The following is a 60,367-nucleotide window of genomic DNA, read 5'->3' as shown; positions in this document are numbered from 1 at the left end:
GAGCTGGCCTGGAAGAGGGGCAACCAGGACAGAATCCAGCGCCCCGACCAGGACTAGAACCCCGTGTACCGGCGCCGCAAGGTGGAGGATTAGCCTAGTGAGCCGCGGCGCCGGCCCATCCTGGACTCTTAAAAATGTCAGAGTCATCAAAAATAAAAAGAGGCTGGGTAGGTAACAGATTAAAGGAGCCTAAATGATCATGACAACAAAATCCAGTGCATGACCCTTGTCACATGTCTATCCATCTATGTGTCAGCCATCAATCATCAATTATCTATCATCTGCCTATCTCTGTATTATCCATCAGTCTATCTCCAATCACCTATCTATCATTTATCTATATGGCATTATTGGAACAACTAGAGAAATTGGAATATGAGATGTATATTAGATAACAAAATGATATAAATTTTACATTTCTTTTAACCTTTTTTTCACATTTATTTATTCATTTGAAAAAGTCATGGAGAGAGGGAGAGACAGAGAGAGGGAGATCTTCCACACACTGGTTTGCTCCCCAAATGGCCACAAAGGCCAAGGATGGGCCAGGCTGAATCCAGATCTGCCACGTGGGTCAAAGGGGCCCAAACACTTGAGCCATCCTCCACTGTCCTTCCCAGGCCACCAGCAAGGAGCTGGGTCAGAAGTGGAGCAACCAGAACATGAACCAGTCCCCAAGTGGGATACTGGCATGGCATGGCAGGTGGTACTTTATCCAGGATGCCACAACGCTGGCCCCTCATTGCTCTTTAGTTTTATTGTCATAATATAGGAGAATACAGGAAATGCATCAACTTGCATGCAAATGGTTCAGTGTTCCATGAGCAATAATGGTAAGTTATAGGTATGGGACTAGATGCATCCAGGTGGAAAATGTTGATGTCATTTGTGCTATTCTTACACACCCAGGCCCACACATCACAATGTCCAGAGCCCAGACACCAGCCCAAGCAGCAACTGAACATGCCCAAGTTGAGTAGCCCCCCCCGCAACCCCAGCCTCAGCTCTGGAGAGGGACCCTCCAGGCCCAGTCACGTGGAGGGCCCGGGGACAGCACCGTGGTGCACCTGGCCCTCAGGTGATGCTGGTGGGGCTCATGAATCCGTCCTCCTTCTCCCCTGGGGATAGCAGGGACGCTTTCCCTCGGGTGCCCAGACCTTGACCTTCCCACCTACAGGAATCCATCCTCCTTCTCCCCTGGGGATAGCAGGGGCGCTTTCCCTGGGATGCCCAGACCTTGACCTTCCCACCTACAGGAATCCATCCTCCTTCTCCCCTGGGGATAGCAGGGACGCTTTCCCTCGGGTGCCCAGACCTTGACCTTCCCACCCACAGGAAGGAAGCACTTTGTGCCTTCTCTGGTCTGGCACTGCTGAATGGCCAGCATCACTGGTCTTGAGTTTTGAGGCCATGATGGCCACGAGCCCTGTGCCACCATGGCAACAAGGCTGATCCTAATGGGCGGGTAGCATATACAGTGAGGACACGCTGTAGAACCGGGTGGCTCCTGTGCCAGGAGCAATGGAGCATCAGACAGCACTGCCCTGCCTGGAAACAGGTGGGCTGCTTGTTCTTGGGAGTTCGTGGATGCCCGCGTTTTGTTTTTTTTTTGTTTTGTTTTGTTTTGTTTGTTTTGTTTGTTTGTTTTTTACAGAGTGGACAGAGAGAGAGAGAGAGAGAGAGAGAGAGAAAGGTCTTCCTTTGCCGTTGGTTCACCCTCCAATGGCCGCCGCGGCCGGTGCACTGTGGCTGGCGCACCGCGCTGATCCGATGGCAGGAGCCAGGTACTTATCCTGGTCTCCCATGGGGTGCAGGGCCCAAGCACTTGGGCCATCCTCCACTGCACTCCCTGGCCGCAGCAGAGAGCTGGCCTGGAAGAGGGGCAACCAGGACAGAATCCGGTGCCCCGACCGGGACTAGAACCCGGTGTGCCGGCGCCGCAAGGCGGAGGATTAGCCTAGTGAGCCCCGGCGCCGGCTGCCCGCATTTCTTAGCCAGGACTTCCTCGGGCAGACCCTGAGCCACCTGTTGGCGGTGGCGGCGGGGTGGGAGGTGGGGGTCTCATTCTTCCTCTATGGACCAGAAGCTCAGAAGCTGAGGGTCACACCAGGTGACCAAATCCCAGGAGCTCCAGACCTCTGCATCAGCCATGTGCATCCGCTCCGGCCTCGGGAGCAGAGCCCTCTTGTCCAGGGTGATTTGGGCTTCTCTCGGTGAAACCAAACAGGGTGACCCCTAGAACAGCTGAAGGGGCCCCTGCACCCCAGGGCAGAGAGCTCTGTCCATCCTCATCACAGAGCCCACTTGCCGGCATCCAAACCGCGCAGCTGTGCCTCCCCTCCCCCACCCCCTGGGCTCCTAGAAAGGAGGTACTGTCAGCAAAGGGTCCCCGGCGCCCTCCCCCCACCTCCTGGGCCTGGCCGGGCCGCCGCGGGGGTGGGGTGGGGGGACAGCAGGTACCAAGCAAATGGAGAAAGGAGGCCCGCAGCTGCCACCCTGTTCCTCATTCTTCCTCCCCGCTAAGTGGTGATTACCGGGTCGCCTGGGGCCCGGTCTTCCCAGCCACCTGACTGCAGCCCGTGGGTGGGGGCGGGGCGGGGGGCGCCCTGCAGCCGGGAGCAGCTGGCGGCTCGCACTTGGCGGGGTGGGAGCCCCGGGCCCGGCTGGCAGATGGGACCTGAGGCGCTGATTATGTGGCCAGGGCCGAAATCTGCACTTCAAAGCGGACGCCCCCCACCCCCTGCCCCCGCCCCCGCCCCTGGGCGGTGTTCTGGGGAAAATCAAGTCGCTCCGAGTGAGTTCCCCGCCTGGCCCCGCCCCTTCCTCAGAGGAGGGCGTTTTTTACACAACCCCGAGGAGTTAACGCACACTCGCTAGACACTGGCGGGGTTGGGGGACGGGGTGGGGTGGGGTCGGAGACCCTCCTCCTCCCGTCTAGCGGCTCTCCCCATGGGACGGGGGCTGCCGCCATCTGCTGCGCCCTTGGCCTCTGCATTTACACCCCGGGTTATGGGATGGAGCTGCTGTGACACCTCCCCCTCCCCCCAGTGCGTCAGGCTGTGACAGCCACGTGGCTGCTGTCCTGGCGAGCAAAGGAGACAAACACACAAGGGAACCAAGCTGTGAGGACCCGGCAGGCAGTCTTGCTCCTGCCCCCCCTTCCCCGCCCCCCCCCCCCATCCCCTGCAGTCTCTGAGCTGTGAAACCAGAGTGGGTGGGACAGAGGCAGAGGCCCCTCCCTCCACCCAAACCCAGCTCCCTCCGCGCCGGGCTCTGTCCACTACGACAACACCCAGGTTTCTGGGGTTCTGGTGTGTGTCTTCCCCACCAGGCACAGAGAAGCCCTGAGGGCAAGGCCCAGGCTCACCCCTCTCCCTCCCACCCACCTCCTCCTGCTTGGTGAAAGCTGAATGGCAGCAGCCACAGGCCCCTGTGCAGCCTGCAGTGCAGGCTTTGGGCAGCACAGGGATGCACGTCCCCAAGGAGCTTGCTCATGTCCCCAGCCTTCCCAGGCTCCAAGGAGTCGGCGGCACCAGGGGCACCAGCACAGGCCCTGTGGTCTGGGTCTGTGTCACCTGCTGTGGGCCTCTGTGGCTCTCAGCTGGAGGGGGGGGTGGTCATTGCAGTGTGCAAATGATGTTGCAGGTGGAGCCTGGGAGGAAAGGGCAGAGCAGGTGCACCTGCCATCGCCCTCGCCCCCCTCCCCAGACCCCATGGAAGGCTGTGGAGGGGCGGGGGTCATCCAGGAACGTTGTCGAGGCTGCGAGAGGGGCTGGGCCCTTGCTCCTCAGTGAGGTGGGAAAAGAACCGGCTGCTCCAAAGTCCCCCTCCCCGGGGGAGACCCCCTACCCCCAGCCGGGCCTGCATGGTCCAGGCCGGTTGGGAGAGCTGGCAGTGGAGCTCCAAGGGGGACCCCTAGAGCCCTTCCTGCCACAGCGCCAAGCACCCCATGGCCTGGCAGGGGCTGGGCCGGCTTCGGCCACTGCCACAGAGGATAGGGTGAGCTCATTCTCAGGACATCCCCTGGGGCCTCCATGGTCCTCCACCTCCTCTTCCTCCTCCTCCCTCTCTTCCTGGCCACCCCACCCCCACACTCTGGCTGCCCACAGGCCTGTGGGAGGCTAGGATCTGCCTGGGGTCCCCGGCAGTCACTATATGCCCTTGACTTTGGGCAGGAGGAGTTGAGCTGTGGACGGGGTTCGACCTGAGCTCCAGCTCCTGCCAGGGTTCCGTCTGCGTGCAGAGTGCAGCCAGGCAGGCGGGAACAGCGGTGGAGACCCTGGGAGTGGCCTCAGCGTGGGAGGGGGGCCCTGGGGCAGCCACCTTGGCTCAGGAGGGCATCATTACCCCCTTCCCCCACCCTGTGCAGTACATGTGGGGGTAGGGGGTGGGCACGTGCAGTGGCTGGGATGTGGGAGGGGGAAGGCAGCCCCTTCCCGCATGGAGACACCCTCCAGTCCCCCTGCACACACTCACACCCCTGCATTTCTACCCACACTTTTCAATATCCACTTTCAAAGCCATCTAGACACTGGAGAACAGGGTCCATGTGCTAGGCTGCTCGAGGTGGGTGTGCAGAAAACAAACAGTAATTAGTAGGCTTTTTCCTTTCCTGATGGGCTTGTGCCCTTTGGGGAACCTACAAATAGGAAAATCCCCTCCACGACCCCACCCCCAACTAAAAGGGTCCAAACAGGGCAGGGGTAACCCGAGCCCACCTGGTTTGCTCTTTCTTGGGCTCTGGAAGCCGGAGACCCTCCCCAGAGGTGGTGGCAGATGGAGGCTGGGCGCTGGGCCGGGGAGGAGGGGCACGGGTGTGGAGGGAGCTGACTTGGGCTTCCCGTCTGTCTGTGAGGGCAGCTGGAGCCAGGAAGCCCCCAGGAGAGCCTTTGCCTTCACGGAGGAAGGGCTGCTGGGCCTGACCTGGTGGTGGGTGGGCAAGGGTGCTCAGACCACCCCTACCCAGTCCCTCCCACGCAGGATGAGGCTGGATGGCCCCTGTGGGGCGGGCGCTGCCTCCAGGATGGCTGTGTTCAGGGCTCAGCCACGCTGATGGGGAATGGGGAACATTCACGCTGCCTTTGGTGAGCCCACCAGCAGCTCCTCCCAGCCAGCTCCAGGAGCCCCCCCCCCCCACCCCGTTTGGGGAAACACTGGGCAGACCCATTCAGAGCCTCAGGGGTCGCCCCTCCCTGGAACATTCATGCCCACCCAAAGAAATGCACTTCTAACGGTGGAGTAGCGGGAGCTGGGAGCCGACCGCCACCTGCCCTGGGCAGCCAGGGAGAGTGAGCAGGTGAGTCAGGCCCAGCGCTCACGCACCAGCGCCCAACTCCCTGTGATCCGGATCTCACCTGTCTGCAGTGGCTTCTTCATATGTGAACCGCAGCGGGGCTGTGGGGCTCTGTGCAAGGGACCAGCTCCAGAAGTCACTCAGCGCAGCCCAGCAAGCACTGGGGTTCCCTTTGTCTTGGAAACAGCACCCCCACCCTTCCTCCAAAGTCCCTGTCCTTGGACAGGAATCCAGGCGGTGGGGGTGGGCGAGCAGAGGAGAGAATGCAATGCTATGCACACTTGTGTGTGGGGGGCGGGGGAGAGCCGAGAGAGGGGGGAGAGGGACTGCACTTAGCAGGGGTGAACAAACCTGTTCACGGGTCCCCTTTTCCGTGAGGGTTTGGGTCCATGACACAAGCTGAGCAGCCCAGCCCTGCTCCCAACACACCCCGGGGCAAGTTCCCGTCTTCCCACAGCTGCACCTCCTCTCACAGGGGGCTTCCACTGCCCCGCCCTGCCCAGCCAGGCTTCTGGAGTTGAGGGCGGGGGTGCTGGGGCCACAGAGCTAGAGGATAAACTCTGATGTTCCCTGCATGGGCGGAGCCTGGGTACCCCGGGCAGGTGCTGGAGGTCTGAGGCGGCTACATGGCAGAAGCAATAAGCAGCATCAATGCCTCCAGGGGTATGAGCTCATTTAATTGTGAAAACAGCCCTCGGGAGCACAGAGAAGTGGAGTAACTTATCCAGTGTCACACAGCTCAGCAGTGCGGTGAACTCAGCTCCCCTGGAGGTGCCTGCAGCCTGGTCTTCAGGTACAGTGCACGGCTGGGCAGCATGAAATTCAAACCCTAAGCCGGCTTTCAGATGGCTGCACCGCATGGCTCCAGTGCCCATGTCTGCAAAGCCGCCCCTAACCACAGGCTAGAGCTCCTCCCCTCACACATCACAGCTTCCATCCAGATCAGCTGGACAAACACTAGGGCATTCCCCTTGTCAGCTTGGACCAGGGAAACGGGCCGTGGGGGCAGGAACCAGACCACCGCGTGTCCCTGGATTTGATGGACCAGGACGGAGACAGAGAAGCCGGCTGTGAGGTGATGAGGCCCAGCCCTAACTGGACATGTGAGCTTGAGAAAGCCATCCCTCTTCTCTGGACTGGCTTTTGCACGTTTATAAAACTAAAGGGGCTGGCGCTGTGGCATAGCGGGTAAAGCCGCCGTCTGCAGCGCTGGCATCCCATATGGGCGCTGGTGGAGTCCTGGCTGCTCCACTTCCGAACCAGCTCTCTGCTGTGGCCTGGGAAAGCAGTCCCCTAGGCTGCGTTAGCTGGAAGCTGCATCAGGAACAGGGGAGCCGGGACTCAGACCCTGATACAGGCTGGAGGTGTCCCAAGCTGCGGCTTCAGCAGCCTTGGTTGTTTCGATGACCTCAGCGGGGGCCAGCAGTTGGGTGGGAGAGCTGGAGGGCGGATACATCCTGCTGGGGCTGGCGTGTGATGGGGCGAGGGAGGGCGGTGAGGAGTTAGTGGCTCCCATCCACAAGGAGAGGTTGGCAGGACGGACGCGAGCTGGGGACGTAGGCTGAACCAGGAGCCCCAGGAAAGCACAGCCCTTGGCCAAAGCAAATCACAGCAGGCAACAGGGTCCCAGCTGGGCTTGCTCTAGGCTCCTCCCTCCATGCCGGAAAGAAGTCAAGGCTGAGGTATAAAGGTGTGCAGGGAAGCAGGAGGGATTCACTGCAAAAGGAAAATGTACACTCGAGAAATCAGTCAGCCTGGGGTGGGGGGGTGGAGAGAGAGAGAGGGAGGGAGAGAGAGGGAAGGAGAGAAAGAGAGGGAGGGGGAGGGAGAGAGAGGGAGGGAGGGAGGGAGAAAGAGAGAGAGAGGGAGGGAGGGGGAGGGAGAGAGGGAGAGAGGGAGGGATTCATTGCAAAAGGAAAATGTACACTTGAGAAATAAGTCAGCCCAGTGAGAGAGAGGGAGAGAGGTAGGGAGAGAGAGAGAGGGAGGGAGAGAGAGGGAAGGAGGGAGGGAGGGGGAGGAGGCAAGGAGGGAGGGAGGGGGAGGGAGGGGGGGGAGGAGGCAAGGAGAGAGGGAGGGGGAGGGAGGGGGAGGGAGGGAGGGAGGGGGAGGAGGCAAGGAGGGAGGGAGGGGGAGGGAGAGAGAGGGAGGGAGGGAGGGAGGGGGAGGAGGCAAGGAGGGAGGGAGGGGGAGGGAGAGAGAGAGGGAGGGAGGGAGGGAGGGAGAGAGAGGGAGGGAGAGAGAGGGAAGGAGAGAAAGAGAGGGAGGGGGAGGGAGAGGGAGGGAGAAAGAGAGAGGGAGGGAGGGAGAGAGAGAGGGAGAGAGGGAGGTAGGGGGAGAGAGGGAGGGAGGGAGAGAGAGGGAAGGAGAGAAAGAGAGGGAGGGGGAGGGAGAGAGAGGGAGGGAGGGAGGGAGAAAGAGAGACAGAGGGAGGGAGGGAGAGAGAGAGAGAGGGAGGGAGGGAGAGAGAGAGAGAGGGAGGGAGGGAGAGAGAGAGGGAGGGAGGGGAGGGAGGGAGAGAGAGAGAGAGGGAGGGAGGGAGGGAGAGAGAGAGAGAGAGGGAGGGAGGGAGAGAGAGAGGGAGGGAGGGAGGGAGAGAGAGAGAGAGGGAGGGAGGCAGAGAGAGAGGGAGAGAGAGAGGGAGAGAGGGAGGGAGAGAGAGAGGGAGGGAGGGAGGGAGAGACTCAAAAGCCAAAACACAGAAAGACCCCAAAGCAGAAAAAGAAAAAACCCTTCCACAAGGTGCAGGCTTTGCTTTTATATCATCAGTAGAGGGTGGTACCTGGGTGTGGCTTAACTGAATATTCATAAGGAGGTGGGGCTTGGGGTGGGACGTGAGTGCTGTTCATTTCTATGCCCTTTTTTGAAATGTGGTTAGTGTCCTGGCGACAGATGCATGGTGGGAGTGGGAGTGCAGGCTGTGGTCATTTTACTATAACGACCTAACTGTGACCGCCGAGTCACATGTGGCAGACAGACTGGATATTTCGAGCGAGCGCTGGTTCTGCATGTCAGGACTGTGGAACAGGCAGTCTCTGCCCCACAGAAAAAGGGGGTGCTCGGTGATGCCCAGACCCAGGCTGAGCCACCCTGCGCAGGATGCCCTGGTCAGCTGGGGCAGTCACACCACAGCTCTGCCTGGCCGCAGCAAAGCCACAGCAGCTGGGGCCCATCACCGGCAGACGGACGTTTCTTCTAGAGAGAAGTCGCTTCAGCATCTGCAGGTCGCACCATTTCACCAAATTTCATCTGTGGTTTTCATGTGGGGAAGGATAGCTTCTAATGCCAAAGGCTTGGGGTTGGTGCTGTGGTGTAGCAGGTTAAGCCTCTGCCTGTGACGCCAGCAGCCCATATGGGCACTGGTTTGAGTCCCAGCTGCTCTACTTCCGATCCAGCTCCCTGCTAATGCACCTGGGAAAGCAGTGGAAGAGGACCCAAGTGCTTGGGCCTCTGCATCCTCGTGGGAGACCTGGAAGAAGCTCCTGGCTTCAGTCTGGCCGTTGTAGCCATTTGGGGGAGTGAACCAGCAGACGAAAGAACTTTCTGTCTCTCTCCTTCTCTCTGTATTTGTTTTTTTTTTTTTTTCTTTTTAAGATTTATTTATTTATTTGAAAGAGTTACACAGAGAGAGAAGGAGAGGTGGAGAGAGAGAGAGAGAGAGAGGTCCTCCATCCACTGGTTCACTCCCCAATTGGCCGCAATGGCTGGAGCTGCGCCGATCCGAAGCCAGGGGCCAGGAGCCTCTTCTAAGTCTCCCATGCAGGTGCAGGGGCCTAAGTACTTGGGCCATCTTCTACTGCCTTTCCAGGCCATAGCAGAGATAACAGAGAGCTGGATTGGAAGAGGAGCAGCCGGGACTCGAACCGGCACCCATATGGGATGCTGGCACTGCAGGTGGCAGCCTTACCCGCTACACCACAGCGCCGCCCCCCCCACCCCTGTATTTCTGACTTTCAAATAAATAAATAAAATCTCAAAAAAAAAAAAAAGTTGAAGGCTTTTTGAATGGCTCCCCTGGGTGGTATGAGAGGAGCTTGTTTTATAGATGGAGAGGAAGGGCAGGTTACTGATGGCTCAGGGAGCAATGGGAAGCTGGGCTAGAAAGGCAGGCGTGGGGGCAGTGCTGTGGCGCAGTGGGCAGAGCCGCAGTCTGTAGCGGCGGCATCCCCTATGGGTGCTGCTTTGTGTCCCAGCTGCTCCGCTTCCAATCCAGCTCCCTGTAATGCACCTGGAAAAGCAGCAGAGGATGGCCCAAGTCCTTGGGCCCCTGCCACCCTCGTGCGAGACCCGGAAGAATCAGCTCCTGGCTCCTGGCTTCAGCCTGGCCCAGAGCTGCCGTTGCAGCCATCTGGGGAGTGAACCAGTGGATGATGGAAGACATCTCCCTCTTTGCAAGAAAGGCAAGTGTGAGCTGCCTGTCAGGAAGATGGAGAAGGGAAGAGCCCAGGAGGGAGAGCCTGGGGGCATCCAGCCCAGGCAGATGTGGGCTGCTGCCTGGCTCTGTCTCTCAAAACGCTGACTTCAAGGGGCTTCTTGGTCCTCAGCTTTCTTCTCCCAGCAGTCTCTGCACAACCACCTTATCCCTGCCTACACCCTTGTACATTTACGATCACGGGAAGTTCTTGTGTTCACTTCCAGAGTGGGAACTCCTTCAGGAGAGAGCACGCGGACTGTTTGTCCACTCAACTCTGTATTTCTGGTAGCCAGGACAGGGTTTGGCTTAACCATGGAAGTTGAATACTTACTGAAGGAATGCATGGATGTATGAATGAATGAATGAATGAGTGGAATACTTCAGGCCTGATGATGCCGGGTGGGGAGAAATTAGGGAGCAGCACGCCCTTGGCCACATAGCTCAGGAAGCACCTGCTCAGGTGGTCCCTGCCTCCCTCCTCCCACACACAATTGGAGGCTGGGGACCAAGGCCCATTGGGACAGAGGAGGGAAGAGTCTCTACCTCCTCTCTCCTTTCACTTTTGTTCTATTATTTTTTTTCTAACAATAAGCAAGCTTGGGACCTTGCCTGTGTTGATTCCTGACCCTCTGGGAGGAGAGAGGCTGATGGAGGTGGCTGGTGAGGCCCCTCTGGTTGTTTCCTGGCCACGTGACAGATCAGGCTGACTCACAGGTGCTGCAGATCTGGGGGTCAGCCTTGTGGCAGGATGGGGTACCTGTGTGGGGACAGGGAGGTCACATCCCAGCACCTGCTCCCTGCCTGTCCAACCCCAGGGCTGCTCACGCACCTGCAGGCAGCCGGGGGTCCTCCACTGGTCATCTGTTTGGGCGACCTGTCTGTCTCCTCTGTGGCCCTCCTGGATGCCTCCCACCCCCCTCCCCAACACATCGGATCTTCTGCGGCCCCCTGCCCTACACTGGTCCCCCCCACTCACAGCCACTGCATGGACCCTTAGCAGCCTGGCATGTTACTTCTCAGCACGTCCTCTGTCCCCTGCCACCTGTGCCCACAAGAAGTAAGGCTGCCGCGGGAAGGGGACATCCCCCGTGTTGTCCCCAGCAGAGAAGAGCCTTGCTGGGGCCAGCGACCGGGAGGTAGCCGAAGCAGACAACACTGGCCCCGGAGGGCATGAGAAATGGCGTTCTTTATTCATAAATAAAAACATAAAGTTATCAGAAATAGTTTACATGGCCAGAAAGTGAGGTCAAAATAATAAAATCAAACAGAGCTGTCAAAGGCAAAGCAAACCCGACCCCTGAAAACAACAACAAAGGGAAAAAGAACTATGTACAAATTCTTCCAGATGTCGGCCCTGCAGCGGGTCCGGTTCTGGGAGCAGGTGCAGCACACGGAGCAGGCAGGCTGCAGGTGAGCAGAGCAGGCTTGGCTGGCCCGGACATACAATCCAGCCTGGCTTCCATGGGCCCCTCTCACAGCCAGGACACAGACAGGAGGCTTGGTGAGTACCTCTTGGGGGGCCACCGCGAGGGGACCCCTACCCTTCTCAGAGGCGTTGCTGAGTGCAGTTCTGTGTTGCAGAGAGCTGGAGGAGTTTGGGCAGCAGAGAGGGTGGAGTGATGGAGGGAGCAAGCAGAGGAAAGAGGCCCCAGCACACCCAGGCCCGAATCCCCAGCCCCTGCCCTTGGGAGCTTCCTGCCAGACACCAGGAATCATGAGGATGCTTTTGGCGAGGAAGGGGAGAAGGCCCATGGGTCATGGGTCACCGGCATCCCAGTGCCAGTGCGGTTGATGGCTGCCAGGGTGGGGAGGGAGGGGCTCCTGTCCCCCTGTGAATGCTGGGTTAGGGCGTGGGTCTGGGTGTTCAGGGGGCACGCCCGCACCACGGTGGAGTGCAGCGTTGGTACCTGCACACTCACTCCTGGGCTGCTCCTCGTTGTGTGTGGGCATGGACTGTCCCCAGCCTGGGAAAGAACAGGCCGCTCTTTGCTCCCACACAAGGCACAGAGGCCAGGGGAGTGGGGATGGGCTGTCTGTGACGACGATGTGGATATGTGCTGTGCCCAGCAGGGCAGGGAGGGGCTGCCGGCCAGTGGATCCCAGGTTCAAGTCCAGCCCATGACTAAGAAGAGTGGCTTGGGACTCTGGCTGTGAGAACACTCCTAGGGGAGTGGGAGGCAGTGCTAGCCACAGGGAAGGGCCCCTGGTTCCAGCCTACACTCATGCCCTGTGCCCCACCACCAGGGTGAGGGGGCGTGGTCCTGGGGGGCCTGCTGAGTGTCCAGGGGCATCCCCTTCCCACGCCCGAAGCCTCCCTCCAAAGAAGGCGCAGGAATGCATCCAGGCCGCCGTTGACAGCAGCTGGGGAGTCAAAAATAGAATAGCCTGGCATCCTGTTAGATCCGGCTTCTTCTGCAAAGACGGGGGTGGAGGGAAGAGAAAGAAAAGCCCCTGGACCCAGCAAGGGGAGAAAACCCCTCCTGTTCTCCCTGCCTTGCGCCCTACCCCTGTTCCAGCTCTGCAGTCTTGGGCTTCCTGCAAACAGGCACTGGCTGCACCCACACCCCGCCCCCCTGCCCCAGGAGTGCACCTGCTCTCCCCAGGAGGGCTCCCCCACCACTGAAGGCGGAGGCAGGTCTGTCTTATCTCCTAGCACGGAGATGCTAAGAGGCCCAAGCCGGGCTGCAGATGCTTGGCAAACCCAGGCGTGCTGGGATCCCAGCAGGGGCTTGCCTCTTGGGAAGGAAACACAGGCCAGGGTGGTGGCCTGCCAGCTCCGCCCCTCCCCCATGTCCCTGGCTTTCCAGTGGCCACCAGCTGTGCAGGGCTACTCAGCAGCAGCATCCTAGCAGAGGTCCTGGCTACTTAGTGTTTCCCAGAGGATGCCCCGCCTTCAAGGTGGACCCAGCTTGCTGCCCCGTGCTCGCTAGGCTGCAGGCGGGCAGTTATGGCGTGGCTAAGCCAGGCCTCCCCATGCCCAGCCTCACCTCTCCAATGGCCAGAGGGATACACAGTGCAAGGGGCTTCCTGCATGGGTCCCGGGAAGAGAAAGACAGGTTCAGCAGAGTGCAGCTTCTGTCCTTGGCCTCTGCAGCAGGGGCTACCTCCCTTTTGAACAGAGGGGTTTGGGGAGTCCTTGGGCAATGCCCAGAGATCCCTGGACCCATCTGTTGGGACAGCCAGAGGCATGAGGGCTTGCATTCCAAGGAACGCAGGACAGGAAGGTGGACAAAGGAGAGGCGGCTGCCCTGAGACCCCTGGGTCTGGTCCCCCACCCGCCGGAAGGTCCCAGCAGCCCCCTCTCAGATCTCCGTGGCTATGATGTCCTCGTAGGGGATGTCCGCGCCCTCCAGGTCAATCTGGAAGGGCTCCCCGGTGGCGTCCCCGCGGGCCAGCTGCCGCAGGGCCTTCTCCAGGCGCTGGTTGCGCTGGTACATAAGCAGGTAGCTCTGCTGCAGCTGCTTCTGGTACTGGATCACCTTCTCCTTCTCCTCCTTCCACACCAGCCGCTCGTGCTGGAAGCCGGAGGACAGCTGGTCGTGGCCCTGCCGCTCCTCCCGCAGCTCGGCCCGCAGCCGCTCCAGCTCGCGCTGCAGCGCCGGGATGTCCTCGGCCGCGGCGGGCCCCAGGCAGGCGGCGGCGCCGTCCCGCCGCAGGGCGGCCTGGGCCCGCAGCCCCAGCAGCTCCTGCTCCAGCAGGCTCACGTTCTCCCGCAGCAGCTCGGCCTCGTTCTTCTTGCGCTGCAGCTCATTCTCGCACACCTCCAGCTCCAGGCCCTTGGTGCGCAGGGCGCCCTCCAGGTCCTGCGTCTTCAGCTCTGTGCCTTCCAGCTTGCCCCGCGCCTCCTTCAGCTGCGCCTTCAGGCCCAGGATCTCGCTGGCCTTGGCGCTCACCTCCATCTGCGACTCCTTGAGCTGCTGTTTCAGGAGGGAGATCTCGCCCGACTTCTGGCACACCTGCGGGGGTGGGGGGAGGGGCCGAGAGGGGGGCAGCAGGTGAGCACCCACACCCTGGACAGCCACTGCTGCCATGGTGGTGCCCAGGCCACCGTGCCACACATGGTGGCCCCAGTCCATGCCCAAACCCCTCACCTTATAGGGGTTCTACAAAACAAGATTTACAGGAAGTGGAATTAAACGAGGGGCCGGCATCAACATCCCGTATCGGGCAGCAGTTTGAATCTAGGCTGCTCTACTTCTGATACAGCTCCCTGCTACGGCCCGGGAAAGCAGCGGAAGATGGTCCAAGTGCTTGGGCCCCTGCACCCACGTGGGAGACCCGGATGAAGTTCCTGGCTCCCGGCTTTGGCTTGGCCCAGCTCTGGCCATTGCGGCCATTTGGAGAATAAACCAGCAGATGGAAGATCTCTCTCTGCCTCTCACTGTAACTCTTTCAAATAAGTAAACAATTCTTTAAAAAAGCTAAATTTATTTCAATGCAAAACATTTTTAAATCCACGTATACTTTTTTCAGAATACACATTTTCTGGGAACTCTTGGGAGACCCGCAAATGCATGGATTCCAAAAATTTTGCACCAAAATAAACTTGTCTCCAAAAAAAAAAAAAAAATAAGTGTTTACTCATTTGTAAGGGAGACAGAGAGATTGAGAGCGCTCATCTACCAGTTCACTCCCCAAACGCCTGCAACAGTTAAGGGAAGGTAGCCTGGTGGTGGTGGGGGCGGGGGCGGAGCGCTCAATCCAGGCCTCCCACATGGGTGGCAGGACCCCCAATGACCTGAACCATCACTGCCGCCTCCTAGGCTCTGCATCAGCAGGAAGCAGGAGTCGAGAACTGGAGCTGGCACAGGCGCTCCAACACGGGATGTGTGTCTTCATCGGCTTTGCCATGGCTACGCCAGACGCCTGCCTCCTAAACTCACCTGGGAATCACACCTTTTCCAGGACCTTTGGAAGCGCCCCCGTGTGTGTGGCCATCGGTGTTTCATCTGCCACTGCCTGCAGCTCCATCTCCCACCTTTGGCTTTGCCAGCATCCAGCTATGCCTGCAGGGCCTGGCTCTCCCCACCTCACCTCTCCTCTCCACATCACGCCTTCCCAGCAGCCCCCATGACAGGTGCAGAGTTCGGCCCAGAGCCAGTGTCCTGAGTGACAAACCGCTCTCCCCTCCTCCACTACTTCTATCCTCACTCCCCGCCAACCTGCGGCCAGGGCAATGGTGAAAACTGAAGCCACTGAAGCAGATCCACGTGGCCTTTGTGGTCCTGGCCACCCGAGGGCACGGGGAAGCTCAGAACACCAAGGCCAGGAGGGAGCATGTGTTTCTCGAGGGCGTGGCTCCACCTGTATCTGAAGCTGGTGGCCCTGGGCACAGCACGGTGGCGTACGATGGACAAGTGGGCACAGAATCTTGGCTCTGATCCACCTCACATCTCAGAGACCTTGGGCAAGCCACTCAACCAGCTGTGTGCGGTCACAGCCTCTCTCTGCCTCAGTTTCCCTACACTGTGAACGGAGGATCTGTATGAGCACCCACCTCACGAGTTTGCAGGAAGGATGGAAAGAGAGAACTTGGGACCTGACACCCACCACCCCATCACTCGCAGTGACCACCACGCACACGAGGTAGCTCAAAAAGTTCATGGACAGTGATCGCTATGAAAAGCCACCCATGGACTTCAATAGTTTTCTGTGCATGCAAATCAATGCAGATGTTTTAATTCCGCTTCTCCGTGCTCTCTCGGTAGTGCTCACCTCCTATGTGTCTGACAACGCTCATGCGTTACTGCACGCGATCAATGGATTTTATTGTTTCAGGGGGAGCCTGAGTGGACCCTCCTGGGAACAGCGTCTCCGCTCCCGGCTAGACCCAGGAGTCGGTGCTGGATGCCGGCACCTGCTGCTCTCGCTAAGGTGTGTGCATCTGCATGGCAGTGTGCAGGTGCGTATTCACGTGTGTGTGCACACACAACACATGTACATGCGTGGGGGGGGGACCTTCCTCTCTTACATTTGCATCTCAGTTCCGCAAGCACAGACTCCCCTCGGCACTTCTGCCAGGTGGCACTGCCCGTCACTGACTCCTGCTGGGTGGGGTCTCTTCCCTCCTCTCTCTCTCTCAGGCCTCTGCACCTGCACAAACTCAAGCCTGCCCTCAGCTGGGTCGCGGCATCCCTGTCCCCTAACTCCGTAGATTCAGTCCTGGGAGGCCATGCAGTGGTTCCTAACTAGAAAGAGTCGTGGTTCCTAACTAGGCGCGCGCCCCACGCTAGCCAGCAGGGAGCGCCTCTCCGCGGGGGCAGGAGGAGAGGCCTGGCTCGGCTGCCTGGCGTCTCACCTCCCACTGCGTCTCCTCCAGCGCGGGGGCGAAGCTGGTCTTCTCCCTCTCGTAGGAGCGCAGCTTGGTCTCCAGCAGGTCCTGCTCCTTCATCAGGCTCTCGAGCTCCTGCCGCAGCTGCCGCTTCTCCTGCTGCAGCTGTAGCACCTGCAGTTGCAGCACCTGCTGCGCGCGCTGGCCCTTCTGCGACGCCTGCCTGAGCCTGCCGGGGCCCTCCGACTCCTCCCGCTCCCGCCGTGGCCTCTCCTCGCCCGGGGCCAGTTCCTTCTCCTCGAAGCTGCGCTGCAGCTTCTGCTCCAGTTCCTGGAGGGCGCACGCGTCCGTGGAGAGCGGGGAGCGCACACAAGACGAGCCCTTGTCCGCCTTGCCCGCGTGGCCCAGCTTGCTGCCGCCATCCGAGAAGGACAGAGCCTTCAGGCTCATCATGTTGCTGTCCTGGGGGAGGAGCCCCTGTGTGATGTTGTGGGCGGAGCCTCCGAAGCGGCTGCTGGGCCCCACGGGTGTGACCAGCGGGTCCAGCTGGTAGCTGCTGGCGGTGCTGTGGGTGGGCAGGCTGGACATGGAGTTCCGGCCCGAGTCGGACAGCGCCCCCGAGCACAAGCTGGGCTTCAGCTCCTGCTCCTTGGCCTTGTCTGCGGGGCTGGGGTGCAGCTGGCGGCCGGCGCCCTCGGGGGAAGAGTGCAGGAGGGCTCCTGCCCGCGGCAGCACGGGCTTGAAGGCGGTGGGCCTCGCCGCACCCTTCTCCGAGCCCTGGGGGAAGAAGACAACCATGCTGAGCCCCAGTGGCAACCTCACCGACGGCTCTGAAGCCGCCAAATCTGGTGAGGCTCTTTTAACGCGTGGGTGGGTGGGGAACGACCCCAGTGATGAGCTGGGCATTCACCAGTCCCAACCTCTCCCCTTGGGGTTGGGGTCCCGGTAGGAGTTGCTGTAGGATGCTCTCAGGGGACCTTGTAGGGGTTGGCTCCCCCTTTACAGGCACCGCCTCCTCCATCAGCTGGGGCAGGACCCCCTGCAGCGACAGCCCTTTCTGTGAGTGTGACAGCTCACTGCACCAACGATGGGTTGCACAAGGCGTGGGTGTGTCCCCCCTAGGGGTTCAGGTGCTGTAATTTCGTCCCCACTTTTCCAGAGGTTGGGGGAGGAGCTAGGGTTACAGAAGGTCACCAGGGGGCGCCAGGGGGCTTTGTGAGGGACGGGAGGGAGGGCAAGGGACACCTGCACACTCCCTGTTGCTCCAGAGGCTGTGGGATGCTCTGAGGACCCCAGACCTGGGCGAGCCCAGCCTGGACACCGCGCTGCTGGCAACCGGAAGCAGACAGCCCCAGCGAGCTTTCCTAGTCCAGGCTCTCAAAGCCAAGGGCGCCTCCCCTGGGAAGGGGCCACAGGACTGAACGGGGGGGGGGGGGGGACTGTCTCTAGCATGCACTGGCTTGGGAGGGCTGCAGGGACCCTCCCAGGGTTTGCAGGTCTGGTGAACCAACAGAAGATCCACTTCCGGGGATGGAGGGGCCGGCCGGGGAGGGGCCTCCCAGCGCCTTCTGCAATGTGGTTCCCGTCCAGCAGAGCTCACAATGCCCGCTCTCTGCATGGCTCCAGGGCTCAGCCGGGACTGACCAGTGCTTCCATCCCCTCATGCGACCTTTGACCTCCACTTCCACCCCTGGCCTTGCTGCCTTTCCCACCCACCCATGCACACCAGGGACCCTCCCCACCACTTACCATTTCCAGCTGGTTGGAGAAGGGCAGGTGCTTGGGCGGGGTAGACGGGTCAAAGTCCACCCCCGCCGGACCCCCCAGTTCCCCACTGGACAGGGCCGTGTAGTCGGGGCGGTGGGAGCCCCGCGCTTTCTGGCTGACCTTGATGTAGAAGAAGTCTTCGCTCTTGCCCATCTTGGAGGCCGACTTGCCCCGGCCCGCGTCCTGCGCGAAGCCGAACCTCAGCAGCCCATCCGAGTAGCGGTTCAGCTTCTTGAGGTGGGAAGACTTGCGCAGCTTGTACTGCGACGCGCGGCAGTGCCTGCTGTGGAAGCCGTGGCCCGAGATGAGGCTGCTGACGCTGCCCATGGCGACGGCGGGGCCGAGACGCGCGGGGCTGTGGCCGCAGGGCGCAGTCCTGGCTCCTGGAGGCGACGGCGGTCATAGCAGAGCCCTCGCGGGGCCTGGGGGAGCCGCAGACCTGCAAGGAGACACAGACAGACGGCCTTCAGCCTGGGCCGGGGCTGCGGGCGGTGCTTCTGTGACTCGGTGGCTGGGAGCTGCTTGTTCCTATGTCGCTGAGCGCCTCCTTGGGCAAGGCCCTCCTCCAGCCACTGTGCGGCCAGGGACCCAAACAGGTGCAGATCCCGGCACTTGGGGGACGTGGCCAGGCTACAGGCGTATGGACGCCTATCTTGTCCTGCGCTTGGGGAAATCCGAGCAGAGAGGCAGCGGGGCTGGGTTTTGAGTGTGTGTTGGAAACTGAAGCCCCTCCCCCCACTGCTTCCAGGTGGTATGCTGGTGGGGGTGGGGCACTTCAAGAGGTCACGAGGAGGATCAGGTGGGACGGACAGGGTGGGACCTCCAGGGAGGGCACCGGTGGCTCTATCGGGGCTGGGCGACATCTGGCCCTAGTGACACTGTTGGTCCGGCTCTGCTAAGGCAACCGCAGATGAGACTCGAAATTCAATCAATTGAGGGCTCCCCCACCCTTGTGAGTCTAGAAGAACGAGGAGGAGGAGAGATTGCAGCAGGTGCACCTGCTCTGCTTGCCACGTGGTGCCCTGTCCCAACTTGGGACAGCAGAGTCCCCTCGGCAGACAAGGGCATTGGACAGGCCAACCCCCAGAACCATGCACTGAATGCATCTTTATTCATTTTTTGAAAGGTTTATTTGAAAGGCAGAGTTACAGAGAGGGGGAGAGAGGGAAAGAGAGACAGAGACCTTCTGTCTACTGGCTCATTCCCCAAGTGGCTGCAACAGCCAGGGCTGGGCCAGGCCAAAGCCAGGAGCCTGGAACTCCATCCAGGCCTCCCACATGGGTGGTGGGCTTCCAGGCACTCGGGCCAGGCACGTTCTGTGTGCAAAGCTCCCACTGAACTGATGGCCTTGCACCCAGCAACACCCAGCCACGCCTGGTGCCCATGAGAACCGCACGGAACCCCACCACGAGGCTCCGGTGCATTTAGGAACGAGGAGCGGCAGCAGAGTGGAGACGCTTGGGAAGTGGGAGGGATTTTCACCGGTGTCCGTCCCTCTCATTCTGCTCACTGTCAATGCCCGCATTCACCACCCCTCACCATCTTTGGTGCCTACCCCTCACCGTCCAGAGCCAGCGGCTCCTTTCCAAGCGCAGCTTTGCTTGTGCTAGCGCCACCCACACTCCTGCACGGGCGTAGGGCACATACGACCACCTGTCTGAGTCCCAGCCACTCTGGTTCCCCTCCAGGTCCCTGCTAACATGCCCGAGAAGGCAGTGGAAGATGGCCCAAGTGCTTGGGGCCCCTGCCATCCATGTGAGAGACCCAGAAGGAGTTCCAGGCTCCTGACTTCAGACTTCAGCCTGGCCCAGCCCCCGCTGTTGAGGCCATTTGGGGAGTGAAACAGTGGATGAAAGCTCGCTCTCTCTCGCTATCTAAGTCTACCTTTCATATAAAACACGTCTTAAAGAGGCCGGCGCCGCGGCTCACTAGGCTAATCCTCCGCCTTGCGGCGCCGGCACACAGGGTTCTAGTCCTGGTCGGGGCGCCGGATTCTGTCCTGGTTGCTCCTCTTCCAGGCCAGCCCTCTGCTGTGGACAGGGAGTGCAGTGGAGGATGGCCCAAGTGCTTGGGCCCTGCACCCCATGGGAGACCAGGAGAAGCACCTGGCTCCTGCCATCGGATCAGCACAGTGCGCTGGCCACAGCGCGCCTGCCGCGGCAGCCACTGGAGGGTGAACCAACGGCAAAGGAAGACCTTTCTCTCTGTCTCTCTCTCTCTCACTGTCCACTCTGCCTGTCAAAAAAAAAAAAAAAAATTAAAAAAAGAAAAAAAAAAAAAGCTCTTCTGTAGCCCGCGTGTTGTCCCACATAGGCAAGAGTTCCTTCCTCTTGCCATGGACACACTTACAGATCCCCGGGGCCAAGCTGTCTTGCGGTGGCCACAACAAACAGCCAGCTTAATTTGGGGATCAACCCTCTGGGGTTCTCCATTTACAAAAGGAATTGGCAGGTGCTCTGCAGATGGAAGGCCAAGGCCAGCATATTGGCTTCCAGAAATCACAAACAGAGAGAGAGAGAGAGAGAGCGCTTGCATCTGCTGGTTCACCCGCAATAGCTGGGGCTGGACCAGGCTGAAGCCAGGAAAGCCACCTGGGTCTCCCAGGTGGACATAAGGGAGCCAGGCACTTGCGCCACCAGGGCTGCCTCCCAGGGTGTGCATTAGCAGGAAGTGGGCCAAAGACTTGAAGCCAGCCACTGCTACACCCAATGCCCGCCCCTCTGTCCCCAGTCCTGATGCAGAGTGGACGCTGAAGTTTGAGGTTCGCCCAGGAGCCCCCTGAAGCTGAGCTAATCCCCTCTAGGTGTCTAGACGTGTTGGCTTGTCAGCCTGGAGACAACCTGGCTATGATCCACCAGGCCCCCAGGCCCCTCACTGCCCCTCCCACGGGCTGCCTGACAGGTGGAGGGACGCGTTCTTATGTGGGGGCGACATCCCACTGGCCAGGGGGTGAGAAGGCACAACGGCACGGGCCTTGGAGCTCCGGAGAGGGGAAAGGAGAAGGAGGGGAGCTCCCGTGGGTGTGGCCTGGGCACACCTCCCGTTTCCAGCAGAATCCAGCTGGAGTGAGAGGCCAGGCCTTCAGAGAAGACAGCGAAGGCAAGCGGAGCCGGAGCAGCTGCTGGAGGAGACTTAGCGGCCCACCCTTCTCAGAGGCTGCCCCGCGCGTTCAGGGGCCCCCAAGGCCCAGGCTACCCTGCTAGGGCGGCTGCTACACCAGGACTGGGAACAGCTTGGGCGATCGCGCAAGACCCTCGTTTCTTCCCGACACGTGACAGAGATGCCTCCTCCACTGCCTGGCACCGGCCAAAGCCAAAAATCAGGGCCCCAGCCAAAGTGACACACGCCTGGGGACCGTCGCCTTCCGGACCGTGGAGTCAGAGGCACGGGCTGGGAAGGGGTCTGCATGGATACAGGGACGTGAGAAATGGCAGTGCGCGCCCCCATCCCACGCCAATGGCTGAGTCCTTGGCAACATATGGCCCGCTGGGCTGTGCCCTGGGCAAGAGACACAAGGTAGTGTGGGGTGTTGGGAAGGAGGGGAGTGGGTGATTAGAAGGGGGGGAAAAAAAGCCAGAGACCTGGGGAGGGGCGGGGCTCTCGCACTTCAGGGGGCTGCCTGCAGCCCATGGCAGGGTGCCAGGCCACCGGCCACCAGTCCCTGGCTCTGCTCCTCCTTCCTGCTCATGGCACCCTGGGAGGCAGCAGGCGATCAATTGTTCAAGGAGTTGGGTCCTTGCCTCCCACATGGGCACCCTGGATTGAGTGTCTGGCTCCTGGCTTTCGGGAGTGAACTAGCGCATGAGCGCTGTCTGTCTTTCTATGTCTCAGCTTCATCAAGGAGGGAGGTTATGTGTGGATATGTGCAGGCACCTGTCTCCATGAATGTCGGTGTGTGTCGGTGCAGGTGTGTGCACCAGCGATATACCTGGAGACAAGATATTCTGGGCTGTAATGGCTGCTGGGTGGAGGCCAGCGATGTTGGTGGACACCCTGCAGGGGCGGGCCCTGAGCCTAGTGATTAGACACAGGTTAAGGGGCCAGTGTTGAGATGTGGCAGGTTAATACTTAGTGTGTTAGCTTCTGGGCACCAGCTCAAGTCCCAGCTGCTCCCCTTCCAATCCAGGTCCCTGCTGATGCACCTGGGAAAGCAGCAGAGGATGGCCCAAGGCCTTAGGTCCCTGCTACTCACATAGAGACCTAGAGGGAGTTCCTGCCTCTTGGCTTCAGTCTAGCTCAGTTCTGGCCATTTGGGGAGTGAACCGGTGGATGGAAGATCTCTCTCCTTCTCTCTCTGTGTGTAACTCTGCCTTTCAAATAAATAAATATTAAAAAAAGATGCCAGTTATTACGCCTGCATACCACATCAGAGTGCCTGGGTTTTGACTCTGGGTCTTTATTTATTTATTTATTTTCACAGGCAGAGTTAGACAGTGAGAGAGATTCAGAGAGAAAGCTCTTCCTTCCGTTGGTTCACACCCCAAATGGCCACTACAGCCGACGCGCTGCGCCAATCTGAAGCCAGGAGCCAGGTGCTTCCTCCTGGTCTCCCATGCCGGTGCAGGGCCCAAGCACTTGGGCCATCCTCCACTGCACTCCCGGGCCACAGCAGAGAGCTGGACTGGAAGAGGAGTAACCAGGACAGAATCCGGCACCCCAACCGAGACTAGAACTCGGAGTACCGACGCCGCAGGTGGAGGATTAGCCTAGTGAGCCGCAGCGCCGGCGACTCTGGGTGTTGACTCTGGCTTCCAGCTGATGCAGACCCGAGGAGGCAGCAGTGATGGCTCAAGGAGCTGAGGTCCTGTCACCCACGCGGGAGCCTTGGATTAAGTTCCCAGCTCCAGACCCGACTCAGCCTTAGCTGTTGTGGGCATCTGGGGAGTGATCCCGTGAGTGCAAGCTCTGTGTGTCTCTGCCTCTCTAATTAATAAATTACACTGAAAACAAACAAAGGAAAACCATGGTGCAATGGACGGCATGGCGCCAGGATGACAAATCACCCGAGCTGCGCTGACTACCCATCTGTCCCTGGCTCCGTGCGACTTGAGCCAGTCACTCCGTCTCCTCTGCCCCAGGTGCCTCACTTGTGATCTGAGGGCCCCGCACCTGCCCTGCCACCAGCCTGCAGGTGTGCAGAGCACCTGAAGCCCCCCACCTGCTCTCGCCCCTGAGGGGTCAGCTCACTCAGGCACCACAGGGCTCAGTGCTGAGTCGCTCGTCCCATGATCCTCTTAGCTCAGAAGTGGCAGAGCCGCGGGTGGCGGGGCGATCTCCCCTCCACGAGTGCAGGGTCTCAAGTCTTCTCTGAGTTCCGTCTCCCATGGCAACACGAGACGCTGCATTTACTTCTGAGTTTTTTGGTGACCGCTTGAGAGTGGAGAGCGAGAGCTATAGACCCTCCTCTGAAAAACGCACCCCAATAACAGTTTGAATCTGACTTTGGAAGGTTCCCAGAGCCCCCCCAAAACACCCTGACTAACTTGGTTTGAAAATGTGACTACAGGTCCAGGGTTGTGGCTCAGTGGGTTAAACCAGCGCTGCCCATGTGGGGCGCGGGTTCTAGTCCCGGCTGCTCTACTTCCCACCCTGCTCCCTGCTGGTGCGCCTGGGAAAGCAGCAGATGGCCCAAGCTCTTGGGCCCCTGCCACCCACGTGAGGGACCTGGAAGAAGCTCCTGGTTGCTGGCTTTGATCTGGCTCAGCTCCAGCCATTTCGGCCATTTGGGGAGTGAACCAGTGGGTGGAAGACTTCTCTCTTCTCTGCAACTCTGCCATTCAAATAAAATACATAAAGTTTTAAAATAAATAAGTAAATAAACAGCTCACAGAGGGGCAGGTGTTGAGGTGTAGTGGGTTAACCTGCCCCACGTGACACTAGCATCCATATCAGAGCTCTGGATAGATTCCCGGCTGCTCCACTTCCATCCAACTCCCTCTAACAGCCTGGGAAATCAACAGAAGATGGCCCAAGTGCTTGGGGCCCTGCACCCACGTGGGAGACCCAGATGGAGATCCACGCTCCTGGCTTCAGCCTGGCCCAACTGGGGCACTGTGGTCATTTGGGCAGTGAACCAGCAGATGGAAGAGCCTCTTTCTCTCTCTCTCTCTCTCTGCCACTCTGGCTTTCAAATAAATAAATCTTACAAGAAAAAAAAAATCAGCATTGTTGATCCCTAGTCACAGAAATTGTCAGGATCAAATAAAAATCACCTAAGCTCGCCGGTCACAATAAGGAGGAGGGTGGGACACGCCCGCGTCCGCTGTTGAGAGTCTGAAGGGGGATGGAGAGGCTAGAGAGAAGCTACTTCTGGAAGGGCCTCCCCACCCCCACCCGAATTCCCCAGGGCTCCAGGAGGGCAGCTGGGGCCTGCGATCCAAAAGCATCTGCCAGCTGGGACGGGGTGGGGGTGGGCGGCCCGGGGCCAGCTCCCAGCAGAGGTCTCTGGTGGGGGACTAAGTAGGGGCACGTGCCTCCCTTTTCAAGGTGCCGCTTCCCTCCTCTCCCCTACCCTCCCCTCCCCCAGCCGGACAGGCTCCCCCCGGCGTCAGCTTTCCTTATCGGGATTCCTCCCCCAGTGTTTGCATTCCTTGTCCTTGACCCCTCCCCTCCCAGGGGTTGCTCGGGATGGGGAGGGGGTGGGCGGCCCTGGGCTGGGGCAGGGGGTGAACTTGGGGTTAGTTAATCATCTCAGCCCGGACTGCAAGGCCCGGGCAGCTGGAGAGCAGTACCTATCTGCAGGGTGAATGGATGAATGGAAGGGAGCCCGGATGAGGAGGACGAGGAGGAGGAAGAGCGTGGGGGCGGGGGAGAGGCCCAGGTTGCCGGTGGGCGGGGAGCAGGGGCCCACGCAGCTCTCAATTAAGCGCGCCTGGATGCCGCAGAAAAGTGAAAGGGAACTAGCTGGCAGGCTGAGTCATTCCACCGGGGCGAACAATCGGAAGCAATTCCGCTTCCCACTGCTCGGGGAGGAACGCAAAGGGCTCCGAGGTCCGCCCGGCAGGCTGCGTGCGCGGGTCGGCGGCTCAGCTGCTGCCGGAGCCTTCCTCCGTCCCGGTGGGCAGCTTGTGTCTCCGCGGCGCTGACTGACACTTCTCACCAGGAGGGAGATCGCCCGCCAATCACAACCTGTTCTCCGCCCCCCCACCCCTTCCAAAAATAAAAAGCCCCAGCTACTGCGCCAAGCTCATGCAAATTGAACCGAAGCTCATGCAAATTGAAGCCGGCTGCCGTTAGCTCCGGCTGCTCCCACGTGAGACAGCAGAAGGCAGGCGCGTGAACTTCCAGGAGTCGGTGCCCGTGTGCGAGCTGGGGACGGCACCAGGTGACAAGAGCTACTCCCAGAGAAGTCTGGCTCTGGTCTCAGAATGGGTAGCAGGATCGCCTTCCCTGCGCACATTTCTTTGTACTTAGAAACAGTTTATTTGAGAGAGAGACAGAGAGCGAGCTACCATCCACTGGTTCCTGCCTGCATCAGCCAAGGCTGAGACAGGCTGCAGCCAGGAGCCTGGAACTCCATATGGAGCTCCCATGTCGGGGTGGCAGGGTCCCCGCAAAGCAGGGACGGGAACCCAGGCATGCAGATTTGGGTTGAGGGTGACCCTAGCGGTGCCATATCATGTGGATATTTGAAAGGGAGACATTTAATTCAATTACTGTGGGTCTAGTGGGCGGTCCTGAGGTCGCAGTGGGGGGGGGCGTGCCTTTGGGAGGAGCTTACAAGCTCCTCCCAAAGGAGCTTGTAAGGTTGTCATACAGCCTGGTAGCGCTCTCTCTGTGTCGTCCCTAGGACATCCCTGGGACCCCAACTCTGCACGTGCGGCCACCTTCCACCCTCATCAATGCTCCCCAACGTTCAGCCGCTAGCCATCCATCACCAGCAGCTTGCCTTAGGTATTTCACTGCAGTCAGAACAAGCTGATGGGGACTGGCGTTGTGGTACAGTGGGTTAAGCCAAACGGATTAAGCGATACAGGCGGCGGTTCGAGTCCCGGCTGCTCCACTTCCCCCGCAGCTCCTTGCTAATGTGCCTGGGAAGTGCTTGGGCCCCTGCCACCTCCATGGGAGACCTGGAAGAAGCTTCTGACTCCTGGCTTTGGCTTGGCCCAGACTGGGGCATTACAGAGTGAACCAGCATATGGAAGACCTCTCTGTGGCTCTCCCTTTCTCTCTAATTCTACCTTTCACATAAAATAAACTAAAAAGCTGATGAATACGGCCTTGGAGCACCCGCTCTGCAAGATCCTGACCCCTCTTCCCTAGCCCCAGCTCTACGCCGTGACCCTCTGTGGAACAGGTTCCGTGGTTAGGGGAGAAGGCACGAGGTGAGCTCACTCACACTGGATTTCATCCCAGGGCAGATCCCTGCCTACCCCTGCACTGATGGGAACCCGCCCCGAGCAGAGAGAGGACGCCAGGGCCCCTTCTCACAAAGCCCACCGCCTGTTCCCGCACCTGTGCCGCTCACCCAGCCCAAGAGGGCAGAGCCGGGAGTCCCAGGCTGCAGACAGCATAAGAAACAAGCTGGCCGCCGGTCCCACAAAGAGGAAGAAAAGCTTTTTAGCTCACTGTTTAAGAGGCCACCAAGGTCCAGAGAGGTTGGGCGAGTTGTCCAGGGCCACACAGCAAGGCAGGAGCAGAGCTGGGCCTCCCACTCCCCTCCCCTCCCCCTCCACGGCTTCTATAACCACAGAGCAGGCAGGAGGGCGGCTGGGGTGGGATGTCACTCTGGGCTGAGAGGCCCGGCTTTAAAAGGAAACCTCGCTCCCAGCCCGCAGCCCAGCAACCAACTTCCTGTGGGCAGCAGCCAAGAAGGGGCTGAGGCCGGCGCCTGCGCCCCACACCCCCCCCCCTTCTCAGGGAATCAGTGCAAAGCTGCAGGCTGCCTGGGCCAGGGGTGACAAGGCACAGATGGGGGAGGGGCAGGCCGAGCCGACAGCCCTCCACCACCCGCCAGACCCAGCAGAGTCTGCTCCGGGACAGCCCTGGCAGGGGCACGGGGGCTGGCTCTGAAGATGCTCCATCCCCAGCCCGACTGGCTCCTGTTTTATACCATGGGGGTGTCCAGGGAGTGTGTGTGTGTGACACGTATGATGTGTGGTTTGTGTATCATGTGTTATGTGGCGGCACGTATGTGTATGTACAGTGGTGCATCACGTGTGTATAACTGTGTGGTATGTGGTGTCTGTGGGTGTATGAGGGATGTGGTATGATCTAGCGTGTGTGGGGTATGGTTGTATGTCCAGGATGTATGTGTATGCCCTGTGTGTGTGTGTGTGTGTGTGGTGCAGCAGGGGACAAGAGGGGACACTGGGAGGTTCCAGAACTCAGGAAGGGACTGGAATGGGTGCAGCCCTGACAGGGGGCTCGGCTCAGGCTCCTGGTTCTGGGCGCTGCAAAAGAGCTGGCGAGGCTGGAAGAGTTGACTGGTCCCTTCAAGGGAGCAGCTCCGGGAGCCGGGGGTGTTTTGTGGTCTGCAGTGGAGGGTCCGTGCACAGCCCAGGAAGCCCGCGCTGGCTCCAGGCAGGCGAGTCTCCACCCGCCTCGGCTCCGCCTCCCCCTCGGGGCCATTTGATGTGTCTGGCTGGGGAATTTGACTTCTGTGCAACCTCCGAGTTGATTTCCCAACTTCCCGCCAACTTCCCGCCGCCGCCTCCTCCTGCAGGCTCACTCCCGTTCCCGGGTGAGCCAGAGCCTCGAAACTTGGCAGAGGTGCCTGGGAGTGTCGGGGGAGCTCCTGGCCACCCGTCCCCCCCCACCCCTGCAGTCCTCATTGGCTCCCTGCTGCCACCCAGGTCCCAGATTCAGGTCCCCTCTGCCTCACCCCCACCTTCTTAAGGGCTAGGGTCAGCAGGGCCAGAGCCCCAGATTCTGTCCTGGAGTGCCCGGCTCTCGGTCCCCGACCTGCCAGCCCAGCCACACACTCTGCCTCCCACCAAGAGGGACTGCCCTTGGCCAAGGCTGCTCTGCAGGTTCAGGAGGAGACAGGAAAGCATCTCTCCCTCCCCACCTCGCTGTCCTTGGCTGTGTCTAAAGAAAGCAGCGCCAGTCCTGTGCCCTGCTGGGAACCCGAGCCCATCAAGATGCACAGCTCCACTGCCCGTGGCGGGGGGGGGGGGGGGGAGGCAGCAGGCACGGGGTGCTGCCCTCCCCCAGCTCAGAGCAGCAGCAGACATGCAGGCAGCGGGAGGGGACTCCTCAGTGACATGTTCCATACTCGTGTCCCCTTCCATACCGTCTTGAGCTGGTGCAGCACACAAGGTCACCAGATCCCCCAGTGCCCTTGGCATCACCTTGAAGGAGGCAGATGAGAATGACCTGCACAGTGCCTGTGGGAAACCCCCATCGGTGCCCAATCCCAGCCAGCGGTCACCATTTGGATCCCAACTCTGCTCGTCTTCCCACTCCCAGGGTGGCCACGCGAGGTCCAGGCGTGACAGCGTGGCCCTGAGCAGCATCGTGTGGTACCGTGGTGGAGGTGAGCACCGTGGACCGTGGCTGCAGCTGACCCTCCGGTGGCCTCTGATGCACACTGAAGCCAGAGTTCAGGGCTTCCGTCTGGGTCTCCATCACAGAGCTGCTCCCAACTTGGCCCCAAGTGACCCTACTGCCGCTCCTGCAAGCTAGGGTGTCTTCGGTTCTGAGGACACACAGGGCCAGAGTTGGGAACGCAGCCTGGAGGTGCATTTTCTTAGATTTCTGTTGAATAATTCCTAACTCCCCTCCCGCCAAGCCGGGGGGGGGGGGGGGGGGGGGAAGCTTACCAGCCCCAGGTAAGATAAGGCAACTTCCTCCTTCCCTCCCTACTTCCCTCCCTCCCTCTCTCCCTTTCTTTCCTCCTTGTCCCTGCCCCAGTAATGTTGCAAGCACTTTGACAATCCTTCCAGATGGCTTGCTGGATGCAGCTGTCCTGCCCCACGCAGGACCAGGCCCAGGGGTGAGAGTATGACGCAGTGGTACAGACACGGCTTGCGATGCCTTCATCCCCGCTGAGGTGAAGCGCTGGCTCCATCTCTGATTCCAGCTTCCTGCTGACCTGCCACCCAGGAAGCGGTTGTGATGTGCCAGGGGTGGGGGTGGGGGCTGTGGAGTACACTGCCGGGGCCCTAGCATATTGTCTGTGACACAGAAGTCTCCGTGTGGGCACTGGTGCCTCAGTTGGCGCCCTAGCCCGAGCCTGAGCCTCGGGCCCATAGCAGAGGGTGTGCTGGGGTCTGCAAGGCTGCATGTAAGACGATCTCTATACACGGATGAGACTGAAGTTGAATGATGTAACCCACTGGGGCACATGTATGTACCAAGTGAATGAATGAATGGATGGATGGATGGATGGATGAATGGGTACATGAATGGATGTGTAGATGACGGATGAATGGGTAGATGGATGAGTGGGTGGATAGATTGATGGATGGATGGAAGAGTGAATGGGTAACATGAGTGGATGTGTGGATGATGGGTAGATGGATGGATGGTAGATAGTAGATGGATGAGTGGACGGATGGATGTGGGTAGACGGATTCAACATACCCAAGTGCCATTTGGTGAAGAGAGCAACTCGCCATCACAAGCTGGTTGGAATGGGGGAATTCTAGCAATAGGAAACTTCCATCAGGAGGAAGGTCCCTGTAAAATCAGCTTGCGCTGGTGGTCCTACCCAGGCTGCAAGCTGGGATTAGTACAAGACTGAAGTAGCCCTTGGTGACTCCTTGACCTGACCTTTGTTCACTTAGTGGCTCCCTGAGGTGATGTGATTAAAAAAAAAAGTTATGGTGGTGGTGGTTTTTGTGTGTCTAAGAGCAGCTCCCTCTCAGGGCCGTGACCTCAAGGCGGCCTCGGAGGGTCTGGGAACAGCAGGTGGGGGCAAAGCAAGCTGTGTGTAGAACAGTGTGTGCCTGTCTGTGGTCCCCAGAAACAGAGCAGGTGGAAGGGGAGGGACACGGGGGAGAGAGAGAGGATGGAGAAGAGTGAGGGCAGTGACTGTGGAGGGGAGACAAAGAGAAGGGAAGGAGGGCAGAGGGCGATGGTGAAGAGCTGCTAGCTCCAGTGGGAGGTGCAGGGTACTACAGTGTGCACGGAGAGCAGCGGCTGTATCAGAGCTGCTGGTTTTGGAGGTCTGAATTCTTGCTGTTGTCACCTGCTGGGAGAAATGTTACTGATGAAAAAGAGTCAGCTGTGTAGCAAGGTGTGTGGCTGAGAGTACTGTGACGCGGATGGATGGATGGGGGATGGGTGGATTGGTGGGTGGATGGTTGGATGGATAGATGGATGGATGGGTGGGGGATGGGTGGATTGGTGGGTGGATGGTTGGATGGATGGGGGGATGGGTGGGGGATCGGGGGATAAATGGACAGATGGATGGGTGAATGGGTGGACAGATGGATGGGTGAATGGGTGGACAGATGGATGGACTTCTGCCTGAGGTCTCTCCTAACTCAAACAGACCTTCTACACTGCAGGAACTAGCAGTCACCTTTCTAAAATGCAATCCTGATCATCTGAGGTTGAGGGTCTTGTCAGCCTCTCCTCTCTGGGAACCATGCAGCCTGCAGACAGGCAGCCCACTTTGGGGGCTGTGCTCATTTTAATGGGATGAGAAGGCTACAAAGCTAGTAGCCACCTATCCACTCCTCCATCACCACTCCCAGCACAGAAGAAAAAGAAATGTGCGAGAGGCCTTCAGGTGGTCAAGAGATACTGGTAACCCTAGGGACAGATGGGTTCTGTTTCAGTCATTTTAATGAACTGGCTCAAAGAGTAGGTTGCTCTTGATACTGGGTACACATGGAAGCTGAGTACTCACTTTAATAGGACAAACCAAGAACAAGTTAGTCTGACAACCAGGATTTTTCCTGTCGATTTCCGCCTTGGCTTACTCTGTGCGGTGGAGGGAGGGGAGCAGGGTGCCAGGGACTCCGAGCAACCGCTGGAGGGCAAACTGTCCTCAGAGCACCCTCTTCTGTTTCTATTCAGCCTCGAGCCAAGAATCCCTCACAAGATCCCCAGCCGCAGGATCTGGCAGCTCTCTGGCAGGTTTCCAGCGGGGGCTGCCCATGGCTACTGCCCATCCTGGCTCTGCGCAGAGTGTGGAAACTCTGGGGCAGGAGGGAAGCTGCTAGCAGGACCATGTGTGTGTGCAGAAATAGCCCCATCAGCACAGAGGGCCTTGGACTTCCTCGTTCCCCACTGTGTTGCTTAGCAAGATGCTGGGCACAGAGGTGGAGCTCGATGTCTACCAAGTGAATGGATGGATGGATGGATGGATGAGTGGGTGGATGGGTGGATGAATGGGCGGATGGATGAATGAATGAATGGGTACATGAACGGATGTGTGGATGATGTACAGCTGGATGAATGGGTGAATGGATGGATGGATGATGGATGGATGAGTGGGTGGATGGGTGGATGAATGAATGGGTACATGAACGGAAGTGTGGATGATGTACAGATGGATGAATGGGTACATGGATGGATGGATGGATGGATGAGTGGGTGGATGAATGGGCGGATGGATGTGGGTAGATGGATGGATGTATGCATGGTGGAAGAGGAGTAAGTGGATGATGGGTTGATGAATGGATGGATGGGTAGGCAATGTATAGATGTGTGGATGATGGGTATCGGATAGACGGATGAACTTCCTGCCTGAAGTCTCTCCTAGCTCAAACAGACCTTCCATACTGCAGCAGCTAGAAGTTACCTTTCTTTTTTTTTTTTTTGACACGCAGAGTGGACAGTGAGAGAGAGAGAGACAGAGAGAAAGGTCTTCCTTTGCCGTTGGTTCACCCTCCAATGGCCGCCGCGGCTGGCGCGCTGCAGCCGGCGCACCGCGCTGATCCGATGGCAGGAGCCAGGAGCCAGGAGCTTCTCCTGGTCTCCCATGGGGTGCAGGGCCCAAGCACCTGGGCCATCCTCCACTGCACTCCCTGGCCACAGCAGAGGGCTGGCCTGGAAGAGGGGCAACCGGGACAGAATCCGGCGCCCCGACCGGGACTAGAACCCGGTGTGCCGGCGCCGCTAGGCGGAGGATTAGCCTAGTGAGCCGCGGCGCCGGCCCTAGAAGTTACCTTTCTAAAGTGCACACCTGATCACTTGGGATTGAGGATCTTTTCAGCCTCTCCTCTCTGGAATAATTCTCACTTTCTTCCTCAAAGACCACTTCCTCCAGGAAGGCTTCCAGTGATTTTCTTGCTGCTTCCTCTGCTAAGACTATTACAGTGCTGATTCCATCCTATCTCTTCTGCAGCCTGGATCTGTTTACTCCTTTCCCACTACCCAGCTAAACCACTGGAGGGAGGGAAGCCTAGGAGGCTCAAAGCCCGCGAGGGAGAAACGTTCATGGACGGGCATTAGGGAAACAGAAGACGGAGGACCCTGGTGATTTGCTTTGGAAACAGCTTTGTCATCACCATTGAGTTTCCCTGTCCTGACTCAGCTTCCGGTCCAGGAAGTATAACTGCTCCTTGGGCGAGCTCAGGGAGCATCTCCCACTCCCCCAAGGCCCTGCTCCACTCCCCCAGGCTTCAGAGAAGAGATGAAGCTGCCTTGCCCGCCTCTCACCTCCTTTTTCTGAAGACCTGGCCCTGAACCCCCTAGCGCACCCCACAGTCGGGTGCCCTCGCCCGCTCTCACGCGCATAGTGACGGCACTAAGTGCAGGGACCCCCAGCTCCTTCTGCCGCCCTGGGGGAAGTGGTGCTCTGCACCACCTCTTTAAGGCTTAGCCTGTGACACAGCCCCCGCCCCTCCCCTCCCTCCCAGGCAGTCCTGGGAGGCGCTCCCCACCAGCCCTCAGGTACCACCCAGGGCCACCTTGGATCTCCTCCCTACTGGATTCTGGCCCAAGCAGCCAGGTCTGCTCCTAGGACCTGGGTTTGCAGCCTCAGCGTTGCTGACAAATTGTCCTGGGTGCAGTCACCGTGACACGCTGGACAACAAAGGGGCTATGTGTACCATATATCCCGTAAGGTTATAAAGGAGCTGAGACATTCCTGTCGCTGTATTCCTCCCGTGGGTGCAGCGATGCTGGCATAGCTACACCCGCTGCACAGCCAGCCACATCAAAGTACAGCATGCACGAGTACGCACAGCCCAGAACACATGAGAATGACCGTAAAGGACCACTACCGGTGTATGTCTTTTTCTTTTTTAAACTACATTTCTTATTGCTTAAAACAAAACAAAACAAAACAAAAAACTATGTGACAGGCACACGGCGAGAGAAAGAAAAAATCTCCCATGCATTCATTCACTACCTAATTGCAGGCAATGGCCAGGGATGAGCTCAGCCAAAGCCAGGAGCCAGGAACTCAATCCAGGTGTCCCCCACTGGCAGCAGAGACCTGCACATTAGCAGGAAGCTGGAGTGAGGAGTGGGGCTGGGATTTGAACACAGGCTCTGTGCAGGTGTCTAAACTGGCAGCTTAACCACTAATGCCTGCCCCTAAACGCTGACTGTCCCTAAAACGCTGACTGTCACACCAAGTCCTACTAAGTCCTACCTCGTCTTCACCATGCCTCCAGGCTGTATCAGGACCATGCAGAGCGCCTGCCACGCATCACCTAGGTTTGCATGAGCCAAGCTAGCAGGATCCCACGGCCAGGAAATCACCCAACAAGCAATGTAGTTCCCATTAACGACAGGGGACTGTAATTCTAACTCCGCTGTCATGGTTGTCCTGTGGGTGCTGGGATGTTTAGCAGCAACCCTGGTCTCTACACAGTAGGTATCTCTACCCACCGAGTACCTCTATATGTTAGGTACCTCTACCCACCGAGTACCCTCTATACACTAGGTACCTCTACCCACCAAGTACCTCTATAGGCTAGGTACCTCTATCCACTGAGTACCTCCCACACAGGTACCTCTACCCACTGAGTACCTCCCACACCAAGTACCTCTACAACTAAGTACCTTTCACACTAGGTACCTCTACCCACTAAGTCCCTCCCATACTGGGTCCCTCACAACTAAGCACCTCCCACATTAGGTATCTCTACAACTAAGTACCTCCCCCACTAGGTACCTCTATTTACTAAGTACTGCTACATGCTAGGTATCTCTACATTCCCTCTCTCCCACCCCCAGCAAGGTGGGACATGTGAAACACTCCCAGGAGGGGGACATCTCCCAGCTGAAAGCACTGGCTCACCCACTTTGTGTGGCTCTCAAGTTCAGAGGACACGACAGCGCGTGCAAAGGGGTCCCCAGCATACAGCAGGTGCTCCATAGAGGTCCGTGCTGCAGCAGCCTCCCTTCCACCCTCCCCGTGGTGAAGCACTCGTGATCCAGGAGCGGCGAGGGGTGCAAGGGGTGCTGGGAGAGCCCTGCAGGGGTGGACCCAGCCCAGCGGTCCCTCAGGTGGGGCCAAGAACAGAGACACGGCACACATGATCAGACACTCTGGCGGGACTTCCCTCTGGGGGTGGGCCATCTATGTCAGCCTAGTTCTTACACTGAACGCCCTCCCCCCACCCCCAGTGTGGGCATATTAGCCAGTGGGGCCTTTGGGCCAGGACGAGGTTGTAAAAGAGGGAGCTGGGGAATGGGACTCTAACGCCCTACAAAACAGACCCCACACAGCCGCGGGAGGACGCATTGAGAAGGTGCTTATGGCCCCTGAGCCACCATGGCTGCCCCCAGGGTGTATCAGCAGGAAGCTAGATTGCAAGCAGAGTAGCCAGGACTTGGAAGCGGCACTCTGCAGTGGCTCAACGCACCACGGCTACCCCACGGCACGTTTTCCAAGCAGCTCCGATGGACTAAGACGTGGCTGGAGGGCCCGAGAGAGAAGTGGCTGCAGCTTCGATTCTCCTGCACGCTTGGCTGTTCTGCAGAGCCCTCGCATCCTGCCGGAGGGGATGCGGCTGTTACCTGGAGCAGCAGCTGGGACCAGCAAGGCGAGCGTGTGGGAGACAGCCCACACGTCTTGCAGCTCGGCTGCACGAGGAACTCAGGGTCTGCTGGCTGTGACTTCGGGCCACAGAGCAGCTGCTGTCCACCCAGCCATGCCCAAGGCACATCTGGCCATCTCAGCTGCATTGTGCTGCCTGCCCAGAGCCAGGCACGCCCACTTCGGGAGGGGCAGCGGAGGACGGCCCGGGGGCCTAGGGTTTTGATGCTGTGCAGTGGCCAGCTGACCAGGCACACTGACCAGGCACACGGGGCTTGCTCTGTGGGCCACGGATCCTCTGTGTGGTTCTGACTGAGTCATTCTCCCCAGGGCTCCCTTTCAAGCATCTGCCCAGGACAGCGGCACGCCTGCCCTTTAAAAATGGACATCGGAGACCTCAGCCAACCAACGTGCCTTGAACAGATTTCAGAACCTGCCCGGGTGTGGGTGAACCCCTGAGGCCGAGCTCAGCCTCCCTAGGAAGGGAGCACCTGCTCCTGGCTTCAGCCTGACCCAGCTATGGCCAATTGGGGAGTAAACCAGCAGACAGAAGATTTTTCTTTCTCTCTGTAACTCCGCCTTACCAAGAAATAAATCAATCTTTTTTTTTTTTTTTTTTTTTTTTTTGACAGGCAGAATGGACAGTGAGAGAGACAGAGAGAAAGGTCTTCCTTTGCCGTTGGTTCACCCTCCAATGGCCGTCGCGGCCGGCGCACCGTGCTGATCCGATGGCAGGAGCCAGGTGCTTCTCCTGGTCTCCCATGCCGGTGCAGGGCCCAAGCACTTGGGCCATCCTCCACTGCACTCCTGGGCCACAGCAGAGAGCTGACCTGGAAGAGGAGCAACCGGGACAGAATCCGGCGTCCCGACCGGGACTAGAACCCGGGGTGCCAGTGCCACAGGCGGAGGATTAGCCTAGTGAGCCATGGCACCGGCTATGAATCAACCTTTAAAAGAAAAAAACGGGGAGAGAGGAGAAGCCAAGGCCTGCAGGAAGTTCTCTGGTTCACCTGCGCTGCAGGTGGGGCTCTTCCTGGCTCCTCCTGTTCCCTTCTCCCAGCTGCAGGCCCGCCCCGTGTCCCACTCACCATGCACCAAGATCGGGGAGAGTGTGGACCTCAGGCGGGGGTGGCTCATCTGCCTGCTCCCCCCGCCTGTATCCAGGAGGCTATGCTGCTCATTCCACAAATGGCCACAGCAGCCAGAGCTGTGCAGGTGCAAAGCCAGGTACAAGGAGCTTCTTTTGGGTCTCCCTTGCAGGTGCAGGGCCCAAGGACCTAGGCCGCCATCTACTGCTTTCCCAAGCCATCAGCATGGAGCTGGATCGGAAGTGAAGCAGCCAGGACTCAAACCGGCGCCCATATGGGATACCGGCACTGCAGGCAGGGGCCTTACCCACTACGCCACAGCACTGGCCCCTAAGGCCATCTTCGTACTTGCTGGGCTCCCTCGACCAAGCCGCCCTGATCTCTCTGCACCACCTCCGTGGGACGTTCCCTGAAGGTGACAGTGAGATCTGTTGTGGGGTGGTCTCGGAGGCTTGCCGTGAAAACCCTAATGCGGCCACTTGCACGAGCAGTGCTCACGGTCCTGCCCAGCCAGCTCTCTCGAGACCGTTCAGGCCGGCTCGCTAGAGGCTCCTACCCGCTGCCTCCGCTAGCTCACTCTCACCCCCCGGCACTGAGTCCGCCACCCCCAGCTGCCCCAGTTGTTCTGCTCAGGGGATTAGGAGCCGCCCTGGGTGCCCACGGCTTACACGGGCTCTCATTTAACCGCCCCTCCACCATAAACTCTGAACACAAGGTCAAGCTACAGACAGCAACTGTGCTTCCATATCCTAGCAACGCAGAACTAGAAAAGGGGAAATTTAAAAGGCATTTACAAAAGGTGCCTGCCAGGGAAAGGAGACAACTGAAGCGGTCAGGAGACCTGCACACTGAAAACCACCAAATGTCACTGCCATCCACCCAGGAGAATCTAAAAAATGCAGAGGGGCCCGCGCTGTGGCGCAGCAGGTAAAGCCGCCGCCTGCAGTGCCAGCATCCCATATGGACACTGGTTCCAGACCTGGCTGCTCCACTTCCAATCCGGCTCTCTGCTATGGCCTGGGAAAGCAGTGGAAGACGGCCCAAGTCCTTGGGCCCCTGCACCCACGTGGGAGACGCAAAAGCTCCTGGCTCTGGATCGGTGCAGCTCTGGCTGTTGTGGCCACCTGGGGAGTGAACCAGCAGATAGACGACCCCTCTTTCTCTCTCTCTGCCTCTCCTTCTCTCTCTGTGTAACTCTGACTTTCAAATAAATAAATAAATCTTTTTTTAAAAAAATAAAATAACGCAGAGAGAAAGTGGCAGATCCGTGCACAGGAAGACCGGATCATCTGCAGATCTGAATCTTCTCCAAAGTGATCTACAGGGTCCACACAGCCCCCATCACAGCCCCAGCAACTCGAATAATAAACGGCAAAGGGCCGGGACTCGCCAGGACCATCTCGTTAAAGGACGAAGCTGGCACTGCCAGGGAGCAAGGCAGGGAAGCTGGCCAGTGGGACAGTCAGAATCCACAGCCCCCACGTGCATGGGGTCCCTTGATTACAACGACACAGACGACACTGCAGAGCTGTGGGACAAATGGATGCAGATGGCTTCAATGGTCTCCATTCAGAAAGAACTGAATCTCCCAGCAGCTGTTGTGGGGCAGCAGCCTAAGCTTTAAGCTACCCCCTGGGACACCCATATCCCATAGGGGAGTGCTGGTTCAAGTTCCCCCACTACTCTGCTTTTGACCCAGCTCCCTGCTAATGCACCTGGGAAGGTAGTGGGGTGGGGGGATGGCCCAAGGGCATGAGTCCCTGCCACCCATGTGGGAGACCCGGATGGAGCACTGGTCTCCTGGCTTCAGCGTGGCCCACCCCAGGCTATTGCCGACACCTGGGGAGTGAACCAGCAGATGGAAGCTCTCTCGTCTCCCCTCTGTCACTCTACCTTTCAACTAAAATTAAAATCAATCTTATATAAAAAAATAAATGAATCCTGACTCCTCCTTCACTCCCCCGACACATAATTGCAGATGCAGCGAAGACGTAAATGCAAGGCTGAAATATGAAGGTTTCAGGGTAGAGGTGGAGAGAAGTGTGACTGGTGTGGGATGCGGCTAGGGGGGAGGAACAGCTTCTCAGGGCCTAGGCACAATGACCAGTGTTTTCTTTTGTAGGATTTTATTTATTTGTGGGGAGCAACCTGGACTAGACTAAGTTGCTGGAATTGGGACTTGTTCTGTGCATCTGCTCTCCCACAATATGGCGCTGGGAGAGGAGAAAACAGCTTCTACACAGCTGCCTCCAGTTCAGCCAATGAACTGTAGGACTTGCTCCTGATTGGAGGAGAGCAGCATACTCGGCGTGTGGGCAGCCGAGTTAGGATTGGCAGAGGAGGACTATAAAGGAGGAGAGAGACGGCATGCACCAGGAACATCTAAGGGGAACATCTAAGGGGAACACCTGTGCAGCCCCCGAGAGAGCCGGCCGGCGGTGTGCCGCTCCCCTGCGGAAGTGGGGAATGTGGCCAGGGGGAACTGCCCTTCCACGGAGGTGGAAGGGATAGTAGCCAACCCGGGAAGAACCAGCAGCAAACCCGGGGAGGGCCGAGCAGACGAAAGAACAGCGCAGGGTCCTGTGTCGTTCCTCCATGAAGAGGGGGAGCGACATCTATTTATTTATTTATTTGAGAGGTAGTTACAGACAGAGAGAGAGGTCTTCCATCCACTGGTTCACTCCCCAAATGGCTGCAAATGGCCAGGGCTGGGCCAATCCAAAGTCAGGATCCAGGAACTTCTCCTGGGTCTCCCATGTGGGTACAGGGGCCCAAGGACTTGGGCCATCTTCTACTGCTTTCCCAGGCCACAGCAGAGAGCTGGATTGGAAGTGGAGCAGCCAGGACTCCAACTGGAGCTCATATGGGATGCTGGTGCTGCAGGCGGAGGATTAACCTACTACGCCACAGCGCCGGCCCCGACTAGTGTGTTTTCAAATAGCCAGTGGGGAGGGTTGAAAGCGATGGTCAGTGTTTGAGATGCCAATGTGCTGCTTACCGGGATCTGCTCACCGCACACTGAATACAGGGCACTTCAGAGAGTGTGTGGAAAACAGAAGTAAAAGTGGAATTGTGTGGGTGCAAGAAATGTGAAATCCCTGGCTATACCAAGGATCTTCGAAAAGATGGAAAATGATGGAGAATGTGCATGATGAAAAAGCCATGCAGGGATTTCAAGACTTTTTGCACCAAAAATAAATATATCTTCTAAGTTCATTTCCCAGAAAGTTTGCAAAGTCCCCCAATGCATGTACTGCCACGTCCCACGATGTCCCATGAAAATGTACATTGACTTATGTTAAGGGCTGCAATTTTCTTTCTTTAAATGTTAATGTTTCTAGAAGAAAATGGGTGACTAGATTTTTGGCCTTTGGGTAGCAAACCTGTCTTAGCCAGGACATAAAACATAAAGAAAACTGGTTGATAAGTTAAGAGTGTCTTATTGATAAAGGTCTCCACTAAGGGTAAAAAGGCAACCCACAGCGGCTGGCAATGTGGTGCAGTGAGTTAAGTCCCAGCTGCTCTATTTCCAATCCAGCTCCCTGTTAACGGGCTTGGGAAAGCAGTGGAAGATGGCCCAAGTGCTTGGGCCCCTGCACCCATGTGGGAGACCTGGCTTGGCTCCTGGCTTTGGCCAGATTCAGTCCTGGCTGTTGGAGAGAGAGAGATCTTCCATCCTCTGATTCATTGCAATGGTCAGGGCTGGGCCAGGCAGAAGCCAGGAGTGAGGAGCTTCATCTGGACCTCCCACGTGGGTGTCGGGGACTTGGGCCATCGTCCATTGTTTTCCCAAGTGTATTAGCAGAGATCTGGATTGGAAGTGGGGCAGCCGGGTCTCGAACCATTGCCCATATGGGATGCCAGCACTGCAGGTGGAAGCTTCATCTTCTAGGCCACAGCGCCTGTCCCCAAAAATCTTTATGGAGAGCGACAAAAAGGCAAACCACAAGGTGGAAAGAGATACTTACAATCCACACAGGACTCATATCAGAATGTAATTAGGAAAACCTCTAGTAAATCAATTTAAATCAAACTTAAAATGAGCAAAGGCAAATAGCCGAAGATATATAACAAGGTGGTCACTGTTGATTAGCCGTCAGGAAAATGCAAATTCAGATGCTAATTAAATGACACTGGGCAGTCACTGGGATGGCTAAGTGCAAACACCGGATACCAGAGATGCACAGTGAGACTGGTGAGAGCCGCCAGCGAGGGCAGACTTCAAGCCACACGGGCGCGCGCGCGCGCGCGCGCACACACACACACACACACACACGGCCCAGCAACTCCACGCCTGCATTCCACCTGGTGGAAATGGCCAGGAAGGGACAAGGAGCTTGTCCAGGGGCACGTGGCAGGGACAGGCAGAGCCGGGTCTGGGACCAGCGTGAGTTCCTTGGCATCACGCCCTGGCTTCTCTGAGTGGCTCAGTACCTCCTCCAGGCAGGACAGAGCTGGGATGGGGCCGTGAGAAGGAGCGGATGGGAGGGTCAGTCTGGACAGGTGCACCTGCCCCACTCCTCCCCCTGTAGCCCTCTCTCCTCGCATGGGATGGAAGGGCAGCTTCCACCCCACTCCCAGAATGGGGACGCATGCGGCCCTGGCCCTTTCGCCCTTGGGACACCGCCCTCCCGCTGCTAAGCTGAGTCACCTGGACCATGGTCTGCCTCTCCCCCGCCCTCCCCGGGGCGTCATCCTGCCACCTCCACCTCAGCCTCAGTCTGTACAGTCCCCTTCGGCCTCCCCTGCAGAGGCTGCAGTCCAGGCTCCCAGACTCCGGAAGGGGGTGGCAGGTGCCCAGAGAGGGGGCTGACTTCCCCTCCTGGCTGCTGGCGCTGGCCCCCAGGGTGTGGGGTGTGCAGCCCGAGGGCAGCGCTGCCTCTCACAGGGCGCCTTCTGTGCTCCAGGCATGGACGCAGAGCGAGCCACACAGGACCTGGCACTGCCCCACCCCAGCCCCGGGAAGGCGGCGGCAGCATCCTGACAGCTGTAGGAGCTGAGGCCTCCGGGTCTACATCTGTCAAGAGGGAGTGCCTGGCTCAGAAGCCTGGCTGCAGCCCACAGGGCCCAAACACACAACTGCACTCCACACACACACACACTGTAATCATACACACACTACGCCCTACACAGACACTACAACCTACATCCACATACACACTATACCCTACATCCACATATACCCTACACACACTGTATCTACACCCCTACACCCTATACACACACTGTATCCACTCACACACTCCATACACACACTATAATCATACACACACTATGCTCTACACAAACACTACACCCTACATCCATACACCCCCTACACCCTATACACACACTGTATCCACACACACACTATCTCCATACACACACACTACAATCATACACACAACACCCTACAGACACAAACACTATACCCTACATCCACATACACACACTATACCCTGTACACACACTGTATACACACACTGTACCCTATACACACACATACTATAATCCATACACACAGTATGCCCTACACAGACACAAACACTACACCCTACATCCACACACACCCTATACCCTACATACAGATAAGACTCTATACATACTGTATACACACACACTATACCCATATACACACTAAAATCCATACATACACTACACCCTATACAGACACAAACACTATACCATACTACATCCGCATACACACCCTATATCCAACATACACACAAGACCCTGCACATACTGTACACACACTATACCCTATACACACTGTATCCACATCCACACATACACTATACTCCATACACACACAAACTATAATCCATACACACACTATGCCTTACACAGACACAAACACTACACCCTTCATCCACACACACACCCTATATGCTACTTACACACACAAGACCCTACACATACTGTACCCACACTGTACCATACACACACACACTACACCCTATCATCACTCCATACACACACTATACCTCCATACACATACTATAATCCACACACATACAATACAGCCTAAACCCAGACACACACACACATACACACACACACACACCCCTGAGTGTCAGGCACCCACATCTAGCACACAGCTTCTGCTCAGCGTGGACCCCACCAGAGACCCGTGCTCAGCCCTGCCCCCCGACTCCCCTCCTTCCCTCGCCCTGCGCCTCCACTTTGGGGTGAGCCCTGGGCCTCTGCCAGGCCTCCCCATGTTCCGCCTCCTTGTGTGCCAGTCGGAGCTGACAGCGGTCAGCACCAGCCACGGGGCTGTGGCAGACATGGAGCAAACGTGGTCTAGAGGGGAACTGGACAGTGAGGCGCTCTCAGACGGCGTCATCCGCTGTTAACAAGGGCCGGCCGGCCACTGGGGACAAACTCCTGATTTTTCCCAAGCCCACAAGGCCCATAGATTAGAAGCTTCCTGAAGGCAGGGCCGATTTGCGCACTGCAAGAAAGGAGCCAGAAACCAGGCCTGGGCTGGGGTGTGTGGGCTACAGCCGTCTCTTTGCCCTCTGCAGCTGCCCAGCCTGGGGTGCCAATGAGACTGGACCACCCGTCTTTCCCCCACGGTCTTGCTGTGGGAGTCTCTGGCTCTCACATGATCTTGGCCACAGCCTGGGATGGTGCTGGCCCCCACACTTCAATCCACCATCTGCCGCCTACTTGAGGGAGAGGAGCATGGGGTGGGGGTGGGGGTGGAGGAGGGGGAGATGTCTTTCCATCAGGGGTTCAGGGACCAGAGGGCGGGGACAGAGTGGAGGCGCCCAGGGACTCCCCTCACCTCCATGGCAGTGGGAGTGGACAAGAAAGGGCCCAGGGGCTGGTGTGCGCCCAGTGAGGCTCAGTTCTGCACTGGGCTGGGTGCCCTGAGCCTCCAGTGTTTCTGGCGATCGGTCACGGTCGGCACCCTGAGCAGCTGGACAGAAGTTCCCTGTGGCTCTCAGTGTGGACCCAGCCTGGCCTTCCTGCAGGCCCCTCTGTGCCTCAGGAGAAGAGATCAAGCCAACAGGTGGCTCCTGTCCCACCCCACCCCCCAAGCTGCTCCGAGGCACAGGGCCAGGCGCAGCTGGGGGCCCAGAGAAACACACAGCTGGCAGCTCCCGGTGGATCCTCACCCTCAGCTGCTCAGGGGCAGGCAGGGGAGCCCACATCAGAGTCCTTGCAGGAAGGGGGCGGGGCAGAGAAGGGCTCTGGGGTTGTCATTTCCTTATGTTTTCCTGCCCCGGGATGGACCTGCCTCAGGCCCTTCTGGGTAAAGACATCTATCTTCAGGAAGATCTTAAGGTGGTCCTACGATTTTAGACTCTTGGCCGGCAGTCCTGCCTGCGAGTGGGGCTTAATCCCAGGCTGCCAGGTGCTTCCTCCACAGTCTCACGTGTGTCTCGTGCCTCCTGAAGCCCTGGTGGGGACTGTGGTCTCCTTGGGGACGGGGCCCGGGGCAGCCCTTTGAGTCGGCCCCATCCCACAGGGGCACGCCTCCTACCTCTGCATAGCTCTGGAGGGCAGGGGATGTCCTGAGGCCTCCTCTGCTGCCTCTGGGCAGGGTTGGGGGTCCCTGGGTGGCCCTACTGACCAGCTGGCACAAGGACACACACCTCCCTTCCCAGGCGTGCCTACAAGGCCCGAGAGCCCACTGGGTACACCTGGTCTTCTGCCAGGTAGCCAGGTGCACCTGGGGAAAAGGCGTGCTTACTCGAAGTTGCTGGTTCCCAAAGCCAGATTGAACACTCAATAGCTGTGCGCCGACCCTCCCCCCAGCCCCAGGCCAAGAAGTCATGTCTGGGCTGCCCCATTCACAGGGACCAAAGAGAAGGACTGCGACTTTGAGCTCTCTGGGGAGATGCCTCCTGCACAGTCAGCACGGCTCAGGTCGGGAGACCCCTACAGTAGCGGAATTCAAACGGCTGGTGGAACCGTAGCATTTGAAGGCACACTCAGTGCCAACAATCCCTGCTCCCACGTGGCCCTGGCATGGAAGGTGCGTCCCAGACGGGAGCAGCTTCCCCCAGCCCCCACAGTGGGTACCGCCATGCATTCTCTCCATTTTCCCAGCGCAGAGTCAAACTCCACCACGCCCCCGCTCTCCTGGTGAGACTCAGCCAGCCCTGGGCCCCTTTCCCATCTGGGCAGCCGCCCTGCACTGCAGGGAGGGGGAAGTCTCCTCCTCTCCTGGCTTTGCGTGCTGTATAACCCAGAGAGTCACCCAGATGGGAAAATCATTGGCTTTGAAGCACCAGGGAGAAGAATAAGCCCCCTCTGTGCTGCCGTCCGCCCTGGGGAGGAACCTTCCTTCCCAGCCCTGAAAGTCCAGGCCACCCACCTGCTGGTGCGTATCATCATGGAAGTGGTGCACCTGCCCCTCTGCACACCCACCTGGCGAGAGCCACTCCGAGCAGGAGCGCCGAGGTGGGACCTGCAGTGAAGTCACCCGTGTCCGATCGTCACAGGCACGGGGACACTCTCCCAGGTGCTCGGCTGCAACCTGCACACAGTTACCACTGCCGCAGCCAGCAGAGCTGGCCCCGCGAGGCCCCTGCCCTGGCTCCCGGCCCTCCTGACAGCTGCTACAGGCCTGCGTTCCTTCACCCTCTGGACTTAGAGAACGTGAGCTCCTGCTACGTTTCATGAGCTTCCGCAGGTGCCGGCTGATGGCATGTTCAGGAAACTCCGATGAGACGCACTGCCTTGGGCAGAGGAGACGGCTGAGGCTCAGGGAGGCCAAGCGGCTTGCCCAGGGTTGCCCAGCTAGCAGGCACCGAGCTCGGACATGAACACTGGACTATCTGAATCCAAAACAAAACAAGGGGCTGGCGCTGTGGCGTAGCGGGTAAAGCCACCACCTGCAGTGCCAGCCTCCCATATGGGCGCCGGTTTGAGACCTGGCTGCTCCACTGCTGATCCAGCTCTCTGCTATGGCCTGGGAAAGCAGTAGAATACGGCCCAAGTCCTTGGGCCCCTGCACCCATGAGGGAGACCTGGAGGAAGCTCCTGGCTTCAGATCGGCCCAGTTTGGGCCACTGCGGTCACTTGGGGAGTGAACCAGAGGATAGAAGGCCCCCCTGCCCCGTAACTGTTTCAAATAAATAAATAATTTTTTAAAAAAAGGATGATAAGATCTAGATGTAAAGTTAAGATAGAGACCATAATTTCAAGCAGAGGGAATAGCCCCTAAGAAAAAAAACAAAAACAAAAACAAAAGAACCATGCTCTTTCCACAGTTCACTCCCCACTCCCAAACACGTGCACAAGGGTGACTCACATGAAGACCCCCATGGCTTGCTCTGCTTTTTGCTGTTTTGCTTTCACTCTACTTTGATGGCCCACAATGGCCAGGGCTGGGTCAGGCTAAAGCCAGGAGCCAGAATCTCCCTCCTGGTCTTCCATGTAAGTGACAGGAGCCCCAGCACTTCAGGCCGTCTTCTGCTCCCTTCCTGGGTGCATTAGCAGCGGGCTGGTGCGGGCATTGCAGGCAGCAGCTTCACCCACTGTGTCACAATGCCAGCCCTTGGGGACCTTGTGCATGCCCCTGGGGCAAGGCTGTGCCCCCCCCCCCGCCCTCCATCCCAGCCCACGATCAGCTGGTGGTTGGAGGGAGACTGACCACGTGTGGGACCCTCAGCAAGTCCCTTCCCCTCTCCGGGCCTTCATGTGTTAACAGAGCACAGGGGTGGGGAGGAGGGGCAGGCATGCAGCCTAACAGTTTGGATGTTCACATCTCTTTCCAAGTGCCTGGATCCGTGCCCCAGCCCCAGCCCCGGCTCCCGACTCCAGCTTCCCACCAACGCAGACCGGGTAGGCAGCAGCGATGGTCCGAGTAGTTCAGTCCCTGTCACTCACGTGGGGGAACCTGGATTGAGTTCCTAACTCCTGGCTTTGGTCTCTCCTGGCCACTGTCTCTCCAATCAGTATTTAGAAAATAAAAATGGAGAAAGAAGAGGAGGAGGGAGGAAAAAAGGCCTCCCCTGATTTTTTTTTCAGGTCCAGAGCAGAGCGGAAATGCCTGTGTTGTCCCCAAGCCCTGGCACTCGCACCTTGAACTTGACCATCTCAGGCCTCAGAACATGAGCTACCAACCAGGAGATAAGGGATGGCAATAGAACGGCATTCTCAGACAGACTACTGCTCCCAGAGAGAAGTCTCTGCACCCTCCGACCTCCTCTGCTCCACTGCCAGGCCACTTCCTGCAGCCCAGGGCTGCCATCCGCTACTCCTGGGTGTCTCACTTCAAAGGTTCCATGCACCAGCCCCCAATCCCACTGTCCCCCGCCTGGGCCACATTCAGGGCCTCTCCCAGCAGGCCTGGGTCTTGTTGATTTCCTCTGGAGGTCCCAAGATCTAGTGCATGCGGAACTTAAGGCAGATCTAGCATTCCAGGGCTTTTGCGACGGAAATAGAAAGAGCTAGATTCCCAGGATCTGGGACGGGAGTTCTTGGGAAAAGACAGTAGGGGAAGCAATGGGGTGCAGAGAGGGCGGGGCAGGCAGACTGGCGTCCAAGGGTCTTTCCAGCCCTGACATGTTGCGTTGCTGCACAGAGCATCTGACGCGGCTTCGAGGCCGACTCTTGAATTTCCTGATCAGTCCCTGGATGGCTGGCCCTGTGGGAGCTTGCCCTTACAAGGGATGCCCACCCACCGTCACTGTCAGCAGCTGGCGAAGTCGACAGATGTCAGAGGCCCTGCTAGGCACCCAGGGGAGCAGAAGGTCTGGTGCTCCCAGGTCTGGGGGCCGAGGACCCCGACTCGGGAAAAGCCTCCCGCCCAGCCCACACCTGCCCCCTCCCACCCCCGCCGGCTGGGCGGCAGAGCCTTTGAGCCGGGGAAGCAGCGGGCAGCTGCCGGGCTGGCTGGTGAGGGGAGGGGCCCCAGGCAGCTGGGGACTCCTGGGGGGGGCCTCCTTCAGAGGCAGGCTTGCGTTACAGCAGGTGGAGGCAGGGGGCTCTGCCTGGCTTCTCCACTTCTCCCCACCTGCCTGTGTGCGGTTTGTCTGCTGGCGCCACGGAGGCGTTGGGGCTGGGGGAATTTGATCGGCAGGGAGGGGAGCTGTGAGCAAGGGCGGGGGGGGGGGGGAGCAGGGGCGGGGCGGGGGGTGGAGAAGGGAGGCTGTCTGGCGCTGCACTTGTCCGGCCATGACCCTGCTGCTCAGGGGGTGGAGCACAGCACAGGCCTCCCACAGACACCCGGGCATGGCACTGTCCTTGCACCTGACCCTGGACAGTCTCAGCGAACTCCCCGACTCCCTAGCTCCCTGCAGACTTCTGCACTTGGGGTTTTCCTGAGGGTACGAGGGAGATAGCCTGGATTGGGAGGTGCAGAAAGTCACAAGCCAGCACGGGTTGGAACCGTGTCTTTCTTCTCCTTTTTTCTTTTTTTTTTAAGATTTATTTTACTTATTTGAAAGGCAGAATTAGAGAGAGAGAGAGAGATCTTCTATCTGCTGGTTCACTCCCTAAATGGCTAACACAACCAGGGCTATGCCAGGTTGAAGCCAGGAGCCAGAACTTGGATCTCCACCTCCTGCGAACCTCAGGACAAGGTCAAGGCCTCCGATGGAGCTCACTGGAGCCGTCTGCCCACTGCAAGGCTCTGCTCACTCACTGAGCCCTGCAGGATCCCTTGTTTTTCTCTCTCCTCTTGCCCGCCTGCGTTCCCAAGGTCTGGAGTCCCTGGGCCACACCAGGGAGATCTGAATGGCTGGGGTGGAGGGCAGGGAGACCTCACCCCTCACCCCTCTCCACCATCAATCTCAGCCCATCCTGGGGAATTCAAGGAACAGGAGTTCAGGAAGGGTGGGTCCTCTCCTCCCCATGAGCCAGGACCCATCCACCTGGTACAGCCCACCTTGTTGTGTCACTGGGATCCCCGGCGACCAGGCACTGGCTTTCTGTCCCTGCCTCCTCTCCGCTCTCCTGCCTGTCTACCCTCAATTCTCTCTCCTTGCAGCAGGAATATAATGTTCGGCTGCCTGACACCCACTCTCTGAACGCTGCCAGCGAATAATGACTAAGGAGGTGGGCGGAAGTGCAGCAAGTTGAGACCAATTTAGCAGTGCAGGGTGCCAGGAGCAAGGCGGGGGGAGCTAACAGCAAATGCGTTTGCATCAGCAGGGAGAGGGAGCATGCCCCCGACGCCAACAGGTGCCGGAGCCAAGTGCACAGCCCTGCACCGCGTGCCCCCGGCCATGGCCTCCTGGGAGTCTCCAGGGGTGAGGTGAAACGCACGCACGGGCTTGCCTAGGTGGTGAGAGCAACGGCCGCCCCCACCCCTCGTCCCTGCCCCACTTTGGACACCTGATGGGAGGTGGGGGTGGCACTCTCGCCCCTGCCAGCCCTCAGGCTGGCTGGGCCGTCTATGCTGGCCCCTCCCCTTCTGGTGCAGTGCTGCTTAGCTTGAGAGACTCTGCAGGTCTGAAGTGCCCACGGGCGCCCAAAGACCACTCCGGGCGTGCTGAGGGTCAAGAGCTGCCTGAGCACCCCCAGATCCAGCCGCACAGAGGCCACCCCAGCTGGACAGCACAGCAAGTCCCAGCCCCCGGTGGCTCTGGGTGGGAAGGTATCACAGAAAAGCACCGGTCATGGGAAGGAGGCAGAGGGGCTGCAGAGATGCGTGTGTGCCTGTGCACGCATGCACCTGCTCCGGCTGCCACCCTGGAGGCAGTGACCTTCTCCCACGGGGATAACCCGCCACAGACGCAAACCAGGCAGGGCTGGGCAGGACCCTGCTCTTTGCCACCTTTGTTCCAGGTACGGGACATGACCCCCAAGGCAGCTGTCCAGACACCAACATGGCTTGTCACTTAGTAAGAGAATCAGCCCTGCTGGATCAATGAGCACTATTCACTCTTGTGGTTAGCTAGCAGGCACGGCCCCCTCCAATTGTCCCCGTCTTTCTCCCACCCTCCCTATGCTCCCTCCTGCCCCCTCCCACCCCTCTCCAGGTATGGGGGTGGCCTCCAGGTGCAAGGGCCCTTGAAGTCTGCTTACATCACCGGCAAGGAGACCGCTATCCAGCGTCAGTGTAGAGCTTACTTGCCTATGGACAACAGATGACACGATAGAGTTTGCTGCTCCAAGGAAGCGTCATTGATTCAGATGGCGTAGCAGCAAACTTGCTCTGACTTCCGTGTGACTGAACTTCAGGGACTGTCATGGCTACAAGGAAAGGACCGGCATCCATCCGACAAAATGTCACTCCTGAAACCAAGTCCCAGGTACACAGCCCATTGTTCTGGATACCTCCGCCAAGGGCCGCTTGGATACATGGGACATCATTCGCGAGCCATCTGAGATCATCAACTTAAAAAATGAGCCTGCTATGGATGTGCTGAATTTCGACTGCCATCTGTGGTTGCTCTAGAAGGGTGGACCCAATGACTCCATGGGCTTTGTAAGTTCCCTAGCTCTGGTCTAGTGAGCCTGGCGTGCTGGAGGCAAGAGGGAGGGGGAGGGGGAGCTGGCACGGAAAGAGTGAAGCCCCCGTAATCCTGGAATTACAATAATTACAGAAGCAAATGAGTGCTTGTGATTCGAAAAATATTGCAGTCGTCTGTCTATTAAACTCTCGTCTACAATTCCGTGAGCCCACATCTCGTTTAACTAGTGAGGTCTGATGGCTTCAGAGTGACAGCCCTGGGCTGGGAGGCAAGCCAGCCAGGCTGGAGTCTCTGCCCTGCCCTAACCACCTGGGGTGGGCTCCTTCACCACGGACAGACTGCCTCAGTTTCCCCCACGCCCAGACTGGTATGAAGCGATCATCTCACCGAGTCATGTAGTTGCAGTAGTAGTAATAATAATAATAACAGTAATAATAAATCCCACTCTCAAGAAGACAGCCTCTAACATCATTACTCACAGAACACATGGGGATGGTGAAAACTGGAACGCGACCGACACCAAGATGGAAACCAGAACAAGACTTCGCCAAAGACAGCGGAGTCGGCCTCGGCCGGGCCTGTGAGTCTGGCTACCAGACCTGCACCAGATCCGCAGGCCACCCTGGCCCTGGCCGGAGGCAGTGGTGAGAGGGCAGTTGGCTCCCGCCGCGCGTTTATTCACCAGCTCTGTCTGGGCTGGTGGGGCCGGTCCAGCAGGCAGAGCTGGGCCAAAGGCTCCCAACCAGAGCTCCCGTTGGAAGAGAAAGTCCCACCTGCTCTGCTCTGGGCTTGTCCGCTCCCTTCTCACTCGTCTTGGGTCCAACCTCAAGGGTCAGTCCAGGATCACCCCCTCGCTGGTGTCTCCCAGTTCACCTCCCATGCTGGGCAGCTGCTGTATTCCAAGTTAGCACAACCCAAGGTTCCATTTCCTTGTCATTAATTCAGTGTGCCAGTCTCTCTTCCCAAGCCCCATCACAAAGTGTAGTCTCAAAGTATTAGTTAGCTTTAAAACAAACTCCCATCACTCTGGCCCCTTGCACAGATTAAGTCATTAATGAAAACTAAAATGCAGTTTTCCACACTTGAGTAATGAAAGAAAAATGAAAGGGGCCACAGCCAGGGTAAAGCCGCCACCTGTGACGCCACCGGCATCCCATAGGGCGCCAGTTTGCATCCCGGCTGCTCTACTTCGATCTAGCCATCTGCTCAAAGGCTGGGAAAAGCAGCTGAAGATGGCCCAAGTCCTTGGGCCCCTGCCACCCACATGGGAGACCCAGAAGAAGTTCCTGGCTCCTGGCTTCAGCCTGGCCCAGTCTTGGCTGTTGTGGCTATCTGGGGAATAAACCAGCATCCCATATCAGAGTAACAGTTTGAGTCTCGGCTGCTCCACTTCCAATCCAGCTCCCTACTAATGCGCCTGGGAAAGTAGTAGAAGGTGGTCCAAGTGCTTGGGCCCCTGCCACCCACATGGGAGACCCAGATGGAATTCTAGGCTCCTGGCTTCGGCCTGACCATTCGGGGAGTAAGCCTACTATGGATGGAAGATCTTATCTCTTATCTCTCACTTTCCCTTTCAAATAAATAAATCTTAAATAAAAAAAAAAAAAAAAGAGGAGCAAGGACCCCCTGAGAACATATGTGGCCACTCTGATGGGAAGAATAAGGGAGCGAGGCAAAGGGTGTGGAAGCCAGCCTGGGCACCCCATGCCCTTGGAGAAGCCCTGCCCGGGTCAGCTCCCCTGACGTGGTGGCCAGCCGTGTTACAATGCCCATGAGGGGTTTCCAGCTGCAGCAACGTAAACAGCAAACTACAGAGCTAAGATGTGCACGGCCCAAGAAGTTCCCCAGCGGAGAGAGGCTTCTTCGTTGGCAAAGCCCCAGAAGTCCCTGAGCCATCGGCCTCCCCCCGCCCCAGGTTCCCCAGGCACATCCTCCACCCCCCCCCCTGCATTCCCACCCAGCACCTGCCCCTTCTGTAACTGTACTGGTGGGCGGGTGGATCAGGACAGGAGTGGCCGGGGGCCAGTTGGCTCCAGAACTGTTGGAGACAGGTCCTGGGGTGGAGCAGCCCCAAGCCAGCAGGCACCTTGTACAAGGGGCAGGACAGCCAGAGGCCAGGCCCCTCAAGGGTGTCCATGCCGGAAATGGCCCCTCCCTCCACAGGGCGGGGATGGAGGGGGTCATTGCCAAGGGCTACTGACTTCAGGAAACAGGCATTCACCATGGGACTTCTCAGAGTGGCCAAAGGCCCTGCTCTGAGCCGGGAAGACTTCAGGAAACAGGCATTCGCCATGGGACTTCTCAGAGTGGCCAAAGGCCCTGCTCTGAGCCGGGAATTCACAACCCAGTCTCTGCCTCTAGGAACTCTGCTGGCTGCTTGGGAGCCCAGCTCAGGGTAAACGCCGCGAGCATGGAATGAATGGAACCCCAGGGAAGGCAGTAGGAGCTAGGTGGGTGGACCCCGAGAGGGAAGAACTAGGTTTCTGTCCTCAAAGGTAGCAGAAGAGTGAGGACGGAGCCAGGTTCTGCCATCTGCCTAAGCTGAGTTCAAATCCCAGCCCCTCCAGTCCCCAGCCTCGCTAAGTAATTGAGTCTGATTGCCTACCCGGCAGGGTGGCAGTGAACATATAATGAAACAAGGAAAGAAAGGTACTGTACCGGGCACACAATGTACTCAGCACACGGGGTGCTCTGAAAGGCTGTTACAATATTATCCATTACACCGGGCTGTAAGCTGCTGCACCATAGGTTTGTCATAATCAGCTCGCCACCTAGCCCCACAGTCTGGCATGCTGCAGGCACCCAATGCGTATTTATTTTGTGCCAAGGCCCCGGGCTCCCTTCTTTTTCCATGGAATGTCTTTTCACCTGCAGCAGCTGAGTGCCCCTTGCTCACCCATGAGGCCCTTTGCAGATAAAGACCCTTTCCCGGGACCCCACCACCACCACCAACTCCCACACCACCCACAGTTGGGAGCCAGCCTCCCTCTGGTGCCTTGGACTTTTCACTGGGGAGAGCAAGGGCCAACCGGTCTCATGCCAACCTGGTAGTTAGGCTGCGGGGATAATGGAGATTGCCAATGAGATAATGTCTGTGATGTGCAGAGAGTGCTCGGGAGGAGAGGCGCTGGCTAAACACCAGGTGCAGGGCCACCGCTGATTAGTGCGTGCTCTGCCCACCGACCTGGCTGCTCCTGTCCACCCCGCCTCCTGCTCTGTAATTGCTCTTAACACCCACACGCATGTGCCCTTCCAACACCTACAATCCCACTCCACCTCCAGGCTCCCTGCCGCCACTGGGCCTGGAGAACCTTGTTTTTGAACTCAGAGGAAGCTCAGGTTACAAACTAACTCTCTCTCTCAGCCCTAGCCACAGCTTCTTCTGCAGGCTTTTGGTGCAGGAGGAGGTAACTGGCAAACACAGGGCTGGATGTACAGTCCTGGGGGTGGAGGGGAGTCCTGTCTGCAGCAGCTCCCCTCCCCTCCCCCAGCAAGCCACGTGCTCCGTGCGCGAACTCACAGCCTCTCAGAGACCCCAGCCTGCGCGCAGGGCGGACAGCCGCACACGGCAGCAACAGGAGGCTGTGGACAGAGGGCAGAAGTTTGCGGCCAGAGACATTGGCGGCTCTGCGCTGGGAGCTGGAAAGAGCTGGCCTCAACGTGCCTGATGCGGCTGAGCTGAGCCGAGCGCTCCCTGCAGGCTGGCAGGGCCCACTGGCTTCTAGCCGGGAACCGAGGGGTGACAGGGTGGGCCGGGGAGGGAGACACTGCCTGGCTGCCTGGGGTGCTCAGGGCGAGAGGTGAGGCAGTAGGTGATTCCTGTGAGTGTGTTCAAGCGCGTGCTTTGCCTCCATCCCCGCCGGCCACATCCACCGCTGACCCCGGTGACCTGTCCCTTGGGTACCCGCTCCCTCACCTTCTTCAGTGTCCACCTCAGCCCTGGCGCCCTGTTCTTTCAGAGGGAACACCGCACACCTCCAAAGCCGCCGGCCGTTTCCCAAGTCCCAGGCGGAGAAGTTCAGCAGCTCGGCCCCAAGTGTCAGACCCCGACACGCGCGCCTCGCGGCCTCACCCCGCGTCCCCCAGCTCTCCCGTCCCGGCCGGGATCACTCCGGGGCTGGGAGCGGACACAGACACTGTCTGCAGGGGACAAAGACAGCAGGACACGGACGCACAGGCCCGGGCTGCCGGCAGGCACCCGAGCGACGGCACCCACCCTCCGCAGAGGCACAGACTCTGACAGCTGCGCGCAGAGACAAAAGACCGCCCGGCCGGGCACGGGCGCCCCGCAGCCCCCCGCGCCCTACCTGGGCACGGCGCCTCGCAGCCGACCTGGGACTTGACTTCCAGTGCGCGCCGCCAGCTCCCCGGCGGGCCCGGCGGCCAGCGCGGCTCCCGGACGCAAGCGAGCGCAGAAACTTTCGGCCTCCCCGCGCTCCGCAGCCCGCCCGCCCGCCGGCCTGCCTGGGCGCGGGGTGCGGGAGCCGCGGGGCGGGGCGGCGCGGGGCGGGGCCGGCGCGGGCGCCGCTCATTGGCCGCGCCGCCGCCCGCAGCCCCCTCGCGGCCGCCCAGGCCGCCTTTGTCCCCGGCTGACAGCTGGGGCGGCTCCGCCTCGCCGGCTCCCGGGCGCCCCCGGCCCGCGCGGGCTCTGCGGGCTCTAAGCTCGGCTCACGCACCCGCCGCGCACCCCAGGTCGCCCCGGGCGGCGCTGTTCGCCCAGCCGGCCTCTTTTTCTCGCGTTCCCTGGTTTACGAACCTCACGCACCCCAAGCTTTCTCCCCCCTCCGTGCAATCCCCGATCCCTGCGAAGGGCCGAGCTGCTGTGCTCAAGGCCCCCAAGCAGCTGCCCACGGACGGCCAGGGCCCCGCACAGGCTCCCCACTCCCCGAAGAACCCCGAAGTCAGTGTTTCCAGCTCCATCCCCAGGGGACAGCGGAGGCCGGCTGCAAGCGTCAACCCACTTGGTTCTGCCCCTGTCATTTTCAATACCACCCCCCTTGTAGCGTCCAGAAATTGGGCCAGGACAGGGACGCAGACTTAGGCAGTTTGGTCAGACCAAGGGGTTAGCGGAATGGGGTGCTGAGGCTGTCCCCCACTCCGGGGCCCAGCGGCACGGGTGGCTGCGGTGTGTGAGGAGCCGAGAAGTTAGTTTCGTTTGGCTTCTGAAGGTTGGATTGGCCTCTGATTACAGACACGCTGGGGGAACAACTGCCCACCCAGAAACAAGTCCTTTTGTTTCTAACATTTCCGGCCTCAAAACGCTGTAGGGGATGCTGCCCACCTGGGCCTCAGTAGCTCCAGGAGATTGTAATTCTCTCCGGAAGGCAGCGCGATTAGACTTTTGTAGCTAGCATTCCAGCCTGGGCCGGAATCCCGGTCCTTTTTTGCATTTGTAAAAATGGACTATCAGCTTCCAGAATGCAAACCCCCTGCGGGCAGGGCCTTGTTCTCCTTTGTTCCTTGTGCTAGGATTTGGTGGTTTTCCGGTTTTGTTTCTGTTTGTTTGTTTTTGAAGGTTTATTTTATTTATTTGAAAGAGTTACCTGGGGGGGGGGGGCTGTCTTCCATCCACTGGTTCACTCCTCAGAATGGCCAGGGCTGGCCAAGGCCGAGACCAGGAGCCAGGATCTTCTACGGGGTCTCCCCAATGGGTGGCAGGGATCCAAGGACCTGGGCCATCCTCTACTGCTTTCCCAGGCCACAGCAGAGAGCTGGATCAGAAGTGGAGCAGCTGGGACTCAAACCAGTGCCCATATGGGGTGCTGACTGCAGACGGCGGCTTTACCCGCTATGCCACAGCACCAGCCCCCACCCAAGTGTTTTGTGTCAACCCCAGCGTTCCTCAGCCTTCCCTGAGCATTACCTCCTTGTCCCCATCTTTGTATGTATTTTCTCCGCAGTCTGACAAACCTCCTCCCTACTCCTCTCGCCGCACTGCTTAGAACCTGAGACCCAAAGCGCCACCTTTTCGCCCGTCTTCTCTGGTCCTTTCCCGGCAGTGATGCCTCCTCCTCCCAGAGGCCCATGGGCGTGTCACGTGGTTGCTTGCTCCCCAGTCTTCAGGAAGCTCTGCTGTGTGAGTTGCATCTCCCCAGCACCCCAGCACCTTAAAGAAAGGGGGCTCCTGGGAGATCCAGTGAGGGATTGAAGGGAGGCTCCTGGGAGATCCAGTGAGGGATCAGGTGGGCTCCAAAGCTCAGTCGGGCTCAGGCGGGTGTGTCTTCAGGTGTGGAAGGACGTTGCAGTGGGCAGGGACCCCGGGAACCTCTTTCTGGCCCTGGCGCCGAGTGGTTTCTGTGCTCTCGGATGAGCTATGTCCCTGCCTGGGCCAGCTTCCTCCTCTACAGAGTGGCGCTGTTCAGGATGAGACATTCCAGGGAGCAGACCGGATGGGACTTCTTCATCTCCAGCCACAGCGTGACATGCTGGTGTGTGTCTGTGTGGCAGTGAGGCACACTATGAAACACTATGTCCCACGGAACGGCTGCTTCAGAGATCCTGTGGGGTGCATTGAAAGTGGGGGATGGGGGATGGAGGGGACCACCGTTGTGGTGTAGTGGGTAAAGCCTCCGCCTGCAGTGTGGCATCCCATATGGACACCGGTTCGAGGCCCGGCTGCTCCACTTTCGATCCAGCTCTCTGCTATGGCCTGGGAAAGCAGTAGAGGATGGCCCAGGTCCTTGGGCCCCTGCACCCATGTGGGAGACCCGGAAGAAGCTCCTGGCTCCTGGCTTCGGATCAGTGCAGCTCCAACCATTGTGGCCATCTGGGGAGTGAACCAAGGGATGGAAGATCTCTCTCTCTCTGCCTCTGTTTCTCTGTAACTCTGCCTTTCAAATAAATAAATAAATCTTTACAAAAAAAAAAAAAAAAGAAAGTAGGGGGAGGAAGTAGAGGGAAGAAGACTTGTGAGTGGTACAGCATGTTTGTGTGTGTGTGAGTATGTGTGGTGTATGTGTGTCTGTGAGTGTGTGTGTGAGTGTGTGAGTGTGTGAGTGCGTGTCTGTGTGAGTGTGTGAGTGTGTGTGTGCATAAGCCTCAGGAATGTGGTCCCCAGCGGTGCAAGGCCATAATTAGCTCCTGAGTCAGCCCTGGGGTATGGTAATGCACTGGCTGGGTGTGTCCATCCCCCGCTGGGATTCTCCCGGGCTCCTCCTCTTTCTTGCCTAGTTCCTGAGCATCCCGGGCTCTGAGGAGGTGTATCAGGTGCACTCTGCCTCCCTCAGGGTCTCCCTAGCCTGAGTTGCTTCTAGGAAGCCGGGTCACAAAGCATATTCTTGAAAAAAAAAAAAAAAAAAAAAAAAAAAAAAAAACCAGCCCCCTCCTATGTTCACCACCTGAGACACAGGGCATCATGCACAGGCTTAGCCTCCGTTCTTCCTATGTGGGGGCCAAGGCTGGCCACGCCAGATCAGACTCACAGCAGCACGTCTCAGTTACAAACAGCTCTGCTTTTCTCCATGTACTTTCTTTTTTAAAAAAGGTTTACTTATTTATTTGAAAGGCAGAGTTACAGAGAGGCAGAGAGAGAGACATTGAGAGGTCCTCCATCCGCTGGTTCACTCCCCAGGTGGCCACAACAGCTGGAGCTGCGCTAATCTGAAGCCAGGAGCCGGGAGCCTCCTCCAGGTCTCTCACATGGGTGCAGGGGCCCAAGGACTTGGGCCATCTTCTACTGCTTTCCCAGGCCATAGCAGAGAGCTGGATCAGAAGTGGAGCAGCCGGGACTCGAACTGGCACCCATATGGGATGCCAGCACTGCAGGTGGCGGCTTTACCTGCTATGCCACAGCGCTGGCCCCTCTCAATGTACTTTACCCATCACAGTGTAAGCCACTGCCTAGCTTCTTTGTGTTTTTTTTTTTTTTTCTCTTCACCTCTTCTGGAAGTTTCTTGTTCATAGATCTTGTCTTTCTTATTCAGCATTGGATCCCCTTGAACCCAGCACCTGGTTGGTATGCAGACAGCACTCAGAAAATACTCAAATGAATGGGGGGAGGGCCACAGGGTGAGTTTCAAAGAATGGATTTAGATGCAGAAGACCCAAAGCCAGTCCCACTTCTTCAAACCTGCAACATTGTTATCACCTTTCTGGTTAGTAAAATGGTCCTAATAGCATTTGCCTTCTCTCTGGTGACAATGAAGTGAGGATTGGGTAAAGCTGAAGGTGGTATGAAAAACACAAAATGTCAAGTGCTTGTTTCCTAACATTTCCCGTGGAACTTCCCGGGTGTTACCTTGTGAGATAGGCAAGGCTGCCTGTGTTTAGGCTGAGGTCAGAGCATATGCAAAAGTAGCTGAGAAGAGGCTATGAGGCTAGACCACAGAGCAAAGCTCTCAGGGATACACAGGTTACCACTGCTCCAGGCTAGACCACAGGGCAAAGCTCACAGGGATCCAAAGGTTACTGCTGCTCCAGGCTAGACCACAGGGCAAAGCTCACAGGGATCCAAAGGTTACTGCTGCTCCAGGCTAGACCACAGGGCAAAGCTCACAGGGATCCAAAGGTTACTGCTGCTCCAGGCTAGACCACAGGGCAAAGCTCTCAGGGATCCACAGGTTGCCACTGCTCCTGACTCCTGGGAAGGCTGGCCTATGTGTAGGTTGAACCAATACCTCTGAGTGGTGTCCTGTTTTCTACCCTGTTCCTCTGTGGCTGTCCTGGGTGGGTCACTCCTCCAGCCAGGACTCACATTCCTTACCTGGAAGGCCTTGGGCACCTTGTAGACCCTGTCTCTGGAATCCAGTTGGCCTTTGAATCGGGAGATGTAGCTCTTCCCTGCTCTGTCCCGGTGTTATGGAGATGCATGAGATAAAATGCAAGTAGGATGACCTCAAGATGTTTATCATCATCATCACTCATTGTTAACAGGCTTATCTCCACCTGCACTCAGGTCAGAAACCCAGAAAGCTTCAGAGGTCCTAGGAGCTCTCCCTGCCTGACCCATGATGAATCCACTCCACTAAAATGCTCAAGAAAAGTGGTTCGGCCAATTCTTGCAGGAGAAGAATAATCAGTCTAGGAGCAAGGCAAGAACTCGGCCCAGACTCACCGGCCCGAGTCCCACGCCAGCCCCCAGAACCCGGTGAGGGACACGGTGCCTAACAGTGGCTCGATCTGGCCAGTGTTTGAGCAGGCAATAGTGAGCCAGCTGACTTGGCTAATGCAAGACCAGGGATCGAGTGGCACTACTGCCTTCTCCCACACGGAGGCTGGCCAAGTTCAAGCAGCAGCCGTAGGGCAAGGCTTTCCCTGTAACACGGCGCTGCCCAAGGTTACAGGGAATGAGCGGGTAGCATTCCGAGTTGAGTCCCTATCACCCATACTTTTTCAGTAGGACACAAAGACCCTTTCTAGAAAGGTCTTGGCCTATGACTTATTCCGAAATGTTCCTCTTCTGTGGTTTTGACGTGTTTGTCTAAAACTGAGTCCTGAGGAAGTTTCCATGTACAAACAGCAGAAAAGCTTGAACTCAAGGTGGCTTCCAAACTGGAAGAACATCCCCTGCATCAGTGAGCTCCCAGGTGGGCTCCCAGGCTGGTGCACACCTTGGCTTCACAGTGACACCAGGGAAGGGGGTCTTTCCATCCGTCTCTCCCGGGTTCTCGGAGAGAGTCGCTTCATGATTGCAACTTGGATCTAACAATCTGGTTGTCACACTCGAAACCAGCAAGGGCTCTGGAGGAATAAGGGGCTTTTAAATCTTTCCCAGAGGGCAGCCAGCCTCCACACAGACTTAGCACACCAACCAACAGTCAGCTTCGGACCAGCTGGTTGGGGGTAGGATAGGCCTTGGGGCATACCTGCATATCTCACCTTTGTCTTCCATGAGGGAGACACCCTGGGGAGTTATTGCTGGCCGATCCACAGGCCACACCTCTGCCCTTTAGAGGGGGGCACTTTCCTCCTATAGGAGTTTGTTTAGTCATCACAGAAACCAACAGCTCTTTTCTCAAATGCAGTGGGTAAATAATCAGCCCCACTAGGAAACAGGGGAAAAGAAACATTGACATTCAAGTCCATGCAAAGCCTATGCTTTCTCTACTCTGGCAGGCAGGATCTCTCTCTCTCTCTTTTTTTTTTCCCCAAGATTTATTTATTTACTTGGAAGTCAGAGTTACACAGAGAGAGGAGAGGTAGAGAAGAGAGGTCTTCCTTCCACTGGTTCACTCCTCAATTGGCCACAACGGCCGGAGCTGCACAGATCTGAAGCCAGGAGCCAGGAGTGTCTTCTGGGTCTCCCATGCGGGTGCAGGGGCCCAAGGACTTGGGCCATCTTCTACTGCTTTCCCAGGCCATAGCAGAGAGCTGGATCAGAAGTGGAGTAGCCGGGACTTGAACCGGTGCCCATATGGGATGCCAGCACTGCAGGCGGCAGCTTTACCTGCTACACCACAGCCCTGGCCCTGGCAGGATCTCTTGAAATGACTTTTCTTAGCCCTACCCAAAACACCCCCACAGCAAGACATGGGTAATCACGAAACAGCTGCCAGTTCTACCACCAAGTTAAAGCGGCTTTTTCTCTCTCAAACACCCAAACACCCTCCATTCCCCCATCAAGCCAGAGCTCCACATGAAGACCCCCCAGCCCCCCAGTCCATCAAAGCCACCTCCCTGTGCCCGAATTCCAGAGGTGTTTTTCAGGGCTGTCCCCAGGTCCTGACCCCTCCTCCTCTATCCCACTCCTGCGCCCTGGGCCCTGGAAATCCATCAGGTCATCCCACTGAGCACTTTGTAACTTGTGCCCTACGGTGCATTTAATGCATAAAGGAAGATAACCCCTTATTCTTCTCTGTCCTTAGGAACCTTCAGCCTGCAACCCGAGCACACCAGTTGGTGACTAAGGGGCTAATTGACTTAGGGCTAATTTCTCCTGGGGGCCTGACCCTTGTCAGTTTGAGGGAGGCTTTTTTGCAAATGGACCCTGTCCTACTCACAGTGGGGGGGGGGGGGTAAACTCATTTAAACAAACAGAGCATATGAGACCACCATTAGTACCCCCTACCCCCGTGGGGAATGTCCAGCAAGCTCATTTCCTTCCCCCAGCAGGGGATAAATTAGGGGAGGCTAATTGTTTCCCAGGACTCTGCCCCCACCCCAGGGCCCCTGGGGGGGAGGGGCAATGCTGTCCTCAAGGGCTGGTGAGCTCAGGGGAGCAGACCTTGGTCTGCGGGATTAGGGACTGCCTGCTGGCCTGCCCAGCTTTCCTGTCTGTCTGTCTGTCTGTCTGGGTCCCTGTGCCTCTCCATTCTTCTCTTCTGTCTTCTGGGATTAACTCCTCCTGCCTT

The 60,367-nt window shown here is 58.2% G+C and overlaps 1 protein-coding gene across 1 annotated transcript; it reads right to left on the bottom strand.

The window, feature by feature from the left end:
• Positions 1-10,874: 10,874 nt before the first annotated feature.
• LZTS1 (leucine zipper tumor suppressor 1) lies at positions 10,875-53,571 on the bottom strand. Its single transcript, XM_008267266.5, has 4 exons — positions 53,387-53,571; positions 17,728-18,184; positions 16,006-16,755; positions 10,875-13,663 (listed from the first exon to the last, which is right to left on the bottom strand). Exons 2-4 carry the CDS (start codon positions 18,070-18,072, stop codon positions 13,010-13,012), a joined length of 1,749 nt encoding a protein of 582 aa, XP_008265488.3. The 5' UTR covers positions 18,073-18,184; positions 53,387-53,571; the 3' UTR covers positions 10,875-13,009.
• Positions 53,572-60,367: the final 6,796 nt, after the last annotated feature.

The sequence above is a fragment of the Oryctolagus cuniculus genome, chromosome 8 (genome assembly GCF_051225735.1).
Source record: "Oryctolagus cuniculus isolate XC-2025 breed Fujian yellow rabbit chromosome 8, ASM5122573v1, whole genome shotgun sequence".
NCBI lineage: Eukaryota > Metazoa > Chordata > Mammalia > Lagomorpha > Leporidae > Oryctolagus > Oryctolagus cuniculus.
Note: the sequence above shows the minus strand (reverse complement) of the source record. Positions and strands in the feature narration are given on the sequence as shown.

What these genes read in the sequence shown, in the direction of transcription:
- LZTS1 (XM_008267266.5), bottom strand. Translation starts at nt 18,072, where the DNA reads ATGGGCAGCGTCAGCAGCCTCATCTCGGGCCACGGCTTCCACAGCAGG. An exon ending in TCTCCAACCAGCTGGAAATG is followed by an intron (nt 16,756 to 17,727) that starts GTAAGTGGTGGG and finishes TTCTTCCCCCAG; the next exon opens with GGCTCGGAGAAGGGTGCGGC. An exon ending in TGGAGGAGACGCAGTGGGAG is followed by an intron (nt 13,664 to 16,005) that starts GTGAGACGCCAG and finishes CCACCCCCGCAG; the next exon opens with GTGTGCCAGAAGTCGGGCGA.